The sequence below is a fragment of the Melanotaenia boesemani genome, chromosome 22, assembly GCF_017639745.1.
Source record: "Melanotaenia boesemani isolate fMelBoe1 chromosome 22, fMelBoe1.pri, whole genome shotgun sequence".
Classification (NCBI taxonomy): domain Eukaryota; kingdom Metazoa; phylum Chordata; class Actinopteri; order Atheriniformes; family Melanotaeniidae; genus Melanotaenia; species Melanotaenia boesemani.
This window is the reverse complement of record NC_055703.1, coordinates 9144116-9216204: the sequence shown is the minus strand read 5'-3', so window position 1 is coordinate 9216204 and position 72089 is coordinate 9144116. Positions and strand designations below refer to the sequence as shown.

The 72089-nt window shown below is 40.0% G+C and overlaps 1 protein-coding gene across 4 annotated transcripts; it reads left to right on the top strand.

The window, feature by feature from the left end:
• Positions 1 to 21647: 21647 nt before the first annotated feature.
• runx2b (RUNX family transcription factor 2b) lies at positions 21648 to 68521 on the top strand. 4 transcript variants are annotated; one of them, XM_041976498.1, is made up of 8 exons: positions 21648 to 22134; positions 22352 to 22475; positions 41544 to 41803; positions 43028 to 43184; positions 45092 to 45196; positions 59831 to 59998; positions 61591 to 61752; positions 65241 to 68521. In XM_041976498.1, exons 2-8 carry the CDS (start codon positions 22418 to 22420, stop codon positions 65717 to 65719), a joined length of 1389 nt encoding a protein of 462 aa, XP_041832432.1. In that variant the 5' UTR covers positions 21648 to 22134; positions 22352 to 22417; the 3' UTR covers positions 65720 to 68521. The 4 variants fall into 4 exon arrangements, with proteins under 4 accessions (XP_041832432.1, XP_041832436.1, XP_041832435.1 ...); XM_041976502.1 differs by lacking the exon at positions 59831 to 59998; XM_041976501.1 differs by lacking the exon at positions 61591 to 61752.
• The last annotated feature ends 3568 nt before the right edge of the window (positions 68522 to 72089 follow it).

The window sequence follows — 72089 nt, the reverse complement described above, 5'->3', positions numbered from 1 at the left end:
TATGCCCATTAGGTTACCACCCAGCAAGAGAAATATGGCAAACCTCAGCCATTCATGCAGCAACGCTGTTAATCACTTTGTTACAGTCCAAACTTTCATCTCTGTAGTTTTGGCCCAGAGCATGGGGGAGAAGAGAAGGCAAACCCAGAGCTAAACCAGAGATCTGTCTGCAGTGTAGTCAGTCTTCCAACCACGCACTGAAAGCTCTTGGTGAACACACAAACTCTGCTGTGAGGTATCCTTGAGGAAAATATCCACTTACTTCACAGAAACACACAAAGGTGTGCCTTAAACGAGGCTGAAATAGAAAAGCTGACACACCGTCACTCTAGCTGTGTCAAATAACCCTCCTGTACTTGTTGGCCTTTCAAGGAGGCCATTGGATGAAAGAAGGCAGTGACTCGGACCAAAGCTGTCAAAAGTTTTAATTTAATCTTGATGGAAAACTTCACCTCACACGACAAATAGTAATACTGTTTTATGTCTGTTGGCCTTTTATTTGTTGGGAAATTTATGGTCTAAATATTGACTCCAAATTGGTCCTTTAATTAGCTGTGGCTGTTGGAAACAGTCAGTAACAGAAGCAATGAAATCAAGCCTTAGGATGTCGTCACTGAATAGAAGAAATGCAATGTTACACTCATTCATATTCACAGATCTGAATCTATTTGTGGAGATATCCGTGAGTCATCTGTTGTGCATCAAATAGATCCACAGTTTTATCTAACAATGGGAGTAGCATCAACATGAATGTGTTCCAGATCTGGCAATCTGATAGCATGCCTTTCTTCTCCCTGTAAACAGATCATCCATTCAAAGCTTCTACATCTTACTTAAGACCAGCCCAGGCTCAGTGTCCGCTGACTGGTTCCACGTGTGCGCAGGCGACACAGACGTGTGTGTGTATGTGCGCCTGGTTGCATGTACACTGCCACACTGAGGGGGTCATGAGTCACTAGAGCACGGACAAGACTGATGCCCTTTCTAAGTCTTACTCTAATTACTGCTGAGGTGTTGCTGATTGTCATGGTGACAATCCAGAGCTTGGCCGGTGTGATGTTACAACCTGACCAAGATGACACTGTCACAAAACCCAAGCTCATAAGCTGTAATTGTGCAATTTCAAAAGTACTGCACTACCCAGTCACTACACACCTTGACGTTTGGATGTGCGTAGGTTGTGGCAAACAACGACCCTGTCAACTGCTGTAGTAATTGCTGCTGAGTAATGTCCTTGCTTTGGCTTGGAAAGCGAAACAATCTCACTAATAAATCTGGAGGCCATTTTAGGACGTTGCCCAACAGGCTGTGAGTTCACATAGGGGAAAAAAAAAGAAAACTTGACTATTATAAGCCAAAGCAACCTTAACAACATCAAATTAAAGCTCTCATCAAAAGTTGGCTGCTCTGGAAAGAGAACGAGAAGGCACAAAGTTGGCCAACAAAGCAGCACAGAGGAAATACCCACACCACTGACTGCACAGAAGCACAGCCTCTAGTCATTTCCAATGCTTACAAAGACAATAGGGATACTCTGAGGCTTAAGTAATAAGACCAAAATGACTTCCAGAGCAGCAAGGCCTTCTCATTTCAACGTGGCAGTGATGCGGGGAAATCAGAACCACGCAAGTTGAGGGTTTCGTGAAGGATCAAAGATCGTGATTAGCCTGCACTGTCCGTCCACCATTATAGGGAGATCTAGCGCCGATGGCAACCATATGCCGACTGGATTAACCTCTCCATCACAATCACTATCCAATGGAGGAGGAGACGAAGACAGGAAAAGCACAAAGCAGGAGAGGAGAGCAGAGCATAGAGGTGAAAGGAGCCAAAGAGATGGGGGAGTGATGAGAGGAGTGGAAGTGGGAGAGGTAGAAAACATCAAATGTCAGTCATTGATGTGTGGCATAACACGTGTGCCCAATATGCAGGAAGGCTTTTGGCAGGTTTCCCTGACCTATATAGTCCGGAAGTTAGAGAAACTGCAGGCTCAAACAAGTCTTTCAACTTTTAAATGAGCCACAGTAGATTCTCTGTACTGCACATTTGGAATTTTAATAAAGCTGATGCAAGTGAGCAGGGAAGTTTAATTTCTCCAGCTGCAGTGAAGGCTGAGGGAGGTCATCAAATTTAGTAAAACATTTATCATTTATTATAGAATTAAACTGAAGTGTATAACCTCTGTTAATAGCAGATAGGTTGCTATATTTATGTCTTTGTTTCATGCAACAGCACAGTAAAGTACATTAAACAAAACTATTTGCCAAATAAAGTTTATGTCCGATGTGCTAACCACTTATGCTAGAGGAGAATTTACCATAGATTCTCCAACCTTCAGCCATTTTTAATATTCTTTCATTTGTCAAGAAAATAACCTTTAACCAACATGCATAGAAAAACTACCACTATATGTATTGTTTATCAATATTTGCAACTTGGTTTTAATAATTGTTTTTTTCTAATAGTTTTATTTAAATTATTTTGACTATTGTGTCTTTGCACGTTGTTTTTTGCTGTGTAACGCACCTTGGATGGTTCTTATACATTTGATAAAATAAATAAGAGCAACCCAATAAAGTTGAGCTGAATTTAATATTATCATTTAATAAAAAAAAATCAGTGTTGTCAGGAGGTGACAACAAATGTTACAGATGTATTTGTTCATTAGAGAAAACATATGTGGCCAACCAGTGTGTCAAATATGATCAGACATGAAATTGGGGTAGTGGAGTTTGGTCGATGACATTTGGTTAGCCTTAAAAACAGATCCATGATTCAGACAGTAGATTCCAACAAGAACATCCACACTGGTGTTGACTGATTGATTGTTGGTCTGTCTTTATGCTAACTCTGCAAAATAAAGCTGTATAAAGCCTTTCCTGCAAGATGAAGGATTTTTTGAGTTTGTAAAACCAATTAGCTCCTCTTCAAAGTTCATATCTTGTATAATGATCTTTAACATCTGTAAACAATTTTGTTTATGACATTAGAAATGGCTCAAAGCTGTTCCAGCTGTTCCTAAGAAACCATGTGTTTTTCACACTGATTCTCTAACTAAAGTTTACAGTGATCCTGATGGACATTGCAATGGTCAAAATGCACAAACTGCTGCAAGTTTCTGTTAGTTTATGGGTAAACACAGAAGCTGAAGGTGTTTAGCTGTGGCTCCGAAAGTGTAACCAAGGGAAGTCATAGTTAATTAATCAGCCCATTAATCAACTTGTGGCAACAGGCTCAAATAACTATTACCTCTGAGAAATGAATGGACTCTGTGCAAGTGTCCTACAAGGTCATGGCTACAGTGATTGTGATTGGCTGTTTATAAATCACTCTTTCAAATGAAGTAGCTTGTTTGTGAACGATGCAACTCTGTCAAGGAAGAGCTGACTGGCAAACCAAAAGTTGGTTTTACTTGAAGGTTCACTGTCAACATCTGAAGTACACAACTGACTAAACAATAAACAGTCTAAAATATTTTTCTTTTTTCTGATAAAATTATGTTTTCTAGTTGGCCCTAAGATAGGGACGGGCATAGTGATACTCTGGAATTGATACTTCGATATCTGACAGTCCAAATATTGGTTTCAGCATTTTTGTAAACACCAAAGCACCACTTTGTTAATACAAAACTTGACATTTGTTTTTACTTCTGAGAGTTTTAGGCATAAAATTACATCCTATCAGATGTCAAGATGTCACAATGATGATGAAGTTCCCAGACTTAGTGAACTTTTTTTTAAAATATTATACTGGTTTAATGCAGTTTTATTCCGCCTTCTTTCAGTTTAAGAAAAGTAATTAATTTTATATTAATTTGTCATCTAATTACGTTAAAGATTTTTTTTCTTCATCTTTTTAATTTATTTTTAAGTTTATCTTTTTAGCAGTATTTCTTTCAAGTGTTTATGTTCATGAGTTTTATTAATTTTTCACATTGCCCTTGGGTTTGTTGGGTTGGGTTTTTACTTATTTCCCTGCATCCTTTAATCTGGTTTTTTATACAGTAACCTTGAGTATCCTGAGAGGTGCCCATAAATAAATAAATATATTATTATTATTTTATTATTATTTTATTATTATTATTATTATTATTATTATTATTATTATTATTATTATTATTATTATTATTATTATTATTATTATTATTATTATTATTATTATTATAAACGAATGGTGTCATACTATCCCTTCTTCATGATAGTGTGTTTGTTGCATAAGTAGCACAGCACAGACCTATCATTATTGAGCAGGCTTTGCATACATTTTAATGTTTCCGGATAACAAAATAGATAAAAGAATTTACCAAAATATCTGTAGTGATCGATACTTAAATATTGATACCTACAATACTGGCTATTTATGTTCTAGAATAAATCTTCATTTGTGGTAAATATGTAGATTATCACTAACTGGAATACAGTTGGATGTAACTTCACTGTTAGGATCCCATCTAAAATAATTGATAGGAACTACATTTTCATACACCTTTCATAGTTTTGTGTCAAAACAGTGCAGCAGCACGCCACTCACTCACTTGCTTAGTGCTCAGTCTGAAGAACAGTTACATGTGATGCTAAACAGCAACAGCACGTTGTATGATGTGTGTCGGAAGACAAAGAGGTATTGTAGCAACACCACAAACCTCCTTAAACATTTGAGAATTAATCATAACACAAACTATAACGATACGAAGAGAAGGACAGGTGCTGGCATCACTCTGAAAGTCCATAGATGCTGCAGGCAGGCATTATCAGGTATTATTCTGGTAAAGAGGGTGAAAATATGAAGCTGTATTGCACTTATGCTGAATTTGAATTTTGAAATTTGTTTTCATCTGTCTGCAAGGTTTTGGTTTTCGTATTGACCTTAAACAACAGGATTTCCTCTCATTCTTAAAACTAAGACATCCTGTTTGGTTCAGGTGTGCAGTAAAAACTATGGTTATGAAATAAGTAGATGCTACAGTAAATAGTTGAGTAAGTTAAGGTTGGAGTGATATGTGTGTCCCTGAGATCACCTTTATTAATTTAACAGGCCTTGATTTAGTCAGGTGTGGATGTTTGCAGAGGCTGGGTGTCATTAAAATATTCAGTACTGGAAATAAAAAAAGTCATTGTGGAATTGTAAAAATTTAAAAAATGGCAGAAAAATATTCCTTATACAGGATACATAGATAATGCCAGTCTTTGTCATTTGTTCCTTGCAGGACTGAATGGATGTCCTCTTCCCTGACGTGCCATCCATTTTCAACACACTTTGTACTCATCCACCGATACCCATATAGTTCCTGAATGAAGGTATTAACCTGATCAAGTCTGGTGTGACCCCAGTGCTAAAACACATCACATGACTTCAAAACTAGTTTTTAATGTCATGACACAATGGTGTTACCCGACAAACAAAGCTGCAGTGTCTTTATAGCAGAGTTCAAAGTTAAAATACATCACACATTGCCAGTTCCATACATAGCTAACAGAAATGCATGCAATGGTCTCCTGTGAGCAAATGACATCCAATGCACACCAGATATTTGGTGCATGAGAAACCAATATTACATTTTAATGTTACACAGCTATTGATTATATCAATACTACTGTTGACAAAATAAGCTCAAGTTCACATTTGAATGTGTTGCAGGCATTTTGATCAATTTGATTGTAGATGCTCATAGCTGGTTAGCTAAATGGCCACCTTGTATATTAGGCTTCTTGGCATTTGACGCTATCTTTTGCTTCAAAATTCACTGCAAATGTTAAAATGTCTCAGTGAGGTAACTTATTGAAAGGGAAAAAAACGGATGGTAAAGTTTCACATTAGAAAGTTTGCAGCTATTTCAGTAAGAATGAATAGGCTTTCTGTTATGGTCTTAGGAAGGAACTGGACCCAAAAGCAGATAGAAGAGGAGGGGACAGTGTATTTAGCACCCCAGCCTCACAGCAAGAAGGTCGCTGGTTCGAATCTCGGTTGGAGGGAGGTTTGAACCTTGAGGGCGTGGCCTTTCTGTGTGGAGTTTGCATGTTCTCCCCTTGTATGCGTGGGTTCTCTTCGGGTACTCCGGATTCCTCCCATCCTCCAAAGACATGCTTGTTAGGTTAATTGATGACTCTAAATTCTCCCTAAGAGTGAATGTGATGGTTGTTTGTCCCTATGTGTTGGCTCTGCGATGAACTGGTGACCTGTCCAGGGTGTATCTGCCTCTCACCTATATATATATATGTATATATATATATATATACATATATATATATGAGCATAACTAACAAGGAGCAGGTGAAGTGAATAAGCCAATTAAACAGGAAGTAAAGACCACAGAACAGAAGACTTAAGGACAACAGAAACTAAGGAACAAAAATAAAACTGAAGCAAAAACCCATAAACCATGACACTTTCAGTTGACTCGCATACAAACACACATATGTGACAATAAGACTGAGCATTAAGTATGAGGTGTACATTCTCAGAATATAATGTGTCTAGGATAAAAAGATTCTGTAGCACAGATTAACTGTAATATATATATATATATATATATATATATATATATATATATATATACATAAACTAAAATCCATTTCTGGAAACCTTTCTTTCTTCTTTTTTGTCTGATGTCATCCCAGTTTCTGGATCCTCTCTGTACATGATACCTCTGTTAAATAGTCTTTATCTTTTGTCAAAATACAGAGATTAAATTGAACGCCAGGGTTATATGTACTCTTATTTCATGGTAAAAATTAATTTTATTTGCAGTTTGACCTCAGCAAATGAGCCATGAAGACTGAAGAAATTCCTTATATGTCAGTCAGCTGTTTGCTACTCGATCATGTGTCTCCTTGATCCTCTCCCCCAGCGCTGTGCCTGTTCCAGATTACTCAGATGAGCCAAAGAGTCCTCGGTTTAATGGGCTTGTGCTCCCTTTCATCAGCAGAGAGCCCAGTCATCACTGCTGAGTGGAAAGCCTACATGGGCTTGCCTGTCGAGGGAATAGGAATAGGACCGGGATTAAGTGATATCATATTGTTTAGTGGGGGATCTCCCTCCCTTGGCAGCAGCTCTGAGATTCAGTCATGCCTTCAATAGGTGGATAGTCATCATGTTGGAGTTGGCTCTGTGAACACTTATACTGCACTGGTGATATTTTATCTTGCAGCTGTCATGACAGTAAATAGAAATTAAAATGAAGGCATTTGTTATAAAGAGGTGAGTCAATTGTATATCATAAAGGCACATTCAAGAAGTGATATTACACAGAGAGCATCTGCTGGGATCTGTCTTTCTGTTCTCCAGTTGAGTAAGCGAGTGGGTGGGACTCCTAACTTCATTCCCTTAAGGGCTGTTTTTGCATGGAGTAAACTATTAAATAAAATGTAAGGTAATAGTCATGATTTCTAGTTTTTCTGTGTCAAACATTTTATTTTGTTTTCAGTATTTACACCAACAACACAATGACACTCGACCTTATAATTAAAAAAACAAAAAAGTACTTTGTGCTCCACATACACTCAGACATTACCAAAACATTGCTCTCCTGCATTTTTTCTCTTACAACAAATCTGATACTACGAAACCTTAACTTCCTTCAAGAATTGTACAAAATTACACTACCGTTCAAAAATGTGGGGTCACTTCCCTATTGAATCCCATGACAAAGTGACCCCAAACTTTTGAACGGTAGTGTATATCATCAGAGAGAAATTAATTTCTTGTTGAATTAGACTTCCTGCTTAAATAACACAAGAGTAAAATTTACCTCTTTAGTCATTAGAGGAGATTTTGTATCTGAATCACCACAAAAGCACTGTGGTTGCACCGGAGGAAAGAGATATTTGTGATTCTGGTGGTTGTGCCTGTGAACAAGCAAGCCCTTAAATCCACCATTCCGTTCTAATTAGGTGCAACAGATTCAATATAAACGTCACGGCCTCTCACATAATCCTGCCCATTAAAATAAGAACCACCATTAGGGAGCACTGATGTAATGACTGTTATGAATACAAGCAGTTCTAAATGTCAAATGTCATTTATCAGGGCCACCCAGGTTTCTCCGTGTTATGAAACCAAAATTAAAAGTTCATGAAGAATTGTCATTTCATTGTTTCCATGACCGGAATCATAAGCTTAGAAGGAATTTGAGCAGACGTAATTAAGAGAAAAAGTGTCTCTTCTCACTGGAAGTGTTTTTTTTTTTGTTTTTTTTGTTTTTTATTTTGTATTATTATTTAAAAGTGTCATGAGAGATTGGACATGCAGTCAAGGTGATCTGGTAGCTATAATTTTTTAAAAAAAGAAAAAGAAAAGAGTTAGTGGACAGGAGAGAAAAGGAGAGTAAAGATAAGATCATGGAGACAAAGCACCTACAAAAAAACAGACAAGCTGGAAAAAACATTTATCACAACAATAAAAACATGAACACAAGAATAAAACCACAAACATAAAAGTTATTGTTGATTAAACACACAAGACAGCATCACCGTGACTGTGTCAGCATGTTTTAGTGGTTAGTGAATGTGAAAGCACAAAATCAAGGATGAGTGTGATTGTACAAATGCCACAGGACCCTTGCAAAGATCAGAGGCAGACCAGCCCCCCCCAATGCCCATGGGATCAGCAGCCACCCCAGAGCATGAATCCTTGCTAGCGCTCCACAGAGATGACCATGCATCCACCCAGAAGAGAGCAAAAAGAAGGCCACAGCCAGGGCACGTTATGGCCATGAAGCACTGGCTCCTGGGGGCCAGGCATGGCAGCCGCCAGCCCTGCTGTTGCTGGCCACCCAGAACACAGGGCCCACGAGCCCGAGAGCCACCCACACCGTGAGGCAGAGTAGGTGGGTGAGTGAGTGAGTGGTAGATTAATTAACTGGTGTCAGTGTTTCTTGTGTGTTGATGACTAAGTGTAATTAAAAGTGAGGAGCGAGCCACCACAAGGAGCTGCAACCCCCTTCCATATGTCCCACGTGCATGCTCCCCAAAACCCTACATGGTAGGACAAACCAGGAAAAACTGTCACCATGCCCAGGGCGCACAGCAACTACAACCAAAGAGACACTGCTTATACCGAAAAGCAGTTACTCGCTACACCTTATGGGTGGGGTGCGACAGGCGAGCCCACCAGCCCCAGATCGATCCAGGCCATTCCCCAAAAGTCATTGTACTGCATTATAATGTTTGGGTGTACCTAATGAAATGGATAGAGAGGGTATGTTTTATTTAAATGCATGTTTTTCAGCTCCTGCTGTAGTCCTTGGCAAATATGCAACCCTAAATCAATAATGAGCCTTTAGGAAAGTGTAGCAAATGTGGAAAAAAATAAACAAAAAGAAAAAAACGAACACCAAAAAAATCCAACAGTGATTATTAAATCTAAAGTAATTTTTTTCTTTCCAGACAGTCTTCACACAAGATATATGTTGTTTTTTTCTTTGTGTTTCTAAAAGAAGCAGTGTGTCCTAAATTTCCATTTGTCCTCTGGCTGAATCACTGCATTACCTCCGTTTCTTCAGTAACAATGAATAAATTGTTATTCATGGTAGAATTTATAGCTTCTGTCAATGCTTTTAAATCAGAAAGTGTAGTTGAGTGGTTAAGTGTCACTACATTTTAAAGTAGAAAAGCAGAAACTTTGGTATATTGATTCATTCCCCTCATGCTGTAATTTTAGCAGTGCCTTCTGGAAATATCTGTTCCTGTGTTTGGTTATCCAAAGGACAACACAAAAAGAAATGTTAGAACATTTCGTCAAATTTCATGACACAGAGAAAAATACAAGAAGACAAATATTATTTTTTAAGTTTATGACAGTTGACAGTAAATGTGATATATGGAGTGTAATGTGTAAGCTAGAAAACTTCTTTAGGTCTCAAATACGGAAAGGAATCTTCCAGAGGAAACAGCTTTAAGGATGAAGTGTTCCTTCAGTCTATTTTGAGTGAAAGTTGGTTCATTTAATATACTGGAAAATCACATTTTCTATGCTGGTTTGCAGCATAAAAGTCAAACAGAGGAAGATTTAGGATTCCAAATAAAGATGGAGACAGATTTTCTTTCTTTTTTTTTTTTTTTTTTTTTTGTTAATGTCTCATTTTTGTTATTTTAGTGGGATCAAATGGTTCTGCTTTGCTTGAACAGGATTCAGTAAACAGAACAGCAAATATGTACGTTGGAGGGGCAGGAATGCCACTGCATTTTTAATGTAACTTTCGATTAACATCACCAGCTTAAAATAAAAATCACCAGTGAAGAAGAGCTCATGGCCTAGTATGTAGCGATGATGTGTGTGCAGACATAAAAATGTTGCTTCCCCACCCCGACTCTTTAGGGAGGACACCAAGGGGAAAAACTGTAAATCTTTCATATGCAAGACTTTCAACAATTTAGTCACCCTTTGAAATCTGCCTTGATGAGCAGTAATTGCCATCCAGGCCCCTTCCATCTTCTGCACACTTTCATGTCCCCTCAGTGGGTCTTGAATCATGGCATCTCGTGGTCTCCTAAACGACCCTTTGGGTGTCTGATCTCTGAGAGAAGACCACCAGAACTGCAAATCTTTGGCACCCGAGAAGGTCCTCTGGCGTGCCCATTAAATCGTCTTACCCAATTCCCATCTCAATATAGCCACATATTCCTGAACAAGATAAATATTTGACTAATGCATACTGTAGGTGCAGCACTGGGCTCAGGCCAAAAACACTACTATGCAAACATGAGTGAAAGAGAAGCATTCAAGATTCGCTGATTATTGCACATGCAGTGTCTACACTTGACTGATAAGGCTGGATCTTGATTTTGTTATTGACTGAGCTCCAATGAAACATCACACACTGACCTAAAACCACAAAGTCAGTCTTTTGATGACTTATTGGTACAAATTAGACTCTTAGAAATAGCAGAACTAGAAAATCTGCTGGCCTAATGACTTTTTGATAATAAAATATAAAATGTCCTTGATTTTAAAAGAACTTTTCCTTCAATTACAAACTGTTTAAAAAATATCAGCTATAACATGGAAAAAAATAAACACTGATGATCTGTTGAGAGACAATTTTGAAATGTTTACTGTATCTCAGTTACATAATGCCTTTTGGGTTGTAGTCCAAATGGAGAGACACTGCTGGCTTTCATTAGCAGGAGGCATTTTTCTCCATCACACTGAGCGATGCTGCCAGCAGTCTGTGCTTCTGAAAACATTGCAGGGCCCTGCCAACAAGTCCCCACCCCTCCTCACCCCCACAGCTCCCGGCTCAGCCAGAGTGGGGCCAGATTGCTGAAAGGCAGCGTGGCCCATCTCCAAGCCTGGCCACTTTGGAAATCGCCACACGCAAGTGCTGGCCTCCCCTGTCGGTGGCGTGATGGGGTCACCTCTGGGGCCCGGGGTGGGTAAACACACATGACCCAAGACAAACTTTCACAATTCCGCCAGGTGTGCAAACAGGAGGCCGCAAAAATACCCGGAAAAGTCTGACCTTGCAAAAACAATATGAACTGCCTCTGATGAACTCCTACGGATGCAGGGGGAGAAGCAGCGAGGCCGACCAATCCAGGGTGGAGCTGTTGTCATTGAGGAGGACTTCATTGACATTCCACGTATAAATCTTTAGAGAATGGATGAGTTTGATTGGTTCAGATGAAAGACTCACCTGTCCTGATTGGCCACCAATGTGCAACTGATGCTGCCCCCCGGGCAGATGAGAAAAAAATAAAAAAAACTAAGTGGAGAGATAGAATACGAAGCTGAATTTTCTTTTCTTTTCTTTTCCCTCTCTGATCAGTGAAGGATCAGCGATCCAGCCCACCCCATTCTGAACCATTGTCTCCTGGGCCGGTGAGTCCTACAGTTGACCTCTGTGGGGAGTCTTGTAGGCACCACAAGCTGGTTTTGTGTTCATATAAACTCTACTTGCTTGAGCAGTTAGGCCCATGGCACCAAGTCTGAAGGACGCAGCAAAAACAAGAATTAAACTACAACCAGATGCAGCACTGTCCTCCCAGATCATCTGTTATGCTTTGTGTCAGATTTTCATCAGATAGCCATGCTGTCATGGGAAGGGAATGGCTGTTTGTTAGGACAAACAGTGCACTGCAATGTGTTGCACAAATATGTTTTAATTACGGCTGCCATGTCGAACACCTGAGTTAGCACTTCTTGATATTTTCTTTCTTTTTTTTTTATGTGATTTCAGCATTATTCAGTAATGGTAGTTAATGGGAAATATTTGCAACAAGAGCCAAATATTTTTTTAAATGCAGTAAAACTTGGTCATAACAACACACAGTTTGAGCCAGCCTATATAATAATATCATTGTTAGAACTTACCTCTGCTCACCCCGGCTGCTAGACAGTGAGTGAGCACGTAGCAGCCTGCTGGTTATACTATTAGCAATACAGATGAGAGATGTCTGCATGTCTGTAAAGTCAACCTGTAATTATCATGGCTGTATATCCCCAGGCAAGAGACTGAGTCAGATTTATAGATTTATTCTGTCTTCAAATTAGCATCGTGCCTCAGATTCCAGCATTTCATCTTGCAGGCTGCAGGAATGTTTTGAGAGTTAAAAAAAGAGAGTCATTGTAATTCATAACTACACATCCCAAAACCACCATCTGTAAAATAGCACTGGAGAGGCAACAATATGTGTCTGTGCTCTTCAAAGACACATTTTAAAAGCCTCATTTATCTGCAGCTGTGCCACTTTCATATACTTGGGGCAGCTTAAGACTATTGGGATAAATTTGGTAGAAAAGCATGTAACTTTGAACGCTGGAAGACTGTAGTCCTGCTAGCGTCCTCATTTAACAGAACTGCCAGAGGTCTTCGATGCCAGTTTTGACTTCATTAAGATTTTTTTCTTGCTGTATTTTTAAATGAATTGTTGACACAAGGCCCTGCAGTCCATTTACAAATTGATTAGCCTTAAACAGAAAGATGGTGATATTTTATTTAAGCTGTTTCAGAGCTTGGCAGCTATAGTTAAATGGTTTTCATTTTTTACTGAACATTTTAATGCATATACGTATTTATTCATGGCAAGAAGCTCTAGTTGCACTTTTTTATTTTGATCCATGTTCTTTGTTATATAAATGTAGTATTTAATAGTATTTACTATTAAAAATAGTAAAATACAAGGCAAAGAATTGACTTAACAGTTCTTCTGGTACAAAGTACCAATGTTATACATTATAGTTAAAGACAATTTATTGTAATGCGGTATCATGCTCTTTTTTATATTACAACTGACTGTATTTTGTAGATGTAAATTAAACATTCATGACTACGGTTTTATATTTTTTGTACAATTAGCACAGTGCTTGTTATAATTAGAAAGTTTTAAGTGTATGACAACCATAAAAGTTTAAACTGAACTGAACAAAATTCATTTCACTTTAACTGAACTGTAGTGAAAAGAATAAAATTGAAAAGAAGTGAACTGAACATAAACCAAACATAAACAAATTGACCTGAACTAATAAAGATTAAATGTATTGAATTGAACTGCAATGAATCACATTAAATTGAGATGTACTAAGTTCAATTGAAATGAACTGAACCAAATGGAACTAAATTTAACTGAACTAAGCTAAATTAAATTAAAGAAATTAATTAGATTTAACTGAGATGCTGAACTAAAGTTAATTCATTCAACTTCAACAGACTGTAAACTACTTTAACTTAAAATTTGATTAAACTGAACTGAGTTGAATTAGATTAAAATAAACTTAATACACTTGACCTAAATGAAACTCGAATTAAATGTCTTAATTTTACTTGAACTTAAGTGAATCAAATTAATGAAGCTAAAGTGGATTGAATTAAACTCAGCTAAATTAATTTGAACAATAAAAACATAGTCAAATTAAACCAAACTGAACTGAGATTAAATGTTTTGAATGGAACCAGAATGAAATTGGCTAAATTAAATTGACCTAAATGTAATTAAATTCCTTTGAAATGTAGTGAACTGAACTGAGGTCAGTTAAATTTATCTTTATTGAGACTAATTAAACTGAACCAAACTAAATTAAATGAAACTGGATTGAACTGATTTGAATTTTATTTCATGGATTTCAACTAAACTCAGCTGAATTGAAATGAACTACTTTGAAGTGAATGTGAACTTTTAGGGGATCAGCTGCCTCCACCTTACTGATCTATAAAAGAACAAGGTTTGATAAACTTTACTATAAAATTTGATTAGGCCTTTTTCTCTTTCTTCTGTGCCACATTTAACTGAGAATTAGTCTCAACAGCATCATCAGCCTCTAATGTTTTTACAAGCTATTTAATGCATGCTTTTTTTCTTTCTTTTTTTTTTTTTTTTTTACTTTGTCAAACGTCACATATTAAAATTCCAAAATATGCTACATTACAATCGGTGCTCTCTGGAGGTGACGCCTTTTTTCATCAGGGGTAGATACATTCCTTGGCTGGCTTGTCCTGGATTGATCTCTGCTGACTCAGAAGAAAGACTGCATACCTACAAAGCATCTAATGCACAATGCCCTCAGGTTACCTCTGCACGTACAGTCAGCTCTGTGTGGAGAACACTGTTTACAGTTCAACCCAGACACTCTTTTCTGTTGTGTTTTTGCAGACTTTACTACTCTCAGCAAGAAAGAAATGGAAATCATACAAGAGGTGCAGGTTGTAAATGTCACCTTATGAACACAAAGCAGTTTTATTCCTCTACTGTTTAAGCGTCAGTAACAAGTTTAACACTGTGAACAAAACCTTAAATCAGAGTTGATTTGAAGTGCTTCTATCTGATGTGAGTTTTGCACTTAGACAGCATTAAGATGTAAAGGTATAAACCATTGGACAGTTGTGCGAGCCCTTGTTTTCTAATGATTATCTTAAGACAAAGCAGCCAGTAAACTCTGGGAGCAGGCCTGTGCTCCAGGCTGTATTGTGACTGGTTCAAGTCAGCGTCCTGCTCGTACATCTTTCTAAAATTATACACCACAATGAAGAAAACCCGCCACTTCTAAACAACGTCAAAAATTCAGATTTAGACTCCCTTCCTTTCTTTTTATTTAATCTTGTTATTGTGTTACACAGGGACTGAAAGACGAGTCACAGCATTATGAAATCATGTGAGGAGGGCAATTATCCTTCACAAAAGCTCCACAGAAAAAAAAAGAAAATAACCCACCGACTGGAGGAGACAACAGAGTCCTTTGTTTGCCCCATTGTCAGTGACACAGTGCCGAACTCCTCCTCATAATAGCTTGTTTCTCCAAAGAGCTGTCTGCCTTTATCAAGCATACTTTGTTCTCCTCAGCGAGTAAACTGGGTGTCTGAGACATATAATGGCCAGCTTATCTGTAAGCTCATTCAGGTTGTGATCAGCTGCTGTGACCCCCAGGTTTGAGTCACGGCCAAGCGCAGTGTTAATTTATTCTTCCTCGCACTTGCTGTTCATGACACACAGTCATTTCTGTTATTGACATTTGCCCAGAGTGACGGCATCATGTCACTGGGGGCGTCATGTGACCTTGTCGTGGAGTTGTATCATGAGTGCTGTGTAATTATAATGCTGACTTAGCAGTTCAGCCACTTGAACCGCGTTGACCCCGGCCTTGCAGCTATTGTAAAATCTCCCAGCTGTTGACAACTGACCACACAATGACAGGGTTTCCAGCAGCCACAGCTGTACAGTACCAGCCTCCCAGGACTTGGATCTGAGCAGAGATGAGGCAGGAACATCACTGAGGTCTTCAGTCATTGTTACAGCAAGTTTTTAGTATGAAGAAGCAGCTGAGGGTTTAGTTGAGGTCTCAGTGGCTGAACCTGTCCTCACCTTTAACACAGCATGGCTTATATAAACCAGACAGCAGGACCAGTGGCGGACTGGTTTGGTTTTCATACAGAGATTTTATAAAGGTGGAGAAACAGCAGGAGTGGGGCGTGTATGCCAAAGCAAGGAAGATATATATAAGTCCAGCTTCATCTACTTAGCACACAAATTAAACCAAGTTGTCAGTGAACATTTAGAAATCATCGCTTGCGTCTCAGCGGGCCTTGCTGTTTGAACTGCAGTGTAGGTAGGCACTGTTTATCCTGGACCAGGCCCTTGATTAAAATGAGGAATGGGAGGGAAAAAAAAGAAGAAATGGCTCAGTCTGTCGGTGGTCAGCCACAGCCTCCTCATTGCAGCCTCCACCGATGATCTGACTTTCCCCTTTTTGCAACTTTATGTAATCACAACTCCATGAGCTATTTTTAATGTGTGTTTAGGTTGTGCGCGCGCCATTCGATATTAAACATTTCCCCTTATTACTTTATTTTTCCTCATAGCTGTGACTCCAAAAACAGCTGTCCAGACACCACAAGAAAGGGCCTTAAGTCACTGGAAGATTTAGATACCACTGCTGGACTCCCAAAGAAAAATATCTACTTTTCATTAAGGTCATACCATACTGTATCTCACCAAACAATTCACATTGAACATCAACATCCTCTTGGCGACACGGCGTCATGGGTTAAGTTTCTGCTTCTCCGTGAGTTTTGGATCACGCTGTAGTGAACTTCTCCCCGACTCCTGATCCATCCTGCAGCCCTCAGGTCGCCGCTCTGCCTCAACGGCGCTGTAAGGAGACATTTACGTTCACACCAGGAGCGGAGCAGCCAACAGAAGCTGATTGCAAGTGGTGTTTGTTTCCAATGAAAGCACGTTAATTCAGGCTCGGCCGCAGTGTAAACTACCATGGCGTTTTACAGATGTCGCCTGTTAAAGTGAATCACTGTACCTGCCTGTTTGCCCGACCGGGCTGTTCAGAAGCCCCGCCAGAGAGAGTACACAGCCCAGGCCAAAAAAGTCTATTAATAAGCCTTTCCTTTTCTAATACTGTAATGCCTCCATGTGTAATGTCTGCTCTGGGCTAATTATGTCATGTCATTTTTAGCTTTCGCAGAGACGACGAACACAGACAGCTCCACGGTCTCAGTCTGAGTTAATTTTAACTCATCTTAGGTATCATTCTCCTCTAATATTTTTCCAGAAATTCTCTGCTGCGAGAAATAATTTTCTATGAAAACAGCCCGTCTGCGAGAGACCTCGGCTGTGACAAAGCGAAGAGGCGAGCTGCTCTGCATCACACGCACTCCGTGCTAATAGCACATGTAATTTTAAGCATGTCAGAGCACATGATACCTCTATTATGTTTCTATGAGAGCTTGTGATAACAAAGTGGGTCCATTTGAAGGTGTGTGGTCCTGAGTGGAAGAGGAGAGAGAGAAAGTGTCTGGCAGGGTGGGCCACCAACCACAGTCCTCAGGGCAGACCTTGGCCAGAGCTCAGAGTACGGCCAAGCTCTTCAGCCTGGTGCAGACACACAACTACAGCAAGTGTAGTAGACGGCCACCAGTGGAGAACTAGCAATGAATGAAATATTATATTCCACTTCATATTCTAGCCTTCAACATTATTACCCTCACATAAAAGTTTTTTTTTTTGTTTTTTTTTTTTGACAGCAAGCAGTAAATGTATTATAGAATTGTCTCTACTGCAAAATTAAGCCTTCATGAGAGGCTTTAACATAATTCCACATTTGCTTATGTGAATATGTTTTGATCTGATTTGTTAAATGCTGCTTGTAAATCACAACCTTTTTGTTCTTTCCCAGATTAGAAACAGAAGCAGCTGAATTAAAATCTTCATATTTGCTGATAGACAAGGGCAGGACTTCCAGTCAGGGTTTCAGCACTGGAAAAGTTTACTATGGTTTTCTTAAGGTGGCTTAACCACTGACCTGACCCACAGTTGTGCAAGTAAAACAATATTTGGCGAACTTTATCTAAACTTTGTTACTGTATCAGAGGAAAACATCCATCACTCCCCTCTAGACAGAATCCTTGCAGCTCTTAAAGAATCCACGCAGCGATATCTGAGACTACACAACATCATCACAGTTCAGATTTTTGCCATCAAGGTTGTTTATCACATGCCGTGCCACCCAAGAAGTTAAGTTTCCTGCCGTATGAGGGGGGTCTGACATTTAAGCTTTATTTTTCATTCCATGTTTTAGACTCAATCACAAAGTGCAAATTACATCCCCATCAAACTGCTTTTAATTTATTGTGGCTGAGCGGAACTCACTGCAGCGCTGGACTTCGTCCTAAAGCTCCTGACAGAAAAGCATCCGTTTGCAGTAACCTTAGAAAATATTTAGACATAACCTTAAATATTATTCCTGAAAAGCTTCTGTATCCAGCACCAAACCAATCTGTAAACAAAGCCTATCTGTGATAACGTCCAAAAGGATGCTGTTAAAAGTTTGAGCTTTTACATTTTCTTATTTAAAGTAAAGGTGAATTGCATAGGGGACATGATGGATTTAACTTTAAATGGAAACAGGTAGTGTGCAATTGTGTGTGTGTGTGTGTGTGTGTGTGTGTGTGTGTGTGTGTGTGTGTGTGTGTGTGTGTGTGTGTGTGTGTGTGTTATGTGATATTCAGTGTGTTTGCAGGATTTGAATAGCCCTTCCCTAAGGATTCTGTAGCATGTGCTGCAACTCAAGAGGCTTGTTCTTGTTTTAGACAGCAAATATTTACAAAGCAGCGAGCCAAGGAAAATGTTTCACAGCACAAAAATAAGGAAGGCGGTTAAAAAAAAGACCTGTGGAAATGCTGTTGTGCAGCAGAACTGGATTAATTTATCACTAAACTGATAATAAGGTTAGCTGTATTGGCAGAATGTGGCAGTTTGCTTTTACAGACAGTAGTGGTGATTATTTGCTTTAAAATGTGTACTAATTTATTTCTATTTCCTGAGTGTAAAAATACAAATTAATGTTTGTTTGCTGCATCATCAATGGATGTTGATTGTATGGGATATATTGGTACTGTAATGTAATTTTACCCCAAGTTGTAAACATGGGGTAAAAAGGGCCAAAAACTGTACAATTACTCCACTTCCTGTGGTCAGAAATCATTGCATGCTTACATGTCGCATGAAATAGAGCTATCACAAATCTCATATTCCAAAACTATGCTTAAAAGATACTTAAAAGACATAAAAGTGAGTGGAAGGTAGTGTTTATCTGCGGCTGGTCTTGCCACAGAACCAATTTTGAGCACCATCTAACTCCATATTTTGGAGGCGCTTTTCACTTTTCAACTTCCCAGCTAGTCGTGGTGAGTTAACGTCAGGCAAAAAAACATAAGTTCAGCTTAGAAAAACACATACATGCTAACAGTTGGCATCACATCATTAATTCTTAATAACAAGCAAAGTAAAAGGTTTCACTATATCTGTGCATTTTACTACTACCTCTCATTTCCTATGTTGCCAGGGAAATGTGGCTCTTTGCTTTTTGTTGTGTTCTGTGTGGAGACATCAGTGTTTCATCATTTGAGATGCTTTTGTTTATACTTTAATAATCCAATATAGGGCCAACTGGCAATCTGTCTAGTATGTACCCTGCCTCTCACCTAGTAACTGTTGGGAAAGGCTCCACCTTCCATGACCCTGCATTGGAACGATAAACAATGGATGGATGGATGGATGGATGGATAGATGGATGGATGGATGGATGATCCAATACTTTAACTCCACTGTGCATGTAAATGTTTTATCAGCTGGGTAGAGCTGCTGTTAGAACTTAATGGACCACTATCCTTGTCCCAGTGTACATACCACAGAGAAAAGAAATTGATTAATTGACCAAATTATGTTTAATGACTTTATGCTTGTTAGTTCTGAACTTTTTCCAGTTGATTTTTTTACATTACAGACCAGAAAAAACTGCCAAAGAATTTAGCTGGTTGGTGCAAGTTGCTATAATTTTAAATGGTGAATTTGAATGTTTGTACATTACTGCATGTTCTCTCTTTTGGTTATTCTTTGTTGATCATTGTTTATTCTTCTTCATCTTCTTCTTTTTTCCTTTGTGTACCAGAATTTTGTGGATTTCTTAAATAGACCAGAAATGTGAACAATGAGCAGATCACTTTAGCCAGTTTGAGTGTAAATGAGCAAATAAATGCCGGAGTAACTCAATCCTGATTCTCTTATTGTGCTATGAGAGCTTCAGTTCTCCACAATTTGATCAAATTAAGCTGTTTTCAGTTTTTTTCTTTTTTTTTTTTTTCTTTTTCCTAATGTAATACTAATAAGATACTACTAATACTAATAATAAGTCATCGACTTAAATGTTTTATGCATAAATGATTCATGGGTCAATTTTATGTGGCTTAGAAAAATTAACAGATTAGTATGAAAATGTTGAGATAAAAGGACTAGACTGAATTTTTTTTTTTTTTTTTTTTTTTTAGGTCAGTTTCAAAAGAAAAACTAACTTTTTTTAAACAAAAGACAAAATAAACCTTTTTAATTGCTGTTTCATGCAACATAATATTCATTAGTTTTATATGACAGAGCTTTTAATAAATGCCTATAAGAAAATTTAGAAACAGTATGAATAATCCAGTGTGGAAAAGGTTCACTTTAAATATGTTTATACTAAGAAACAGTCCATATAAAATCTGCTCATAGATTCAAGAAAGACAAAAGTGATTTAAAGCTGATTTAAATGTATTTGATGATTGTTTTTGGCACATGAATGAAGATACATCTAAAAACTACAGACATTTATAGGTGTGTTTTTGTCATTCATCATCATGCTTTTTTATGGTTTTAGTGATATTTTCTGAAACCACCTCATTTGTATAACTTTTACTTTTGTAAATGAGCAAACATGCACCCCCTCTCCCTTTTAAAATCACACCCTATAAATCAGTAGCATTAGGTTGTTTATGCTGATTACTGACTAAAAGGTAGAAAAAAATTTAATCTGGCAATAACAAGTCCTAAAAAAAATGCCTGAGGCTCATTTCTGTTGTTTACTGCTTAGTCACACAAGCTCACCGACTGGTGACAAGACGAGATGAACACTTTCGAATCTAACCGAGCTTCCAGCTTCATGCCACAGATTCCTCTGCCTCGGCACTAACACCCTGTCTGCGTTTTTTGATCTGTCGTAACAAACACCTGTGATCACTGTTCAAAGGCCGAGCATGCTGGGATGTGTGAGGGTGTTTGCAGTGTGAATGTGTGTGGGAAACAGCTTGTGTGATTCACCACCGATTGTCACGACCTGCCTCCTTTGCCCTGCCCAACGCGAGACTGTGCGAAGGCATCTCTTTTACAGAGAAGACAGGTGGCTGTGATCTACGGCCTCTTACAGGAATTGACCCCCGTCTGTTGCTTCTGTGAGAGCCAATAAAAGCTTTTAGGACAGGCTTGGATACGCACATGCACATGGGTAAACACAACTATTAGTGCGTGACACAATAACATGACTACAGCCTGTGACACAGCAACTAGTGAGACAGGAAGAAGAGAGCAAAGTCAGGCAACTTGTCAGACACACCACCTCCACTTTCCCCTCACACACATCCAGTTTTCTCTCTCCTTCCCCATTCTTTCTGCTGCACATGCTTACACAGACAAACACACACACACCCGCTCAGACGCACACACCCAGTCTCACACCGCCAGCCAGCCATTCGCTCCTCACTCACACCCTCAAATCTTACCGAGCTCAGCTCTCCCCGCTCAAAGGCAGACAGGAGCAGCACGGCAGCCTGTTAAAGGAGCAGCAGAGTCACAGAGACGCACAGACAGAGAGGAGGGAGGGGGATGAAAGAGGGAAGGGAGAGCTAGGCAGAGAGAGTTCTGTTCCTCATATGCCGAGGGGGGCATGGGTCGTTGGACAAGCTGCCCCCACTGAAGCCTCCTGACTCATGGGAGCGTCAGACGCCCCGATCCCCAGAGAGCCTGAAAACACTGCTGAACCACGCGCAAGAGGAGAAGGAGGGGAGCCAGAGAGGTAGAGTTAGAGAAAAAAAAACTCCAGAGGAGAGGGAAGAAAGCCACAACGGTAGGCTGTCCCACTCAGCTGCAGTGCCGTGATGACGTTAGAGGGCATGTGACCCAGGGTCTCCAGTGACGGCACATGGAGGGCAGGAAAGAGACGAGTTTTAAAGCTGGTGCCTTTTGGGTTGTGTGAGGGCTCTGCTCGCCTCCCAAACAACCACAGAACCACAGACGTGCGGCTCGGGGTTGGTGTTTGAGGGCGACCCGGAGTGTAAATGGTTAATCGTCGCGGGCCAGCACCAGTCACAAGGACGGCGCTAAGCGAGTAAGTACGTTCCAACCACACTCGCCAAGCAAGCAAGTCAGAAACCATCTGATCTATCCGCAAAGGCGATATTTGCCTCTGTAATTTTTTTTTTCTCTATAAAACCAAACCTGGTCGTTACTTGTGGTCATCCAAATAGTTGATACGTAAAAGCATGTCTTGTGGATGGCTTTTCCATTTTTTTTTCTTCATGACATGCTGCGTGCTCTTGGTTTAGGACGTGTCAGGGGTCACGGAAACCACAGTGGAACAAAAGTGGGGCTTGCTGGAACCAGAGGCAGCTATGGCATCTAACAGCCTTTTCAGCACAGTGACACCATGTCAGCAAAACTTCTTCTGGGGTGAGTACCAATTTATTTGATCGTTGATGTGTTTGGAGTTGGGTCAGGGGGCTCGGCGCGGTCACGGGGACGACTCGGAGGTCAGGTGTTGAGGTTTGGATAGTTTGTGAAAAGTGGGTAAAGATCTTGGAACTGATGGAAGGATTGGGGTCCAGAGCGGAGAGAGGAGAGGATCAGCTGAGGTCATTGAGGACGATGCAATGAAGCTCCAAGCATTTGTGGTGGAAGAGAGACTCAACAATCATCAAGACTTTTTATGGTCCACAAATACAGGAAAAAAAAGAAAAAGAAAGAAAAAACTGCACCATGAGATTCCAGTATGTGGTGTTTATAAATATTTCTGCAAGCGGGAGATGACATGTTTGTGCAACGTATCCTTAGATTTACAAAGCGATGGCATTGCGGAACCAAAAACAAAAGCAAGGGGCGATATTTTTGACAGACATAAACAGACGCTGCACAAGAGAGTTTACAGTGAAGCATTGAAACAAGATGTGGGGCTTACTGGGCTGTGTGTGTTTGGTTTGATTTGGTGTCTCTGTTGCACACAGAGAAGAAGTATTGATTAGTTTGCCAAGAGAAGATCTCTAACAGCTTCCTGAAATTGTTCGGTCACATTGCTGTCATTAATTAATCGGTGGTGAATTCTGCAGCCGCCAGGGAGCATTTCATCGAGTGACATAAATCCAGATTGAGTAAGAAGTCGATGCATGTCGACTGTCATTCAGTGAATTCATAACTTGAGTGAGTAATCAATGATTTAAATCTGTAACAACTGCTTTGTTCAGATTTATTGTGCCTCCACAAATAATTGAAAACAGAGCTGGTTTTTTATTTAAATATATTTTTCCCATATATTTAGTCATTTTTTCCAGTTCCACACTCATGATTCTGCCCCATCCCTAAAATAAATCTAATACCTGTAAGCAGCAGCAATGACAACATCATGGTTTTTAACTACCTGTTAAGGCCAGCTGGCTTGCTCAGGTTTGCGGCCTCGATTTTTTTTTTTTTTTTTTTTTTTTGGGGGGGGGGGGGTGATTTGCTTTGTCCTCTAGTGACAGCTTCTTTACACAATCTAACTCAAACAGCAAAAATAATTAAAAAAAGAAAAGAAAAGATTTTTATTCTAAAACACAAAAACTATGCTTGGTTTAATAAAACCCCACATGGCCCTCTGCCTCCCACTCTTCTTTTCCAAATCAAATGTTTAAAAGATGGTTTTAAGAAGTCTCTCTGTGGTCAGGCACAGCTGCTCGGCACAGAAGCACAGAGGCTCCTAATGCGCTCTGAAAGCTGGGACAAGAGTGAGCGTCCTCTAACAATCACCACCACCTATTACCACTTTAACCCCCCGACCTCTCGGTGTGTCTCTTGGGGTGGGGTGCTTGGGTTTACATGGAGAAGAGCAGCGCAGCAGGAAATTGGAAGCATGCTGCAGTTGGAGGCGATCAGGCAGGGAGAGAGATGCTCAGGTGGAGAGATGATCACTGATCAGCTGCTCACGCTGCGTTGCTGATTGATACTCCGATGCGCCTCATTGACATCGCCCCTGTTTATGAACATCTGGGCTGTAAATCTGTCAGTGTAACCACAAAAAGTCCCCTTGACGGCTCAGTGTGATTTTGCAGGACCACCAGCTCTTTCTGTTGTCTTTATATTTCTGAATAAATAAATGTATAATAGTGGGCTGTTCTGTATCAGAAGTGGCAAGAATTAGAATTGGCATCCTGAATATTTTTGGTCAGACAGTATCTGAGTTTGTTGTATTAATAATATTTAAAAAAAATTAAGCATTAATTTTGCCTTTTTAAAAGAAAAGTTTAAATATTTTTTTCTAATTCTTCTGCTCCATGTTTTCTCTGAATAACTTTATGTGACATCAGCCTGTTTAGCCTCATTACTCTGTTTTGTCTGTATTTCTGTTTTTATTAAGGACATTTTTAATTTAAGGCTGAGCAAACTTTCCCAGCAATAAATTGACTTGAGGGAGCGGGTAACTGTCCCAAATTGAAATAAAAGGGGGGCTCATTAAAATATTTCTTGGCATTTACATCAGGCGATTTTTATTAAACTGCTTCAAATCTATTTTTTTTTCCTTCTTCTACGTTTTTATTTTTATAACTCCTCATGCTGGCAGATCAGATGGAGAGGGCAGAATAATCTCCACCATGTGTGGCACCCACTCAACCACTGTGCCTCTCTGGGGAACATTTAACTGCCTATTTTCTCTATTACAAACTTAATTACATATAGACAATTAAGTCATAGATGCAATTATCATTCAGTAAAGTCGTGCTACAAGAAAAAAGTGCTCACACAGACAGAACCCAAATCAGCACCATCAAAAGCAAAGCGGGACGATGTGGGTAAATATCCGAAGTCTCCGGGCGGAAAACTTTCCCCAAAAGAAAATCTCAGATAATTTGCAGAGAAACCGTATATGTATTTGAGAAAGGCAGCTTCTGTTGCATAAGTGTTGCCTTAGATCTAACCACAGGCCTGCTTCTTGGAGACATCTTAAAAGTGAACCAGACATCCTCCCTCCTCTGCCCCCCCATGCCTCCAGCCAGGGAGAGACGTGAAGCCCACTCATCAATAGGTAATTTGAAAATGCCAGCGGGGGGAGAAGAAAATATCGGAGCGCTTCACTTGAATAATCTACCCTTGACTTCTGGCTCAAAGGAACTCCATTTAGCGTTGCTTAATTGTACCTCTGAGGCAAACATGTTATTTAATTCCCAGCAGGGTCATACTGATGTTTTAAAAATGTTGCTGTGTGTTTTGTGTGTTTTGTGAGCTGCGCCAGCTATTAGCACTTATTAGTGTTGGTGGTTTATATTCATCTCCAGAATTCCTGAGGGTAATCAGAGAGCTGCAGAGCTTTAATGTGATCAGGGTTTAATCAAAGATAGATTAATTGGTCTGCAATTTTCCCCAAAATGTGTAACCAGTGAACGGTGGGCAGATTGTGGCCAAAAATAAGCTGTAAGCGGTTATTAAGGTCTGAATGAGAGTGTCATTGAAACACTATAACCTGTGATTTTTAATGTTTCCAGTGTTTGGAGGGTTTTCTGTAATTTCCAGCATTTCTTAGAGTAATGAATGCTACTAAAGACAATAAAAGCTGAGAACATGATTTCAGTCTGCGGACAAAATACCTGCTAAATCTGAATAATTTTCTGAATTAGTGCTAGACATGAGAAAGCTGCTCCTACATGTCATTTAGAATAAGCGGCTGTGCTTAAAACTAGTGCTTCATGTGCAATAGAGCCCTCTCATCTGTCTAAATAAAGAAGTGAAAAGTTGTTGAACCGAGTGAGATTACACTAATCCCTGCAATGTGGAGACTGCAACAACAAATGGAGAATTCTGTACAAATATTTCAGAGAAAATGTGTGTTATCCCTTGTTTTATCCCCATATCCAGTAGCTGTGAGACTAATTTCAGTATTATGATAAGGTGACCTGATAGTTTACTGTACTTCCTTTGGTGTTCTGGCTTTTTAACCTGTTTAGAATTTAAAAAAAAAAAACAGTTTTCAACAGTCTGAGTGCTTACATCTTTGCTTTTCAACAAGGTTCAGTTTGATCATAAATCAGGGTAAAAACTTTTCTATTTATTTTAGTGAAGATCAGACTAAATTGCAGCGTGTTTTTGGTCAGCTTTTCAAACTCGTGCCATGCATAACTCTGATTTTTGAAAACACCATAATTACTAGGTTGGCTGATGAGATCACGTTAAGAGGAGAAGCTTTTTAATGCTTTGCTTTCTATTTTCACACTTTACAAGATTCTGCAGCCCCTCAACCATTTCAGTGGCATCATGCTGGGCGATTTACCACCATCCGATATAATCCCACAGAGAGGAAGTAACTACCTAACATTTTGAAAATTGGTCTATCTTGGAACTGGTTCATCCTGATGAAACAGAACACCGGTATTATAGCCCAGATCGCCCAGCTCTTTCTGTGTCCTGTCTTTCCTTTTCTATTAATTCATGTTTTTCATGTAAGTTTTTAATAAGTTTTAAGCAGAGCTGATGTAGCAGTCTCAAACCACAGGGAAGCTGGACATCATCGTTTCCCCACCCTGCTCGTCTTCCTTTAAAAACGGCTTCCACAGCGGGAGGAAATATGGACTGTTGAGCCTTCCTCGTGCTTGGGGTTCAGCTTTAGCGACATGAGCACGAGCGCAGCACCTACACAAGGCCTTACCTGTTCTGCCCCACAGCATATGAAGAGGGCACGTTTTTCACCTTGTTAGTTTAATCTCAAAGGAATGTGGTGTCCCCCTCTGACTCAGGCTGCAAAGATTCCATAATATAAAAACCTTACTTTACAGCAAATTATGAACTAAGCTGAGCTAGTTTGACGTGTGCATGAAGTAATTCTGACTATATGCATCATGCAATGCAAATGGACTTGAGCATGATTTACGAATTGTAGGATTTAGCTCAGTTTTTGAGAAAAAGATGAAACAAAGATGAGCTAGACTGAGCTGACTGTGAAAAGAAAAACTTGGCAATGCATCAGTGTAAACCCTGCTGTAGCCTTTTTTTCGGACTGTGTTGAATCTTGTTTTCATAGTTATAATAATATAATTAAAAAAAAAAAACTCTTGGTACTTTTAAAGCGGAGTTTGGTTTGTGATGTTGACTATTAAACTATTCATGAATAGCAGCGTAAAGGCTCTATATATGTGTGTATGTGCATTAAACGTGTGTATTGACAGCAAGATCTGTCCACTTGATTAATGTTCTCACTCAAACTGGCACCTGGAACCAATCCCTTCCCCCCTCATGCCGCCCTCATGTGCACTATATGTTTATGTGTGTGCATACCATACACTGTGCCTTTACAGGGACTGAAGGCGGGTGTTGAGCAGGACGCACAGATGGGACAGAGGTGGGGGGCAGGTGGAGGAGTGTCTGAGTGGAAGAAAAGAAAGGTGTATGCAGGGAAAGGAACAATAGGTGGACGTGCAGTAGAGGGTATGGGGTGTCATTAATAGCACACAGGCCCCATCTCCTAATTTGCTCAAATTACCTGCCCACGCAGCAGGGCCCCCCTGTCAGCGCTGAGGTGTGAACACAACAGATCAAATACACCTGAAAATCAGAGAGCCCACCCAGTCAGCAACGCCCACACGAGCCTTTTATGGTGGCCGGAACGTCTGTGTGTGGAGGTGAAAGGTTGCAGTGCTTGTCCTTTAATGTTACAGCTGGAATTCTGACGTGAAAAATGTGTGAAAAGAAAGGAAGAAAGAAGCAGGAGAAACAAAGGGAGGGATTTATTTGCACTCATGAAGCATCAAGTTGGAACAACATAAAACTGACTCCTTCGAACCACCTCCCATATGGCACTGTGGGGGTGGACATTTACTGTCATCTACCCTCCTTACTGCCCTTCTTCCCTTTCCTTCCTTCCTCTCCTTCTCTTTAAACACCCCCTTCCCTTCATCCTTCCCCTCCCACCCACGCTTTCAGGAAAATAGCAATGACAAATGTGATGGGGCGGCAATGCTTTGGTCACCACAATAATCAGAGTCACCAGCGCTGTACCACCTGTGGCACACACACACACACACACACACACACACACACACACACACACACACACACACACACACACACACACACACACACACACACACACACACACACACAAGCCAGCACTGAGGCTTATTCTAACGTGTTCAGAGAAACCGAAATGAAATATGCCCCAGAGACACAAAAGGGGGCAGGGGAGTGTGTGTAGGTGTGTTTAGTGGGATGATAGTCTTTGAAGTTTGAATAGTGTGTGTACCTGATATTGACACAGGTCACAGGAGAGAGAGGAGGTAAGCTCAAAAAGGTGGCTCTCATTTGTGAAGTTGCCTCCAAAAAGGAAGGGAGAGAGGAAGAATAAAAGAAAACAAAAAAAAAGAAGAAAGAATGGAATCATTAAGATTTTTGTTATTCGTATCACAAACATACATAAATTGTGTGTAAATAAATGATATTTGATAGCTATAATCATGAGCTAAATGAAGGTGTGTTCACTTATGACCCTGGAAATAATACAAATTCAAAAAGACAAATCATACTTTTTGGGTTTTCGACTTACTTTCAGTAAGGTATATAATTTTTGGTACATATGAAAGAAATTTATAGTTACAAAAGTCAAAGTCTACACCACCAACAGAAGAAACTGCTCCTGAACCACAGGATGCACCTTCTCTGTAGTTTAAATTTTTCTTCTGTTACTTATCCACACATCACCATGTAGCATCATCAACAAGTCCTCCTTTTAGAACCAAATACTTCTAACATCTGTGTCCTCCGAAGTGTCCCTACAGGAGTGTTTGTACATCAACTCAAACTTCATTGTCGCATATTTCCTTTAAAGAACCATGGGTTTGTTATTGTGATTACAATATGGAAATTAGGTTCAACATCCAGATACAAGTACTTTTTTTTAATTTATTTTTGTTGATATTTAGGTTGACAACCCTTTACTTAAAAACATTTGTCACTTTAAGTACTGGTTAACACTTCCAGTTTAAGCCTCATTTATGCTTCCTATGTATGTGAATTGGTACATCCTTGTCAAAGGTTGTCGAACATCACTGCTCACATACAACCATGTGTCCTTTACATTGGTATGGTTGTTAGGCAAAAGTTTAAAGTTCCCTTCTGGGGCTTTCACGCAAACAGTTCTGGTTCTGGCACTGGTTCTGTTATTGAGTCTCAGAATCGCTGTGCTTTCTGGTAAACAGGCCTGCGTTCACACCAGTTTAACCACAACCGAAGTGGGATTAAACATAAACATCTTGGAGATTTGCTTGACTTGACTGACTTCCTTGATTGTAGCTGCTTTGGTGGCCATCAAGCAGCTGGAAATATTGGACATGAAACACCAAGTCCAGCTCCACTTTGGTCCAAGTCTTTTTTCTAGTAGTATTCCTTCTTTACGGCCAGTATGACAGGCCTATACGAGTTCCAGTATCAGTTTCAGACAATAGAAAACATGGCAGTCATAATGTACATTCTCAGAAAGAGACATAAAAAGAGATGTATCGCAGTAGATAATGATATTCTGCACAGTCATTAAATGGATTGTGGTTTCTTCTTCCTCTGAGTTTCGTTTGCTGGTTGTCAGCTATATTGTGCAACACTGCCCCCATAGATTTTTGCTGGTACTACTCTATTTGCTACACCAGGGTACACATCCCCAAGCTCTCTGAAAACAGACTAAACTATGCACATGATGAACGCAGAGGACGAACAGAAGGTCCATCCATGTACATATGCATATTTAAAGTTGAGCCCAAATGATCCCTTAGGGGGTTTAAATTTAAGCTACTTGGTAAGGGTAATAATGGTTGTGGGCAATACACATTAGTTAGACAGTACTACTGTGACCTTTGTGGCTGCCACTTTACTAGTTGCTTTGGGTACATGTCAACCAAAGTTGCAAAGCCACTGTAAAAAGAATTTTTTGTTTGTTTTTTGCCAATGATTGTGGGCATTACTTTTGAGTTGGAAGCTCTAATGGCTAAATTACCCCTATCTCCCCATAGTAAAGAATCCTTTCAAAAATTCCTGGATCCAGGCGGTTATCCAGATCACCCCCAAAGTCTGTTTCTAACAGACAAAGAAACGGTGCCGATTACATGACGATTACATGACCTCCGCCGGGGCGGAAGTAATAAATGAGCTACAGTGTATTTTTCAGAAAGAAAAATGTCTCACTTATCACCATTTCAGGATAATGCCTGCATAGTAATTTGTTTTCGGCACACATCAAACAAAGAATTAGCAGCTGCAAGCTCTCCACCATGTTTGACCAATCAATTGACAAATCAGGGGGGACTTGATCTTTTCAAGGGAGGGCCTTAACGAGACAGGAGCTAAAAAAAAAAAAAAAAGAAGAAGAAGAAGAATTTCAGATGGAAGGTGATAGGAAAGGCTGTACTGAAGGGAAAATAATGGGTTTTTGTTTGTTTTCATTAAAGTATGTAAATCTATTACACTGCACCCTGTGAACAAAATTACTTTTGAAATCACCATATTAAGGCCTATTTAACTCAAAAGTCAAATGTTTTGGTGTTCAACAGATGATCAAGTTTGCTCTCTTGGTGTTGAGAGTAAGGGAGACTAGAGCTAGACCCCACTAGTAATTATAGTTGTGCAAGTCTGAGTCATCAACATGCTAAATAAGTTGATGCAAAGTGGTAGCACTTTGTGTTTTACAACTTTTGTGAAGTCTGCACTGACTTTTGCTTGTGGAAAAACAAAGTTTTAAGTCATTTCTGCTGGAGCAGCAATGTTACAAAAGTGAAAAGTCCCCTACTTTACATTTCAGGTTGTTTGAAAGCACTTTCCTGTCACTGATGTCTTTTGAGAACTTAGCTGTTGTTTTTTCGTTTTTACCTGTTCCAGTTTACACACATTCAAGCCGATCACACTGCTCCAACATGCAGCTCCGGCTGATCAAAGTCCATATACGTACATGCTTTCTGATCCTTGCTGGAGCTCGCTTTCAGTCTGGGGCTGAATCCTGTCACTCACCCAGACAGCTGCTCTCTTACAGTCGTCTGTAGTTGGTTTTGTTGTCGCTATTAAAAGTTTTCCTTCAACTGTTGCACTGTTCCTTCTTTTTTTGTGTGTGTGCCTTTCCCCAAAGGAAATAGGTCTCTCTCACTTCCCCCCCACCCCTCTCTTTCTCCTTCATGGACGGAGGCCAATCACAGGCCTTTTCCACTTCACTTCTCCTGATGCTGAATGAGCAAAGGAGGAAACCCATGGGAGTGGGAATATTTTATTAGAGTGATATTTTGAAAGCTCTTCTCCTCCTCCTGTCGTTCTTCCTGTCTTGTGATGGAATTTTAGGATGCTGCAACAATTCAGTGTGTGCGAAAGAAAACAGCTCACACAGAGCAAAGATGATTCAAAGTTACAGCTAAATGACAGGCTGGAAGCTCCGCTCTTTTGAATTGCATTGTTTTCTTTTTATTCCTGCTCGGGAGGATTACTGAGGGGGAAAAAAAAGATAGAGAGAGACAGAAAGCGAGCAGTTCAGTCTCAGGAGAATTAGCTTCCGTACAAACAAAAATAGCAGTAATTTTTTGCTGACAATAATTTTTTAAAGCAAACCTGCTCTCTTGTGTGTGAAGTTGGGCTTCTTTTGTTTCTTATTCATGACTATCCACCTGCATAGAACGGGTTTATATGTATTATGACTTTGATTCTGTGTAGCTTTAAGATATATGAGGAAAACATGACAATAAAGGACATCACTGCTCTTTCAGTTTCTGTAAAAACATTGAAAATATGCTAATTCAAGGAGTTTGAAGTTCAAATGGTCCTCACAAGTTTGCAGACTCATTGATCTTAACCTATTCAGCTGTCACCTTCACATGAATTCTTCATTACACACATCTGCTAATGCTTCATGCGCACACAGACAGACAGATAAGCACACCCTTTTCCTGCAGGACCCTGCAGATGCAGCATAAAAAGTTAGCTTTGCTCTCTCTGGTAAACAAATAGCGAGAGGCTGCTGGGAGTCTTCACTGGGCCTCCAAATTATAGTCTGGTTAACCAAAGTCTCTGAGCCAGCCCCTTAACTGGTACACACATATATTGTACGTATATACACCCACGCTCATATGTGCACATGACCTACGCACATTAAAGGCGCTATAGAGGCACACATTAAAAGCACATATGCAATCAGGCTCTGGGAGCTTGTCTGTGCTGCAGTTGCACTGAAGGGAGAAGGTTTTATAGACATGAGAGAGACTGGGAGGGAAGCAAGCCCTGAGGGGCCATAATAAATATTACCCAATCATCAGGCTCACAGTGTGAGGCTATTACTGATGAAAAGGAATCTCTCACAATGTAAACACAAGTTTAATGTTTACAGCTTTTTTGCTGTGTGTATCCGGTTTATGATTCTAAGTCTTTTCTTTACTGGCAAAAGTGGGTTTGCGTGACCTGAAGGTTGGTTCAGGGAGCTATATGGCAAGGTTGCACAATGTTAGGTACCACAATGACAGAGCAATGCAAAAAGAGCACTTATTGGTGATAGTCTTTTAAATCATTATTCAGTGAGAGGAGGTTGGACTGTTTAGAGCTTCTTTAATTGTCTGGAAATGAGTGCTGCAACTACTGGGGACAGTTCTCAGTCTCTTGAGGATGCGTGAACATATCACAATGATCTATGATGCCATAAAATCCAGTTAAAATATTTAAGATGATCAGTTCTTGCTAAATTATTTGCCATAAATCTTGTGCTTCCACAGTGTATTCCGAGCGGACAATTTAATTGTCAGCTCCAGACCACATCCCAACAACCCTGTTGCCAGAGAGGGATATTTTACCCATGTGACGTTCAAATTCTCAGCTTTGCCATAATGCAACACCACAGAATAGATTGTATTTGAAGGACAGCATTTCACAACGTAATTCATGTTTCTCGTGGGACCCAGCAGTCGACAAGTCTGTTCAGGACTCCATTTTGGCACTATAAAATTGGCGTCATCCGAGAGAGCAGACACGACATGAAATCCTCATCCTGAAATAACCAGGCTTAACTGCATGTGGAAAATACAGGATCATAGGTCACATAAATGGACGATAGTTAAATATCTCCTGGGAAATTTCCCTCAGTTTTGATGATGTTTTCCTTTGTTGAAGCCATCGTTTTCCAAATATTACTGGATTTGATTTTATCTGATCTGAGGGCTGCAGGCAATGAAAGTGAGCTCCATCCGTCCTCTTTTTTTCCCCCCACACCCCCACCTTGTGAGTCATTTCTGACCAGTAGCCTAATGGGCTCAGTATAATTATAGGCTAAGGTTTAAGGCAAACGCCTATCTGTGAGAGAGCTGCGTCAGGCGTGACACTCTCAACTTAACTCATTCAGCTCACAAAGCATCAAGGCAACATGCAATACCTTTCCAAGTGTTTCACAAGCCAAGTCTTCCTGGGGCCATTTTGACATGTGAATGGTTTGGAATTCAAACCAGTACGTACGGCTCCAGGTTGCAGAGTTCAGGCTCAGTGTGTTGGATTTGCTCCGAGCTTGGACTGCGTTCAGGAAGAGATCAGGAAAACGAGAAGGAGAGCAAACACTCGGACATGGGGCTTTGTTGCTAGATGCATGCCCATTTCGGTGGCTGCTTGTCCAGCTCACATTTTTTGATTGGCTGCTGTCTTAATACTGGACATATTCACTTGACTTAACGACAGTCTTGATGTCAACTACCCCCCAGAAGTGAGGCAGGAAAGTGATGCCAAAGCTTCGTTTTAGGCTTTTCTACACAGCTAAAGCTCTATTCATGATACCCAAGTCGCTATGTTAGCCAAACAAAACATATGGTAAATTTAATACAAATTTTAAACACTCCATACTAAAAATGCATATCGCCCATTTCCAGGCATAGGTTAACTCTGTCTATGGTTAAATGTTTATGTCTGCGTGCAATTGAGCATCCATGACAGACTTCTTTTTCCCCCCATCAAGGTCTCCTTTACACCAGCTTATATCAATGTGGACCCAATACGCTTACACATTCCTCCAGCCTACCTCCATGCATAAACATACATACATCCCTTCTGCCTGTCTCCTTCATTTTACTTTCTTGCTCCAGCCACTGCCTGCCCATCCAGTCTCCAAACCGTAGCTCTGGAAATGGCCGAATGATAGCCGATAGCCCCCCTGCAAGTGCTAATCTGGGCTACTGCTTGTCTGCCTCTCGCCATGTAATCTCTCTGTCTATCTCTCCTGTGCATTCTTACCTCACATAAATCATCCCCAGTCATACTACATGGACAGGGGAAACAGAAAGAAATACTCCTTTGTGATCTGGTATTGGTTTTACCTCGCATAATGAACATGGGGCTAAACGGTCTCAGATACATGAGAACAGCATGTCTTGCAGATGTACTATAAATATTTTGATACTAGCCGGCTAGTTTGCAGGGAGGAAGTAGACCAGCGAAATACACAGAGGAAGGGAAAAGTGTAAAGTGGAATGTTGGCCAAGCCCGAGTGCCTGTATTGTCTTAAGCACCAACAGAAGGTCTCAGTCCAAGAAAAACGCTCTTTACAGGGTTCCTGCTCCCAGCCGTGGTCCGGTACTACTCCTCAATGTGCTGCTTTTCCTTCTAAGCAATCCCTCAAACTAGTCTCCAAGGAGCAGGGTTCCTTGTTTGATTAATGGCATGATCAGACGTGATTGAGTGACAGATGTATTGAAGGGAAAACCAGCTCAGCATTAAGGACGCTCAGGGATGAAGTCAAGGGAAGGTTGCACCAGGGAGGGTTTGATTGGTGGAACGGTTGAATTAAAATGAAGGATTAATAGGAGTATAGCTAATTATACTAATGCTGCACAGAGAGGGGCTGCCAAATGTGTGTGGTTTAACACAAACTGCAAAATACATGCAAATGCATACAAAAGTGGAAAAACTAAACTTTCCCCTGTTTGGCATGTTTTTGGCCTCAGCCCCAGGCACTGTCACCCTACCCCATTAAAGAGCAACAGACTCACACACACTTAAAGTAAACCCACACATGTACTCTTCCACATGCACGGTGACAGCAGGTGGTGTGTGACACGTCAACATCTGAAGGCTCACTGGCAAATGCAGGGAGAGTTCTCAGCTCAGATCTATCATTGGGACTCTTTAATGGCAGCCTTCATCACATATTACTGCTTTATTTTCTCCTCTCCGTCTTCCAGCCCGCAGAAGTTCCTTTTTGTTCCTATTTTTAAGAACAAGTGATCTCAATTAGGGACCTCCATGAAGGCGGTATAGGCGGCAGACAGTCAGAGCAATAAGAGCAGAGAGGAAATTGTCTTTATACCCCTTCCACCCTCCCTGTCTTCCCTACCCTCCTGCCACAAGCAGTGAGCAGCCACCCCCTCCATGTCTCCATCTCTTTCCATGCTTTTCTCTCCATCTTCTAAAACAGAGTGAAACATCAGGCAAACTCTTTCCCCATCGCTTGCTGAAAGACGCGTGCATTAAACCCTGTGGGCACATCCACTCCAGCCATCTCTATGTCTAATGCAGCTCCGTAAACAAAGCAACACGCACCGCAGAACGTGCCGTCCTCATCCCAACAGTTCACGGTGATGTCACGGGCTCAGTCACAAACAGTCATTAAGGGCTTAGCTGTGATCTGGGATCAGTGCGTGGATGTGAGTCGATGAGGTCATGAGGAGTAAAGTTTCGGCCCGTCATCATCCTCCTGTTAGCTTTACTAACCAGTGAGCTAGTTTTGCAGCCACACGCCTGCTCTCCTGGCTGATTGGCTGGTCAACTGGACCTTTGGCTGGTTTGCTAATGAGCCTGGTGGGCTCCCTGATTGATTTGCTGGCAGGCTGCTTGGCTGGTCACCTGCCAAACATGGAAACATCCCGTTAGAGCTGAAGAAGCCTGGGCCTTGTCACCGGGCTTCTCTAGAAAGCTATAATTAAGTGTTTTTAAAAAAAATGCACAACTGTGAAATGGAGCCTTAATCCTGAGTTTTAAGTGAGCATACTTTTGCTGCAGTATGTGCTGATTGTAAAGGAGGAGGGAAGATGGGTAGTACTGAGAGACAGTAATGTACAGTATTGTTCAAAAGTCTTGAGCCACCCTTCATTTCTTTCTGTTTTGCTTTCATTGAGCCAGACTTTTAAAAAAAAATCTATTAAAGTGGTAATAGTTCTCCAGGTTTTCTAAAGGATGGTCAAAGTTTTCCTTTAGACATTTTTTGTCCAGTCTTGTTTTAACTGTGTTTTTATTTAACATACTAACCAATGAATCATTCATTTATTAAGAAATCACTTAACTTATTAGAATGAAACATTATTTCTATATTTTTAACTACATTGCAAAAAATTCCAAAGAAACCGTTTTACAGACATAAAACTTATATCAGAAAAAATATTCTGAAAGAGCTGTTAGCCAAAAACTTGACATATCTCAGCATGGTGTGCCATGTGTCCTTTAAAAAACTAGGAAAACAGAACAAGTGAAGGACAAATGAGGCCAAGTCTTAAGACTTAGGACTCAAGACTTTGGAAATTATAAAAACCCTGCAAAGACCTGACACAGGAGCTGACAGATGCATCTGGACCTTCACCTGATCAATTTCCTGTTTGCTGCAGTCTCTCATTCATATCTGGAATGCAGAGTTTTAGTTACGTGGGTGTCTTTAAAGAAGAGAAACAGGGGGAAAGGGCTGAGATATGCCAAATGCCACAGGAAATGGAGTCAAAATAGTGGCAACAGGTTTCATGAAGCCTTGACTTCAACATTACTGAAGTAGCATAGGGTCATATTGACAGAACAAACCAAAAGGCAGCCTACCTCCAAAGAAGAGCTTTGGAAAGTCCGTCAAGAAGCTTGGCGAGGTTTTCCTGAAGACATCTCATCTAATGGGGATTCAGCCTGTGATGAAGAATAAAGTTCATCCAACAAATTGCAGATTATTGTGGTTAATTCCTGCTTTTCCTGTCTATATCTGAAGAAATGACAAATGCTAAACAAATTAAAGTGAGCAAACTTTAATTAGCATATTAAGCTGGTTGTGTCTAGTTTAATTTGCTGTTGGACTTGACTTTTTGACATCAACACTGTGTGAAGCCTTAAATGTGTGTGTGCGGTCATCTGTTTTAATGAGGTGTTGCTCAACGCGAGGATACATGGGCCTCTTAAGTGAGAGATGTAAAGCTCAAAAACATGCAGAAAAAGATTTTGCATGGTTAGTTTGCTGTCAACATTATGTGGTAAATGTGTGTGCATTATCTGTTTACACAATCTTTGTCATTCCATGTGGGAACGACACCAGAATCTTTTATAACACGCTTGAAATCTTATGAGCAAAAGTAGTCACAAAGTGTCAGCTGAGTTTGATTTGATTATAAGCAAATAATTTAAAGTGAGCTGCAGAAATACAATATTACCATAAATCACAGAACGCACATCCTGCTCAATGTGGTATACTGTGCTTCTTCACTGTTCCTACTGTGCAATGACTCCAAGCCAGTGTAACACAGTAGATGAATAATACCAGAGCTGAAAGAGACGATCCAGCTGTGCAACAGGCGAGTTGGAGACCCGCTGCATAGCTGCACAGTTTTGTGCTAGATTCATTACTACACAATATTAGATCTGTTAATACTGAGCAGGATCAGTCAAAAATCCCACAAGCCCAACGTTCCAGCGTTCACATTTAATCAGAAGTTAATTTTTTGTTGGGATAAATCTGCCAAAGCGAAGCAAAGAAGCTGTATTTTCAGTGCAGCAGCAGATTCTGGCACATGAACGACCTCTCTGCTGTCTCCCACACATCTCCAGGACATCAAACGGTGGATTTTGAACTTGCGCAGAGTTCGGCCCTGTACCTCTGAATGACAGAGAGCCAGACAGCGAGGCCTCGCTGTATGAATGTGGAGCGTATCCTGTACAACAAGGAGCTGGAAGACAGATGCTGCTGGAGAAGCAAAGCGGAGTCAGATGGGACAAACACTCTTTGATGAGCTGAACTTGTCAGGGTTTAAGTCACGACTGGGTTTGGGGGGAGGGAGTGTTTGGGGCCTGGGGTTGGGCTGAGAAAATATGCAGCCTCTGGTGGGACAATGAAAGGGTGCAGCAAATGTAAATTTAGGGCTGATTAGTTTGCCTTTAAAAAAGTTGGTGTATTTATATAAGGTAGTTATTGACAAGCCTTTCACTTGTAAGCCATGAGAATAAACTGTTCTACATAGTAAAATCCAGTTTGATTTTGAGTCAAAATGAAAAGTAATAAAGCTGATTGAGCTGAGGACATTAAATTGACTGAGAGGTTGTTATAATTTTATCCCAAACATTTCCTAAATTAAATTCCACCACTACATTTTGGATGTTTTCCACATTACTCCATGTGTATTCAAGGATACAATCCGAGCTGAAACCCAACTCTGGTGGAATAACTGCTTCCACGGTTCCTGCAAGGCCATGTTTATCGCTATTACAGATTTAATTACTACTATTCACATTTATCCATCCATGAATTGTTAGTTGATCTTTGAGAATGTTGGACAATGTGAACCATATTTCTGGTGTTTGGGGCACATAGAGGGGAAGTGTAACTCAATCACTCTTTTTTATTCCCTCCACCCCATCCTCATGACGAGGTGCCAGATGCATGTCAAAGCACACAGACTTTATATATATATATATATATATATATATGTGTGTGTGTGTGTGTGTGTGTGTGTGTGTGTGTGTGTGTGTTTGTGTGTGTGAGATATATATATATATATATATATCTGTATATATATATATATAGATATATATGTGTATATATATATATATATATATATATATATATACATTTATATTTATATATTCCACAAACATGCAAACAGATGCAAGTGTGTGTACACACAAAACGTGCACTTATACTTATGAAACATAAATAGTTTTTTAAAGTGCTTTTTTTTCTTTTGTTTTGTTTTGTTTGTTTTTTTTTTGGGGGGGGGGGGGGGGGGGGGGGGTCCAAATATAGAAAACTATATCCAACTTTACTACATGAAAACAAGCTACAAAAGCCACGACATGATCCAAATAACCTAACAGCTGTGCCTAGTCGAGGCCTGGAGTATCAAAGGCCTTTGTCTTAAAGCGTTGGTGCTATAAAAGCCTTTTGGGGAGCAATGGAAAAGTAACAGAGCAAGGCAATGCTGCCCTGTGATGTGGCACTGATTTTTTTTTTTTTTTTTTTTTAAGCTCAATGGGAGACTGATGGGTAATCAGGGCAGAGGGTGGGGTGGGTGATGAGAGCTGGCTGAGATGTGGAGTCTCACAGAGGGTAGATGATGCCCTCTACAGTAGATGCAAGAGGGGCAGGAAAAAAGGAAGCATCCTCACTGAATATTCTAACAATAAAAATTCAGGAATTGTTTTTGCTTGTTATTTATTTTTTCCATATTGATGCATTTATATAATATATGCTGTTTTTTTTATAGTTTTTATTCGATTTTATGCAAAAATTCTTTTTGATGCCAATTATAGTTTTCTTTTTTTTCTTTTAAGCCAAGTTTTTTTATGAAGTTTAAAGTTAAATATTTGTTGTGCTCATTTTTGCAACCGTGTTACAATTTTTTTAATTTGTTCAAATTATTCATCTAAAAAAATGACATAATTATTTTATATAAAATGCGCTGAAAATATCACAACTAAAAACAATTAAATGTCTCTCAGTGTATCCCATCTAAATTAACAATTAAAATTTTTATTATTGTGATTCATCCTTTTTTACATAAAGTTAATTTAATGTATTATATTTTTCGGTTTGTGTTGATTCACAATTAATCATATTGGCTTTATTTATGTAAGTATAAAAAAAATCTATAAAAAAAATACAGGCGTAAGACCAATCAGGCAGCTTCTTTCTGTATTAAGTAAAAGAAAAACTAAAATCACTGCGGCCCTGAAATACATAGAATAAATGGTGCGTAATTTGCAAAAACGACCCAAGGTTTCGTCTTTCACTGCTGTTCGAGTTTCATTTTGATTTAACACGTCGCATGTGGCACAAAAGACAGTGAAGTTTGGTTTAACACCACTGACTTGAGGCCACACGGGTGGATGAACATAAATTAAAGCCCGTGTAAAAGTAGAGTATCTGTACACCTGCACAACAGCTCTCCCCTGCGACCGAGTGAAACTCTACTCCTGCGCCTATTCTACCTGACTCGCTCGTTCTCTGGTGACTCATACTCCTCACCGGGCTAGTTTCCCCCCCACCCCACCCCATTCCCGATAGCATGTGCGTGAGGACTGAGCGGTAACACAACACGATCTGATGGATCTGACGCGCGCCGCTGACTGGATATGACCACCTCTGGTAGAGCTAAGGATGCTTCAGGGAAGCGGTAACATGTCGGTACGTACAGGAGGCTGTATGTATAAAAAAAAAAAAAAAAAAAAAAAAAAACTGTTAAGAAAGGCGCGAGACTTTGCCTATACATCAGTGTGTGTTTCATGAATGTATATGAACTTTTCAGATAGAGACCGTGGTAGTCTATACAGGCGTGATAGATTATGGCGGAGGGAATGGATCTGACTCCAGACACCACGTGTTGGAGTCGCATCAGCGCAATAATTGCCGGGCGCTCGAGCTATATAAACCACAAAAAGCCTGAGCACGGGAAACCCCGGCCTCCAAACACTAACCACATTTACAGCTACAAAAACGGGATTCGTTTTTCCGCCTCCTTGATGATTTTTCCCCCGACTTCATCAAGCTTTTTTTTTTAACCCCATACACAAAAACTGCGGCTCGTCCGGAAGACTTACAGAAAGATATGTCGAATTTGCAGGCGTCGTGGGATTATAAATAGCCCTGTAAAGCATTGTTAATGCTTAATCCTTTGACTTTGAAAACTTTTTTTGCGTGCGTGTGTGCGTGTGTGTGTGTACATCGCCTGCGGGTTTTCAGAGTGCCTTTCAGTTTGGCACAAAGACTTCAATGACGCACCTGGAGCAGCGCTTTGACTTCTCACTAAAAAGGAAGACAGACAAAAACTTTTTAGACCAGCTGGGTCGAGTGTTCCTTTTTAGACCTGCCTTTCTTTTTTTTTTTTTTTTTCTTTTTTTTTCTTTTTTTGTAATTGTATAGCCTATTACGAACGTGGACATTTATTTGATGTTATTTATATCCACACATGAGCAAATACGCCTGCGTTATGGCACATGGACTCATCCCCGGAGAAGTTTGAAAAAAAAAAGCTTGTCATTAAAAACATCATCGAGTTTTTAAGGGTTGTTTTTCTTGCTGGAGAAGTATATTTTATGTCTTTTGAAGGCGCCCACCAAAGTTTGTAGTGGAGAGGGTTTTTGAATCGCGGTGTGCGCTCACCGAGTCCCATTTTCCATTGGCAGGCGCGCTGAGGTTCAGCGAGCAGCGGCGCACACTCCCGAGTTTCTCCCCAACTGTGTGTGAGAGAGAAAAGAAAGAAAGACAGAAAGAGAGGAGCTGGAGAGACTTTGCTGCCTCTTTTCTGATAATCCACGCTTTTGTGATGCGAATTCCCGTAGATCCCAGTGCCAGTCGGAGGTTCAGTCCGCCGTCCAGCAGCCTCCAGCCGGTCCCAGGGAAGATGAACGATGTGAGCTCTCCAACCGGACAGCCTGACGCGGCGGCGGTGCCAAGGCTGCGCCCCCACGAAAACCGCAGCATGGCCGAGATTATCGCCGACCACCCGGCGGAGCTGGTTCGGACCGACAGTCCCAACTTTCTCTGCTCGGTTCTGCCCTCCCACTGGCGGTGCAACAAGACGCTGCCTGTCGCTTTTAAGGTGAGTCCGTGCAGAATGATGTGCGAAAAGGAGGAAAAGGTGAAGCAGCTGTGTAGTTCTGCTTCACTGTTAGAGAAACAACTAAAAAAGAGACCAGAAATTGGTTTTAATCATGACATTCAATGCTTTTCCCGTCCTTTCTTTGTGTTACCTGCATTTATTCAAGTTTCAGGAAATGTGTGGCTATAGATGTCAATAGGACCTTGCATTATGCAGAAGTTTTAGTAATTTGTAATAAACATTATATTAAGAAACTTTTATTCAGAAGAAAATGAACTGATTCCACATGAGTTTAAGGCGGACTTTAAAATATAAAGAAGAAAATTAATTAATAACGTGTTCATTGGAGTTTTAATTGTTTACAGTATTCAGTAAATATGGCGAACAAGTTGACTTTATTAGAATGTAGTTTTTTTTTTACTTGAGCAAAAAAGGAAAAATCTATTTGAACTGATGAAGTCCAATAATTTCTTATAATTATGTTATTAATAATTATTGCAATGATTATTCTAAATGATTGTGTTAATAGGCTGAAAATGCACACAATACTTGTGTTGCTGCTTTTGATGCCTTTTGCTCCCCTGACATTTTGCAGGAAAGGCCCTTAATTACTTGACAGATATTATTTAAAGGACAGATCAAAGATGCTCTAAAGTGGAAATTTGTAGCTGTAGCTCTGGCTTAGAATCAAATGTGACACTTTGTAAAATATAAGTGTCATATAAGCTTTCTTATTACTACGGCTCTGTAATTAGTGCAGCTTTGCAGGCCCAGTCATCCTCTTTAATCTAGATCCAAGAATCTAAACGATAACACAAGGCCTCAGTGCTCATCTTTGAAAGACTGCATTTTGGATGATTAATTCAGTAACATTTGTCCGGATGTCGGCTGCTTCAGGGAATTAAAATTAAATCCATTTATCAACATAATTTGGAGGAGGATGGTATGATACGTTTGATGAGTCTAAATGAAAAATTGAAAATGAAATGGAGGTTGTGTGTCATGCAGGTTTTGGCCTTTAAACAGAGCAATTTTCTGCTTTTTCCTACTCTTTTTTTTTTGTTTGTTTATTTGTTTGTTTTTTTACATTCATAGAAGGAAGACTGTTGATAGAGATTATATTTAACTCCTTTTTCATTATAAAAACAAAGCAAACCTTTTTCCCCATGTATGAAACTGCATCCCAAACTGTTCTGAAGCATCTTTCCTTTGTGTGCCTGATAGGTGGTTGCCCTGGGGGACATACCCGATGGGACGGTTGTCACTGTGATGGCAGGCAATGACGAGAACTACTCCGCTGAGCTGAGGAATGCCTCAGGCGTGATGAAGAATCAAGTAGCACGCTTCAACGATCTCCGCTTTGTGGGCCGCAGTGGCAGAGGTGAGGCCTAAAACGCTCCATTTTGCTGCTGCAACCCAGGAGGGGCTATTAGGTTCAGTGGTGTGGATTAGTGGCCACACTTCTAATGTGGCAACCACATTATGATCTCTCTAACTCTAGGGCTAAATCCTACCACCCATAACCTGAAGCCAGAGAGGTGAATCATGTTGCTTCCCTCTTTTGGCCTTAATTTTTTTTCTTTCTATTTTTACCTGTTTGTGTTTCTCTTTGAGTTTAAGAAACGAAGCACAAAAGAAAAAAAAGGGATCGTCTAGCACCGCTGCAATTATAAAAAAATAACTCTTTTTATATCACTTGTTTTACCTGACATGACCCAGCACAGCTCAGACTCACGAACATGCTGGGTGGTGCTGCAGCCCTGCGGCAGATCACTCTCTTTCCATATCATCAGGCTGTCAGAGTGAGAAAAACTTCTCTTCAGTCAAATGGCATTCTTTAAATGTTTGGCATCACTAAGTGACATTTTGCGCCTTTTATTCTCCTGTCACTTGCCACTAAATTATCTTATTTACAGCCTGAGATTTGGAACTGGCTGCATGTTTTCACTCTCTGCAGCCTCTCCTGGAGATATTCTTTTAGAGATGTTTTTGTGCAAGTTTCATGAAAAAAGAAGTGGTTGCTTATAATAAGTGCTGTCAGCAGCTCTGATAGCGACTGCTCCTCTTAGTTTCCTTGTCATCTGCAGCTGTCAAAGAGGGAGGAAGCAGAGGAAGTCCGGAGGGATGACGAGTGATGAAGTGTATACAGTGAAGGAGGGGGGCATGGTGGCTGAATCTGTTGCCACAGAAACCTTGTGTGCGTCCCTTTTGCAGTGACACAGAATCTAGTAACAGGAAGTGACACAGGAGCCTGGGCAGATCAAGCTACGGGGTAACTGAAATGAATACCCTTCAGTGACAGATAAGTACAAGCACAGCCAACTGATAGCATGTTAGATAGCTGAAATTTATGCACATGAGGAGACAGCCAACATAGATGCAGATGAATTGATGCTGCTGTATGATGGCAGATGGGATGCATTGGACAAGTTATTTAAAGATTAATTGGATCTGCTTATGACATTGTTAGACTTTATATAGGCTTACCTTCACAATAAGCCCACATTAGCTCACAGGAAGTAGATGACAGCAGCAATGATGGTAGGGAAACAGGACAGTGACACACAAGGTGTCCCACTTTATCACAGATCACCAGCTTTGCTTCACCCTCATGCACCTCAAATCAGGTATGTGGGACACCTGTCGCTGCTATCTTCTTGACTCATCTTATCACTTCCCTGAAAGCCATCTTTATAACAAGGACAGCCATATACAGGAAGAAGGGAGGGTATGTAAAAGACTGCGAGTGAATGGACAGCTGCTCAGATGCATCGCTGCAGCCACCCCCCCCCCCCCCCTCCTCTTCCTGTTTCCCGCGTGTAGCCATGGTTGCATGATGCGTCTGCATACCTCAGACGTTACTGTAGCTGCTGACTTGGCATTTGCAATCTGATTCACAGCATTCCTCATGCATGCACATAGGAATATACGCACTTGCACAGACAAGCACTCAACCCCAAGGCAGCAACTGCCAGGGATTATCGAGAAAGGAAGTGACTATTAAAATGCCTCTCGCCCACTCACACAGCATTAGAAATGCTGGATAATGAGATACTGGCTCCTGCAGCCAGTCTTCCATTTAGGCTCTGCCAAGGCAACTAAAAGAGACCCTTTCAAAACATCCAGTGTTGTTTGTTGTTAATCCTCTTTAAGTTGAATTTTCCTAGTTTTTATTGGCTGTTATATGATCACAACCACACTTGTGACTTGGGGATGGTTCAGAAATGAATACCACTCATTGTCCCCCATGGATGACATCTCATTTGATGTTGTTTGATGTCACCACAGGCAAGAGCTTCACGCTGACAATCACAGTATTCACCAACCCACCACAAGTAGCCACTTACCATCGAGCTATAAAGGTCACCGTGGATGGACCGCGTGAGCCCAGGAGTGAGTACCACTGCATGCAATATGCTTCCTCCTTTAATATGTCTTCGAAGGGGTGCAACAGAAAATTTGTGATTTTCTTAAAAATTTTAGGGAAGTAGTAAGAAATGGTTTTAAAAGAAATAACAAGGCGAAAAAAGAACAACATAAAAAGTATTCCAGCTTTTTGTCCTTGAGCTGCATCAAACTGCATCCAAAACTCTTAATACTACATTTCCCATAATTCCCAGTAGGCAAAACTTGTAATTTTTACAGTGAAGATGCCCTTCAAAGTAGTCCATTATGCAAAATTAGTGCACTGGCCTTTTAAATGTGGGAGTGGTTTACTTTAGAGCCAGCCAATGGTAGCAGACGCTAAGTTAAATTGTATGAAAGGCTATTAAAACAAAGAAATTAACAAAAAAAAAAACAAAGGTTTTACTAGAGATTGTTTTCTGTTGTGTAAACAGATGAGCTCTCAGAAAATAGTTTGATCTTCTGTGCAAAAGAAAGAGAACAAATAAATATGAGGCAAAGTATTCCTGAGAGAGGGTACACTGGGTAGCAGAGTGCTAGCATCAGCTCCTTTTAATGGGCCATATAAAAACAACCGAGGAGGGAGAGAAGAAAAAAAAACTTTACTATAGCCATCAGTGCCAACTGGTCTGGCATGCAGCTGTTTCCACAACCCTCCTCCCTATTCATAAAAAAATATTCTCATCTCAAGGCGTCTCAATGAACAATATCACATCACAAACAACCCACCCACACGCCTGCCCTGTCACATATGGCATCAGGACACACGGAGACACAGAGGAGCCGGGAGACAGTAGGATTACCACCACCATCACGCTGTGTTGTAGGAAACCTGCCTGTGGTGCCAAAAAAACCGCCTCACATACTCGACACTCAGCACACACAGACATGCGACCCGAAACAAAGGCATATGCTTGTCCTCAAGCACACATGTACTCACAATCACGCCCACTTCCCCCCCTCCACCACCCGTTCTCACTCTCAAGCCATCTTGTTTGATCAAAAGCATTTCCTGTGCATCTGCCGTCCCGCGTCAGACGACTTTCAAACAAGCCTTGTATTTTGGTGGCAAGCAGATGGGAGTCGGAACTGAATTTGTTTAGAAAAAGCTTGGTTTGCTCGGCTTTGGGGGTTTGTGTCCCTAAAGCCTTACTGCAAGACTAGACTAGAGAGATGTGAGCCAGTAAACTTGAAAGTGGAGTTCTACCTGATATCAGATGTAGAGATTTTGGCCTAGCAGAGATTGTTCATTTTTCCTTCTATTTGTTCAGTTTGTGGTTGAAGGAAAAGCTCTTCGGTAAAAGTTTGCTCATTCTAACATTAGTCTCTGGACAGCAATTTAAGCAATAAAAACTATGTCATCATACATAACCCCTAAAGTGCTCAGAATTACAGTGGTGGTATAATTTACAGAGAAACTGCAGCCAGAACACGTCTCTCTCACAGGGGTCATTAAGCCGAGGTCGAAGGGTGGCAAAACACACATGTGCCCTCCCCACCAGATCTTCTCCTCCTCCTCTTTCTCCTAACTATTCAGCATGGACTCGAAAACTCAGATTCTATCTGTGAACGCTTCATTGAGAGATTGGGGGGGCTTTGTCGGCCATTACTGCTCTCACTTTGTGTTAAACGGCTGCATAATTAGGAGGCCTGCAGTACACCGGGGGCCTCTACAGGGAAGGAGCAGAAGTTGAAATACACTGGCACTGTGTGGCACTCCTCTGTCACAACATTGTGCTGTTTAACAGTAGATTTCTACATGTGGCGATAACTGGTCAGAAAAACTGAGAATTTTCTTGATACATTTCTGAACTGTACTTTAACTCTTCTTATTAATAACTCGCCTGGTTGTGGGTGTCTCTTCCAGAAAGGACACTGTGTTTGATGAGCCTTATGGTGGCCATATGAGTCCTCCTAAGAGATGTGACCACCCCCCTCTTAGTCCTTCATCTCATATCTGTGGAGGAATTAAAGCAGGACCACCCATGACTGAATAGGGCTCATATGTCTGAATTGTAAAGCTGAGCTATACAGTAGTTAATTAATTGCGTGGTCAGAGTGACGAATATTAGTGACGCCTAGTTTAAAGATCTGTGGTATGAGGTTTAGTGTGCACGTGTATATGTGTGGCTATGGTAAACGGTTAGTCAGGTCCCCCCCTGGCCACTGTCCTATTAGCGGGAGGCTAACTTGGTTTCTGTGGCTTGCATTGTACTTAATCGCTTGACAGCTCTCGGTTACCCTGTGGTTTCCCACTGCACCAACAGCTCAGCAAGTGTTTGTGTGTGTGTGTGTACATACATATAGGCATGTGTGGATTCGTTTGCTTTTGTAGATATGATCTGCGAACGCATACATGTCTATGTTGGAGTGCTTGTGTCTGTGTGTGTCTGTGTGTGTTTTGCAGAGAGAGAGAGAGAGAGAGAGAGAGAGAGAGAGAAAGAGTGTGTGTTATTGGTGTCATTAGTCTAGAGCAGCCACAGTGCTGATTTGGAGCAGAGCTAATAGGCCTCATTAAATGTCATTTTGAGCTAATAGACAGGGAGTGGTTGTTTAAACCAATATGCTTTTATAGGTGGTTCTGTCTCCTTTCAGCTGCTCCTGATGGTGGCTGTGGCCAGCTGAGACAAACTTCCTGAGTGATTATAGCCGAGCCGTAATAACACAATATACAAGGCTTTCTGTCCAAACCCACTGTTCCCATTAGAGTTAATTGATGACAGACAAACAGAGAAGGTGACAAAAACCACTGTGGCATCACACACACACTATGTATTGCTTTGGCTTATTCCAGTGGTTGTTCTGCATAACTATATGTGTGTGTGTGTGTGTATATGTGTGTGTGTGTGTGTGTGTGTGTTGTGTGTCACTGTTGGAGGTTAGCGGTCAGATTTGTCTCTGCTGTCTGGCATCTGAACCCATTGGGTCTTGGGGGATCTGGGCTTGGGGACAGGGTCGTGTTTTGGTTCGGTTTTGGTCGGGGTGTTAACAAGGCTGGTGAAGAGGCCCTGGTTACTTACAAGCCTGCAGACAATATTAGTGGTTCACGAGACCTGCGTGCCAAGCCAAACTCTTGCAGCACACAGTGACACACACACACACACAGTATGTAAATACGCAGCTATGTTGCTCTGTTAATTTAGCATTATGGGAACTTTATTTATAGTCACAAACAGGAGTGGAAAAAATCGATTGATCTGCATCGATACAGAGATTCAGTGATCAATGATCAAATAGCATCGACTGACATTGAAAATATTGATGCAGTAATCATTTTTAAGACGATGATGAAGGAAAATACACATGAGGTTGGGTGTAACTATAATAAAGTCTGTACCACCTTGGTTATGATTTGAGACTTAATAGGTTAAAGCTATATCTTGCTTTAATGTTTAAAAATAGAAATATATTCCTTTAATTTTCTTTTACATTATTTGAAACTTTTAAAGCTTAATATTCAGAATGTAGCTCTATTTTTGTTATAAATTTTACTTCAGTTTAATTCAGCTTCATTTGTAAATCGCCAATTCACGACAAAGTCATAATCTTAAGGCACATACATGAGCACGGTCCAATTCAAATACAATTCATCTTAGTCTGTTTATAATCCAATTAAAACAAATCCAGTATATTTCACTTTGACTCAGTTTATAATAACCGAGTCCGTACAAGTTAATTTAAGAAGGGGTAATTGCCCAGCTAAGTAAAAACCAATGTATTGCATTAAATCTTGTTTTCCATTCAGTCCTCCATCCGTAGCATACATGGGAAACAATGAAAAGAAAAACCCCTTTTAAGAACAGGGCCATCACCAGCTTCCGCCAACTGGTTGAGAACAGATTGTTTTTGACATAAATATTTGACTGGGCTCAGCAATAAAATGATATTTAGATATTTTATTGTCTGTGGTTATTTCGTATGAATGGAATTGAGTGTGTTAAATTTGCATGTGATATTGTCTCGTATCAACTTCTGGTTCATGAGTCAAATCAAATTGTAACTGTATCATGGTTATCCACTAAATCAATATATCTTATCATGAATAAACTTGTTAATTAGTCATAAATTGCATCACAGAGAAAGAATAAGTACATGTATGTATATAAAAGAATATAACACATCTTAAATATTGTAACATTTACTCATATAAATAAGTTCTCATTTGATATGTGAGCATATCAGCAACTGATGTGTGATGTATTTATATATATATTTATTTATATATATATATATATATATTTGATACTCAAACTTGAGGACAACCAGTTGAATGCTGCCACAGCAAATTAAATAGGAGCTCTGCCTTCAGTCTAAATTTTAAGCTTGCAGAGACTGATAGCATATAGTTAAATTATTATTGCATATTAATGTTAAAGTAATAAGTTTCTCTGACAAAAAGACAGAACAGTGATTGTGTCTGCTGTGGTCTGAAAACAAACATGTAAAACACTAACCTAAAACTGCAATGTTTTAGGATTTTAAGAAATGTGTAATATTATAAAAAGTTAACACCTGCAGTAAACTTGAATCTTTGACATCTTTAGACATCTAATTCAACATTTTTGCTAAATGTCCATCAGCTAATGCCATCTTTATAACATAACGAACATTTAGCTCATAAGCCCCATCACATGACTAATCAGCTGATCAGCACTAGCTGACGTAAATTAAAGCGCAATTATAAAATTTGTTTTCTACCATTGCTGTTGTACATATGCAAGGCAACAGCTTTCTCTTAAGGTTTTGTTTCCAGATGTGGATTCTTCTCTCTTTATTAGCCTCATGCATGAGGCTAGTAGACCCCCATCTTTTGAGCACACTATGCAGACTAGTTTGCAAGCATAAACCCAGGGTCTTCTTTCTTAAGGAACATCCCCAACTTAGTGACCCACTAGTGGTGCCATCTTTCACTTTTGTAACTTCTTTTTCCTTTACTTTAACTTTAAGTTCATAAATTTCCCTGGTTTTTTAATTATTCCTATCATTTCTCCTCAATTTCATGACATTTTACAAAGAAGCCATGGAAAAGAGCTTTAGAAAACACAAAAGGAAGTTTTTGTTGTTGTTGTTGTTTTTACTATTTTACTGTTCCCTAAAAAATAAACATAACTGGGAGATTAAATGCACTGTAACATTGTGCCTGTCATTGTCATTGGCTATTTTCAGTCAAAATATGACACTGAATCTTAACTCTATAAACAGTTGTAAAGGTTGCTGGAGGCATTAGAGGTGATAAGCTTCTATTATCATTAGATATCATGACAGAAATAGTCATACAAGTCCTCACACTTGCCAGTACATGCTAAGCCACTCACAGAGGCTAATTATCTCATCCAAGGGTATTTAGCTGATGTCAGCAGCTGCCATTTAATTTCCATGCATTATGTATAGGAATGAGGCCCTTTATTTGTCTATAGTGCTCCGTCAGAAACTGGCTCAAGCAATCTGTACAAAAATAGGACAAACGTTTATTCAGCATCCAAGTAATTATAGAGGACTTCAGAAGAATCACCTATGCACTGCAGCCCCAGTCTTTAGTAATGGGGTCAGGACAAATAAAACTCGTCCAAACATCAGGAGGAAAAGAAATCAAAAGGAGAGAGGGAGGAGGAGGAGGAGGGGGGGAGAAAAGAGAGAAAAATACTTCAGGCTTTTCTCAAGGCAGCCAGTCACTTGAACGTCTTATGAAGTTCCTTGAAGAGGAGCCAATGCCTCTACAACACAAAACACAGAATTATTCAGAGGGAGGGCGAGACAAAGAGGAATACAGAAGAATAAAGAGGCAGAAAGTGAATCATAAAAAGAAGATAATGATTAAAAGACAAAGTCTGGGCTTGGTTTGCCCTCAGCTGCAACAGAAAACATCTCTCAGATTTGTTCTCCCATGTTCTGAATCAAAACACTTTAATGCGAGCAGAGAGGTGCTGAGGGAGCCTGTCTGAAAACCACACACAAGTCAAACTATGTGTGTGTGCTCTTTAAATTTTGTACAGTATCGTACAAATGTGTATAAAGTGCGTTGGCGTTCAATAAATGTATCGCCTATGGGAATTGTTGTGTATATCTGAGTTTGTGTGTGTGTATGTGTGTGTGCCCTTCCCCTCGCCTGGCTAGCTTCCTCCAGGCTGGAACGCATGGACCACACAGACGGCTGGCAGCGCTCCACGACAGCCTGGCTCCCTCTTTCTTTCTTACTCCTTCTCTCTTTTCGCTTGCAGCCTCGTCTCCCACACCTCCTCTCTTTTTCTCCCTTTTCTCAGTCTTTCCTCTAGTCTCATTTTTTTTCCCCTCAATTCTGTTTTTATTCTCCTCCCTTCTCTCTGTCTCTTCTCCCTCCCCTGCACTCCCTTTACAGCAGACCCCCATAGTAGACAGGCACTTGGCCGTCACCCACTCACCGTTTCACTGCCTGAGCCACGCTCTGCCAGTTTCAGATTGCCACCTGAAATAATTAATTGTTTCTGAGCGCTCACAAAAACAACATGGCCACTGTGAGTGCTCCAAATAAAAAGTTGAAATATAGACCCAGAGCATTCATTCATTGACTTTACTGTTCCACCATGAGATGACTGACACACACATACATTCACATGCAAACAGACTGGCTGATTCAACCCAGTCTCCACGAACATAGGGGGGGTTCTGAATCAGCCCTAATCATACATTCACCCAAGCTCACCCAGCGATCATAAAATAGACTGAATGCTCAGACATGAGGGCATGAAGTGACACCAGATTTATAAATTATCCCATTTATTCTGGATTTTCTGGGCCCACTATATTTTCCTGTGAGCAGGCAGGAGAATTTCCTGCTGATGTGCATGTGGTCATAATTTGACTAGCAGGAAGATGTTTAAAGAAATAAGTTAGCATAAAAAATACAACAAAAAAACTCTTGAAGTCGCTTTATATTTTTGATCATCGAGACATTAGCTTAGCTTAGCATCAAGACCAGAAACTCAGCTAGAGTTGTTGTTTTCTTTGTTTCTTTTTTCTTTTTTGTTGACACAGTGCTGCCAGTAAGAGCGGTTGGCAGCTTCAATAAATTCCTGTTTGAAGGGGCTAAAATTAAACATGTGAACGTTATATCTAGTGGCGCTTTTCACTTTGTGCTAACACAGTTTACATCTGCTTGTAACAGGAACAAAGTCATTTATTTATTTTTGACAAGTTTATCCATATTCAAAAACTCCACATATACTTAATTTTAGTTTAACATGGTAAACAAAGTTAATGCTTGTGTTTCCTGTTTATTTATTTTTTGTTTAATATTCACCAGAGCCCTAAATGAAAGCCTGCCAATCTGGCAAATGCAAGGTAAAGTTTAATTTGGCGGACCTAAATGAAAACTTACTTGCCACTTAGGCCAAAGATAAATTAGTGATCTGCTTTTGTAGCGTACAAAAAGAGTCAACTCCCGTCACACAGGGACAGGACTAACTTTAGACACACCACATTGTAATCCTGAATTACTTGAGTTTACTATTTGCAGGGTAACCAGTTGTCCTAAATCATTTTAGTTTTTAGACATGCTGAAACCAAACAAATTAAGTTGTATTGACATAGGTGATAATTAGTCTTTACTAAAAACCTTGAGTTCACTTAGCTAATTTTCTTTACATCGCAAAGTTGTTTTTTTTTTTCCTTTTTAACCAACTCTTTTAAGTCAGATATACTGAAATTGTTTAGCTCTTTTAAATGAAAAATCTGAATTACTGTTACTTAATTTAATGGAATGGAACTTTCTTGTAATTAAACACTTGATTAAAAGTGATTTAAGGTTTCTATTAAACTAATCATTTAATGTTGGATCCTGGCATATTTTTGCCATAATCTAGGGGTATAGAATTATAATTTGCAGAATGCTTCAAAGAGAGCGGATGAAGTGGTACAGCCCAGGTGCACAGAGCAACACAGAGAAACAGAAGAGCCAAATCTAAATCCAAACAGGTTGCAGAAAAGTAAAGACGTTACCAAAAATTGAAAAAATGATTTTGGAGACTGAAAAGCTGAGAGCAGAGTTTATAAAATAAGAATATCCGTCTCTTCATCTAAAGCAGGGCTACTCAATTCAGTGCTACAAGGGCCACAGTCCTGCAGGTTTTCAATGTATCGCTGCTCCAACACACCTCTACTGAAATGAATTTTCTTTACATCGCAAAGTTTTTTTTTTTTTCCTTTTTTTTCCAGAGCCTCATAGGCTGATGAATCCAGTCCTGCTAACCTGCAGGACTGCTGCACTTGTAGGACTGAACTGAGTAGCCCTGATCTAAAGTGTCATAATACTCAGTCTTGGGCCATTATTATTTGATTTGTTTGCTGTGGTTCTGTGTTTAGCTATTTATTTAAAGGATTAGTTAAAATGTAATTGAAAAAAAGCATAGAAACAAGGCTTTTATGGAAACACTGAAAAAAACTACTGCTTACCAACACAATGGCCTTTCATTATTACTAAACAAGGCTGCAAAAGTAACATGAGTAATACTAGATTAAGGAGCCATAAGAAAAAAAAGCTGGAACTCTCATCACTCATTGCTGACTCATACAGGATGCATCATGCATCCGTTGGCTGCAACTTTCTTTGAGTGTGTGTGGTGTTGTTTGCAAGCTACTGCCTGAATAAAATGCAGCTGAATGAGGAGCATTGTAGAGTTACATGTAGAACAAGGCTGGTTAGTAACTGGTTTCTTAGCAGCTTTGTTTCTTGCTGGAAAAGACAACATTAAAATAATGTTGTTATTTTGGAAAAAAATGTAAATAAAAACCATTCTTAGAGACATGCTTGATTCATTTAGTTGCACTTAAAATTTGGCTAATTTTCCTTAAAAAAAATTGGCTAGTGGAAATTCTGACTGGCTGGTAACCTATGCAATCTACCCCCTTTGTGTCTTTGTTAAGCTAAGTTTTGCTAGCAAACTGCTGGCTAAACCTTCACATTTTTGTACATTCTAATTTTACATAAGTCTTCTGGACTTACTCCTGGAAAGAAAGTGAATAAGCACTTTCCCTATATTTATTCATGATTCATAGCATTTTATCCCCAGGATTTAAAAATGCACATTGATACTCTTGTCATGTGAAATCCCAGAACAAATCATTACGCGAAAAGAGCTATAGGGTGTTTGAGGGATATCTTCAGTCGGGACGTACTATATGAGAGAACAGCTAACCATTTGTCAAAGATCTCTGTACTAAAGCTCAGATTCAATCTAATGCAGCCATTAATCACTGAGGACTTGCCATGTTGCCTGCTTGCTTTTACTGTTATCAGATCAGCTGTGGTGAGCTGAATCCAGACGTATGTCTCTAAGATTGCTACAATAATACTATTCTAGGATCAGTGTATAACTGTGTTATTTGAGATACTATCTGAAGAGGTGTTATCTACTTATTGTTAATCTTTCTCAGAATAAGTGAGTGTGAGTATTTAAGCCTGCAGTGTATGTTCAAGTGTGTAATGATGCTCTTGTGCAAATGTACATGATTGAGTGTGCAGACGTTTCCATACATCTTTTTCTGCATGAGTGTGTTTCTATGTGTGTTTCTGCATGTGCTCACATCTGGTCTGAATCTGTCCATGTTTCCGCCCGCTGGCTGGGCAGGGAAGTGGCAGGCGCTATCAAAAATCTCCGCTGTTTTCACAGGGATGATGGGAATCTCAGGGACTTTCCCTACGGCAGTGAAATCATCCGCCTTTCCCGCTCCTTTAAATACCCTAGGCTCATTCCTCCGCCCTGCTAGGGTTCCGATAAAACAGCTGAGACATCTTGTGTTTGGCAACTGTTGTCCTCTAAAAGGTGTAATTAACTCATGAAAAACTGTATTTACTGTCAAAGGCTGCTAAACTAATGGACTTGAGGTCTGGCTGTTTGGAGTGTAAATTGGACCTTAATGTGGTGGTTGACATACTGGATTCCTACAGGAGTTTAAAAAGAAGAAGAAGAAAAAAAAAACATATAAGTTTGTTTTAAATTAGGTTGTAGCCATATATAAATCTCTTGACTATATGGTGGTCCACAGAAGTTTCTAAAATTAAAACTTTAAGCAACAAACGACTAACCTCATCAAGCTAATCAGATTTTTTTCTTTTTACCTCTAAGAACCATGGACATGTTTGGTTCTCTTAATTGATATTTTTCTCACTGCCAATAACTATAGATAAAGACTACCGTCTTTATATTTATCTTTACTCACCGTTTGGATCCAGGAATTTGATCTGAACAATCAATGGACCATTCTCACTGACCTCACGCTGTTCGTTTACGTCAAGGTAAAAAGCTAGTCGGAACCCGCTCCCGCTATAGTGACTATTAACTTTTTCTCATTAGGGATGACACTAGCAGACTTCACACTTTCCAAACCAGTTCAGCACTTATGTGGTCAGCTCAGACAGCGATAGTAAAAAAAAAAAAGTGCACTTGTTAGTGCTCAAAATCGAATAATTTTCCAAATTTCTGGTTAAAAAAACTCTAGAACATCCAACTGACGGAGATATTGCTCCCTGATTTATCTTACCTTGACATACTACCTAGACAATCGACAGTCACACTTCAAAGGGGCAGAATTAAAAACATATAAGTCAGATTAGAGGCTTAAAAATATTTCATAGCAGGATGGGTATCAGACCTTCAGCTGTGGAAAGTGCCCCAAACAAAGTTTTTCCTCTTCATGTCAAAGCCAAGTAAGAAAAAAGCAGATACAAATAATGTTAACGTGATGAAAAAATTAGGGATGTCCCGGTGATATATTTAGAAGTTAAAGTCACTAACAATTACTGTGAGAAAACACTGCTATTTAAAGACTATTTCATTTATTGAGACCACAAAGGAAAATACATGTCCAACTTTTCATTAACACTGAAAACTGTCATCACCATGGTGATCCACGGTGCTGGTTGAATTTGTCAAATATCCAGCCAGTTTCCCCGTGGTCGCTGTAAGAACCTTGAGAACGTTTTGTCCATTTGCTGTTTCACATAAACCATGAGTTACGTATGTATAACCTTGAACATGAACAACGTTTAAGTATTTGTTGTTGAATGAAGAAGAATATCTGTTCAAGAATCAAGCAAATAAACAAGATTTAAAAAAAACAAAAAAAAACTTAAATGTAATTTGTACTCATCACTTTTTTGCTTGCTGTCATCTTTCAAAATTTTCCAGATCATCCCTTTGCCTTTTTTTCTCAGGAGTGCAAACAAACAAAGATGGACGGGTCATAGGCTGGGACAACGGGTTGTTGCCCTTTTAAGACAAAATTAGCCTCAATTACATGTCCGTTAACAACAGACGTGAAGTGTCTGGCCCCGTAATAGCACTAAACCACTGCAGTTTGCCGCATTTTAGCAATGCATTGCCCTAATTTTTCATTAAAAATATATATATAATCAAAATTAGAGTAGCCCACCATTAGTAGACTTAGAAAGCATACAAAACAAAATTTTCGACAAAGTGCTCGCTACACAGCTGAGAGCTTTCTGACAGTTTCCATTTACCTTTTTTGACAACAGCAACACATTTAGCCCGTCGTTCAGGGTGAGCAGGCAGTCTGCAAAATAAAATCCCATTCTTGGGATGTTGATTGGAACATCCAAAGGCATAACACGGATGTAGCATTATTTTTTTATTTTTTATTTTTTTTACATGAAATGCTAGCTATAGCAGCTGAGCCGGGTAGCAGTATGTGTGCTTTGTTTATTTCCTACCCATGAACATCGCCAACATGTAAGTCACATGATCAGTGGCGAAAGCTGAAAATGGTCTATACATAATCTGCCATAGACATAGGAAACCCAAACAATTGCACTTCTCTGTGCTATCTAAATATCTGTCTGTATTTAGGATCCTCCTGAAAGAGATTGAAACTCTAACCCCTCTCTAACTGTTTCACCATTTGTTGCACTCAGCACTCTTCACAGAACCTGTGTTGCTTGACTTCAGATGCACACAGCTCTTAATTTACTGGTCATCAGGGTCTCTTCCTCTCCATGTGTCTCCTCCCCATTTGTGTCCGTCCTACTCTGTCTCCCCTCATCTCCCTTGGACTCTCATTGCTATTTATTCCCATCACTAGGAGACAGGCTGTGCACAAAGCCTGCACTGTGTCCCGAGGCTTTTTTAGAATAGAAATTCAGTCTGTTGAAAATGGAAACGCTATGATTGACTGGGAACAGCCTGCACAGAGCAATGATGAATGTCAAGGAGAGGCACAAATTATCTGCAGAAATGACGGGGAAATGTTATTAATGAAATATGAATAAGAATTATGCTATATAGTCCTAAAGTAGCTGATTTTATTCTTTGCACTAAAGCAATTAGAAGAAACCGATGATGAGACTGCCTGTTTATTTTGAGCTGGATGATGCCAGTCCCGAGACGTCATGTTAATAAAAATCATGGCCCGTCTGACCGTCAGTGCCTGCCTTTTCATTGCCGCCATTCTCAAATTTCATTTTCTTACAGCAAAATCAGGCTTTTAAGTTCCAAAATGTTGCTCTAGATTCAATTATTTTGTTGTGAGGAGTCAGATGTTTTTTTAATGGCATATCTGAGGCTTAAATAATATGTTGTTACAGAAGTGGAAAAGTGCCAGGCTGTCATGGGCGGTTTTGAAACAATTTTTTCTTTGTCAATTCATATTTATTTGACCATTACAGAGACAGAAAAAGTCTGCAGAAAGAAAGAAAGTTGAGTATGACATGCAACAAGGCCCCACAGCCAGAATGTTATGAAAATATGTTGTTAATTTGTTGTTTTTGATCTTTGTAATGATGCTTTAGCTTCACAAATGATGACTCTTTTTGAAACATTCTTTGTTTATTTGCTCCCCTGCTCTTCCCAGCACCCACCCTGAGTTGTAGGTGTAGCGCCAGGCCTTTGTTTCCAACCTAGGCTGTAGGCAGGTTGGGCGGGATTCTGAAGTAGCTTGCTGTTTCAGCCTGAGCCAGCTGGAGCTCTGCCAAACACAGCAGGAGTTTCTACTCTCCTCTGTTTGATATTTACTTTACCGCCTTTACAGGGGAACTAGTGCAAGACCAGACAGACGCACTGACACAGTCCCATGTCAGTGTTAAAAGGAACTGTGTATGCACAAGCCTCTCATTCTACCCCACCTTTGCTAAACTGTAGTCTACACCTGGGCCACTGGGTAGGTTTTGATTTGGTTCCCTCTAGATGGCTGATAGTGCACTGGGATAAGGTTGGGTTCAGACAGACAGAGTGACACACTGTCTGGTGTTTGTGTGTATAACCTACAGCGTATGCACTATCAAAGTACATTTAAAGAGTTTGTATACTGGAGAGGTGTAGAGTTACCAGCCTGGAATAGTGATGAGAATAGAATCAGGTATATAAAGGGGGTACGATTATCAGCAAAGGAATGCAGAACATTAAGGGGCATAATATATTTGGCACTGGTTATGATTCCTGTGGGGATAATGGGGCAATGGCGTGAGAGCTTGTGTTTTGAGGAAGCTTCTTCCTCAGTTTAAAACTGAACACATGCAATTTCTCAGTCTCTTTACAAGTCTCTCTTTGCTCTGTTTTCCTGTTGTGCAAGATGATACGACATATTTGCCAACGTCTTTGTTAATTAAGAGCTTGCAGTGTCTCATTCTCTGAAGCTTTTGTACCTCCTCTTTATTTAGGATCACAGACTGTTTGCCAAGTTAGGCATGAGAACGACCATTTGAATCAGTATGCAGGATATTTGACAAACTGTGTGCCAACAGAACAGCAAACAACTACTGAGCTGAATACTGACAGTCCATTTTATCCTATGATGATAAAAAGATGCTTTGCATGCAACAGAACAGCTTTCATTTTATTTTAGCTTATCTGCCAACAGCAGGTAAGGACATAAATTAACTTGACAAAAATGCTCTTTTAAAATGGCATCACTCATAGTTTGATTTATAATAATGTCTTTAGATGATAGTGTGCAATCTCATATTTAACATTGTCAATATTAATATAAAAGTAAGTCTGTGGTTTTATGTGGAATTCATTCAATAATTTACACTATTAATAATTAAGTAATATTGTTGCTCTTTAAGTCATTCTTCCTGTCTTAAAAAACCTAAAGATCTTAGTGCTGAAATCACCAAATACTCATAAGCTTCTCTGATTTAAAATGGATATGGTGATCAATTGAACCCTTTGAGCCCTGTGCCAGTTTTTTAGGCCTGAAGTGAGAATCTCTTCAAACACAAGCTCTATTTGAGTACTTTTGGAGTCACAATAAAGGGAACACTTGTGAGAAATGTTAAGATGTATAAATATTAGTGTGTCTGTTATTGATGAAGAGAGATTAAAAAAAAATAGTTCATAGCTCAAAGAAAAAAAGTTTCAGGCTTTCAGGATGATTGTGAGAATCCAGTTGTAAGGATGCAGCTGTAGCTATAAACTATCAAATCATAGTTCAATACATTATCTTCAAATGTCAACTCTGATAAAGTGAAGCAGAACAAAATTTGAGGTTTTAGTGCAGACATTTCAGGTCAGGTCTGTAAAATGACCTGAGGTCCCCCAACAGATTTTTGAGCCCTGCCTGTGTCACCTGTGTCACATCAATGAAACTCATGCAACTCTGTTTTTGAATGTATTTATTTCGGTTTCCGTGCAGGACACCGTCAAAAGCTTGAGGACCCTCCTAAAGCTGGCCTCTTTTCAGACCGCCTTAGTGAGCTCGAGAGGATGAGGGTGAGGGTCTCAGTTCCCGCTCAAGCCCCACGGCCAACTCTAAACCCAGCAGCCAACTCTTTCAACCCACAGGGTCAGACACAGATAACAGGTGAGCTATCAAAATCAGCTTTTATCCACTGTATGGTGCAAGAAGCAAGCACCAGAACAACAAACATCCACATGATTTCACCATACTGTAGTCTTTATATAAAGGATGGACAAAGCCTGCTTGTCTGGAAAGATAAAGCAGGAGATTCTGTTGGGTGGAGCTTCTTTATAATTAACAAAGCTGGTTTGACTTACTGGTTTCAAAAGAGCTAGATGAAGGAGTCTAAAAATCTAGATGACATCACAGTGTTCATGTACTGGGGACATTTGCCATAAAAAGTCTATTCAAAGTAGCATACCTGCTTTATACTACATAATTTAAAGAAAACATTTGTAATAATGGTATTATTGCAATAGAAAAGACAGTAATTAATGCTTCATTAGGAATTTGAAACATCTATTTGGACGTTGCATTTAACACCCAAACTGCAAAGTAAATACAGCACTGAAGTCATTCATGGAACACCTACTATTAACATTAGAGTTTTTCTGAGCACTGAACCTTTCCTGACCATCGTCACAAAGGGATTCATCGAGTCACTGACTGTGAAATATCAAACCTCAACTGGAGCCTCGTGTGACGGCTGTGCAACGTGTCATATTGCCGTTGAGATTGTCTGTCTCTCTCTTTACCCTGTCACTCTGTCAATCTCCATCTTAGAAGGTAACACCACCTTCCACAGTTTGGCACAGCCGCTACCTGATCACACGTGATCGTTTGGCTGTTGGCTGTTGGCTTTGTGGTTCAACTGAGGAATTGTTTGAGGCACAGTTAACCAGCACGTCTGTGTGGTGGTGATAAACTGGACTGACCAGAATTGCATGTGGAGAATGGCTTGATTTTGCGCTTTTGATTGTAAATGTTTAATAGATTTTACAAAGTGGACACTCATTTTTACAAACACAGTCAGTCAAAAGTTTGGACACCATTAGATTCGATGTGAAAGTGTTTACAATCTTTTGACCTGTACCATATATGAAGCAGATGCTTTCTGTCATACATTTGTTCATAGTTAAACGTTAAAAATGACGGCTGCTGTAATCTTATTCTTGTCTGTTTTTAGTTAGTTTGAATGACATTAATTTCCAAATCATTTAGATGAGCAAATCCAGTGTTTGTAAGCAGTTCCTGCAGGCTTAAGAAAGCAGCCCCATGGGTACATATATATTTATATCTGAATGAAATCTTGACTTCAACCACTTATATGCTGTCCTCTCGTGTTGCTGCACGCACACACACGATAAGGCGTAGAGCAGTGTGGTAGTTTGCTGATGTGTTTACACCCTGGGTGAGTGCCAGCAAGGCTCTCTGTGTCTCAGCTGCATGCACAATGTTTTATAAGGCAAACAGGAAGATCTTTTCTCCGAAGGTAAACATTAGATGTGTCATTATAGAGGATGTTGCATAACGTGTCCAGCTGATACTTACCGCTTTGCACACAGGGATCAGAAGCACTGCATTTGTTGTCAATATTGTTTTTACATTTTAGCTAAAGTAATTGGAATAATTGATAAAGCTCACTGGTAATTATTCTCTCTTTCTGTCTCTTTCCTTTTTTTTCCTCCTTCACTCGCTCCATTTCTCCCCATCAGACCCTCGTCAGTCCCAGTCCTCTCCTCCCTGGACATACGAACAGACGTATCCGTCCTACCTGAGTCCCATGGCGTCCCCCTCAGTCCACTCCACCACACCCCTCTCCTCCAGCCGAGGCACGGGCCTGCCTGCCATCAGTGACGTGCCTCGACGATTGCCAGGTAGAACCACTACTCTGCCACCTCTCAAAACCACTTGCTCTCCACGCCCCCATCGAGGCCATCAAATCAGCTGCAAGTGATTTATGGACTGGAGTGGCTATGAATGGCGAGGGAAAGACAGATGTGCATGCACACAGTTTCACACTAAGACAAAAGCAAGAACATAAACAAAGAAAGAAAAAAGGAAAAACAAGCTACTATTTGCCAGCAGGCCTTACATGCCTGCTGTAAGAGTCGGACTCTTTCTCCAAGGAGCTGTTAGGTTGGCATTTTTTAGCAGCGGACGGGGAAAAAAACTATTGTTTCCTTTTTTCTAGTTCTAAGCCTTTGATCCCAAAGGAGCATGGGTAATAACAGGCCCTGGGATAATAACAGGCTCGTGACTGACAAATAAAGTGTCTTTACAGTGATACGGCACTCTGTCAAGGCATTCTGGGTAACTGCATTAGCCAGTCTGTTTGCAGTAACGGCAGCGTATGTGTTTCAATTTGTCTCTTTTTTTCCCCCAATGTAAAAGCTCCTCTAAAAACCCTACATGCCGCCAGACAAGCTTATCTCCCTTACACCTGTTTGACTCACTGCCATGTGAGTTTTTTCTACTCTACTTTTTCTGTCTGTTTCCTTGTGCTATTGTGCTAACACACTACACACTCTTCTGATTGTGTGTGTGTATGCATGTGGGTGTGTGTGCCTGAAGCGAGGCTGAGTGATTAGGCGATGCAGCCGTGTGACTCTGCATTAGAAGGTTTTAAAATCCAGCCAGCTGCCCTGTCAGCTTTGATTAGGCTGGTCTTTCCCTTCAGCTTTCATCTTTTAAGCGTCATTCTTTGTTCCTCAGAGTGACACATGTGCATGTAAACGCATACGCACCAACACAAATCTTTGCCCACTTGCACACCTCGCACGCTTAATTCCTCCTAAGTGATGCGCCTTAGGCTCTCAGATCTCCGAAGATCATGTTGACACTTCGCCAGGTCTTTCTGTAACAGTATCCCACTACAGAACATACCGATGTACAAGCAGAAGCTGATATGGATGCTCTACTGGTACACGCTCCGCACCAACCCGCTCTGCTCTACTTCAAACACTCTGGCCCACATGTTGAAACGTTTCATTTGCCGAGAAGCAGTTGCAGAAGTTTATCAAGTCAAATCATAACACCTAATTCGGAAGTGATGCCTCAGTGTTTGTAAGATCCCTCCAAACATTTAGACTATGTCACACTCTGGTTTCCTTTGAGCTAATAAAGTTTGATCTGGCTCATCATCACAGGGCCCCTTGGAGCATGAGAAAACATCCAAAAGTTAAAAACAAGAGACGGGAGTTTATTGAACAATGCTGGTCATGTCTGAGATCACACTTCTCTTCCACAACACAGGCAATCACCTACTATTTCTACTAGAATCAAACAAATCTGGTGGAAAGAGGAAGTTTAAAAGGCCCTAATTGGCAGCATATGCTATCTGACGCTAGCGACAAACCCCGGCTTCGCAATCCCTCCCTGCACAATAAACACTGCACCCCCCCCCCCCCCCCCCCCCCCCTCTTCCCCACCACCCCCTGTCCTCTCGCAGCAGACATGGTGACACGGAAGACGCCTGGTGATTTATGATAAGAGCGCCATGGCTGGACTAAACCGCTGAGAGGAGACGTTTGGAGGTGGGGAGGGCGAGAGAGAAAGAGTAGGAGTAGGACCTCCTATTCTCCTTCAACTCTTCGCCCAGCGCGGAGCTAGCCACAGCCAGTTAGTGGTTTTGGGGTATTTTTTAAGGGATGAAGCGAAAAGAGGAACGAAGGGTGAGATGGAACAGCTCCTTCTCGACTCTCTCTCTTGCACACGCGACTCGCAGCGCGCGCGCACACACACACATATGCTGGAGCCGATGGGAGGCGAGTAGAGGAGCCACATCAGAGCTCAGCCCTGCCTCATTATGGATCTCATGGAAACTGTTTCTGCTCAAAGTGTTTCCACATGTGCAGCTCCTGATTCATCCCAACTGCCTTTTTTTTTATGTGCATACAGTATTCACACAAATATACCCCCCCCCAACGCACACACATACACATACTTACACTTTCATTTGCATGCATAAACAAATACACACAGACACACACAAATATATATATAGATATATATGTATAACATACACCAACACATACAGACATGGAGAGTCATAAATATGTACAAGTGTAAATATACTGTGGCATATGGATGTGTGGTTGTTCAGTTTATCAAATTTGGGGAAATGAAGTGCAGAACACTACAGAAACCCATGATTAGAACATTTACAGAGAGAAAAAAACTGAGCTCACAAAGTTAATTGGGCTTTCTGAATTGGTTAATACACATATCTTGCTCAAAATGACAATTTGCATTACAACTATTTCATTTCTCAAGTGACTTATTTGTTCAGTTCAATTACTCTACAAGACTTCAAGGCACAGTCTGGCATGCTTATGAGAGGAAGTGTTTGCTTATTTAGCATTTATAATGGAATTCCAATTTTCAGAAAAGCAGAGAGATATTTTTAAAAAAGCTGCAATTAAAACTTAAATCTGTTATTTGTTAGCTTTTTTAGGTGTTATTTAACTTTCTGTGTCTTTATGACCAACTTAATTGTATTTTGAAGATATAAGCAAATCAACATGTTGATGTCATCAACATACTCACAAATGTTGAGATACAGGCGTGTTAAGTATTGTGTTACATCCGCCTTTCTTTAGATTACACATTTTCTTCTTTGCAAGATGAAATTGTGTGAAAAATTTCATCTACTCAAAAGTTTGGATGTTGTTGTGTGTTTGTCCTGTCACCCTGCATTGTCCTGCAAATAACAGTAAAAGTAAATAGCAGTTTATTTTTTGGGAAAAAATGTGCAGCTCCTGGGAACATATGCTTCTCCAGAATTCCTGTATCCACTGACTTTTGCACTTTTCACTAATAACACATAGAACCAGATTTCCCTTTCCAAAAAGCCCCTGAAACGTGGATTCATCTGACCACAGAATGGTCACAAGAAAAATCACAAGCATTGAGCAGTAATCTCTATTTTTATGTATTTCACACACAGATATTTCTCCTAACTCCCTGATTCATTTCACAATATTCTGGACTGTGGATTTTGAAAGATTAAAGTTCTTTGCAATTTTGCATTGAAAAATATATTTTTGACACTTGATGAATACCCAACCAAGTTTGGCACATAGTGGTGAAACACAACCTATCCTTGCTTGGAAAGACTAAGCCTTTGGTGTTTGCTCCTTTTATACCGAATGCTGACACCCATACCTTTCACCAATTTGTGTTGTGTAAATTTTTTCTGAATATAATGAATTTGATTGGTAAAGACAATAAAATTATATCTTTTGAATTAAATTAAATTACAGATTCTTTTCAAGAAATTGTATTTGTTTGTACAGTAAATGTAATTTTGATCAAGGGAGATCCTAAAAACTAAATTTATCTTTGTGTTTGTGTGTATTTCCAGGATCCTCCGACCTGAGCCCATTCCCTGGTCAGTTTGAACGACAGTTCCCGAGCCTCTCTTCCCTCACAGAGAGCCGCTTCTCTGGCCCTCGCATGCACTACCCAGCCACCTTCACCTACACCCCACCCGTCACCTCAGCCATGCCACTGGGCAGCGCCCACTACCACACCTACCTTCCCCCTCCTTACCCCGGATCCACCCAGAGCCAGAGTGGACCCTTCCAGACCAGCAGCACACCCTATCTTTACTACGGTGCCTCCTCCAACTCGTACCAATTCTCCATGGTTCCTGGTGGGGACCGCTCGCCGTCCCGGATGATCCCACCTTGCACTAGCGCCTCCACGGGCACCTCCCTGGTGAACCCTAACCTACCCAGCCAGACAGAAGGAGGGGTGGATGGCGACGGGAGCCACAGTAATTCCCCAACTGTTCTCAACCCCGGAGGCCGCATGGATGAAGCAGTCTGGAGGCCATATTAGAAAAAAAACGGGCCCGGGAAGAAGAACAGATAAGAAGTCACCTGATGTCATGGTTTGAAAGCACAAAACCTTTTTTTTTATAAAATGAAAAGGGGATTTTTGGGCTCTCATCAGCTATCTCTACCTTTTGCTTGGAAATTAAGGCAGAGATAAAAAAAAAAAAGAAGAAAAAAAGAACAACACAGACCTGCATGGACTCGTCTTTCTGGAATGTGTTTTGACCAAGGCACTACAAAGGGAGTGATTCTCACAGCAATAATGAGAAAAACAATTTTGGTTTACTAGGCCCAAGTGGATGAGACATTGTTTTGGGTTTTTTTTATAGTCCACGAGCTAAGGGATGCTTCAACAATATACGGAAAAGTCTTTTGTATCGTGTTTGTATTTCATTAAGGCTTTTTTTGCAGAGCATGTTTTTGTACTACGACAATATCAAAATGCAAGTTAAGCACTGAGTAGCAAGTGAAAAGAGTAACACATATGTTACCTTACGTGGTGTGGACATAAAATTTCCTTTAAACCAATTAATTTAACTTGTATATTGTGGGTGAGACAGTGATGTAGATTGAAGCATTTTCTTAGTTTTAACTTATAAAGCCATAAATTATGTATTGTATTTGAAACTTGAGTCAAAGAAGTGTAATCTGAATATTTTTGATGCATCTATCTAAGTTAAAATAATTCTTTTTGTTTTGTTTTGTTTTTTGATAGGTAATTTAAGAGAGCAAGAGAGTAATGTAGCACCCAAAGATTTAAATGGCTCGGAATATGAAATGTAATTTCCAAAGAGTATTGCAACATGTTTCTTCTGGTGTAACTTTGAGTTTAACTGCTCGACACATTGAGAGGCCAATATGCTCGCTAGGCGTTGACACACATTTGGCTTAAAATTAAACCTTTGGTATTTATTGAGCAATAACTTGCATTGTGCCTCTTGGCAACATACCACGAAAGCCAGCTCCAGTGAGGGAAAAAAATAATTATCCATTTAGAGAAATTCGGTTTAATTTCTTTATTTTGTCTGGTCTGACATGCACATGCATACTTGTGTATTTTCTTCTCAAAATAAGAAATAAAAGCCCGGATCAAATCCAAAGATGATTACAGTGGTGCCACGTCTGGTGCTGCACTTTAAAGCAGCAGGTCAGACTTTATGGTTCGGTTGCTTTGTGATACAGGAACTCCTCAGGACTGGAATAATCCTTGGATGATACCACGGATTTACTATTTCTGCATTTCTGTTTTTTGTTTTTTTTCCATATCCAGCCTGGCTGAAAGCTCTGTCAGGATTATAGCTTAAACATGCCAAGTCTATTATAGCTTTCATATCATGTGCAAAAGATAGCTTTAAAAAAGTTTGTGTTTGTTTGTGCTTCACACACACAGGTTTTGTATTTTTTTCAGTCTCACAGTTAAAGACAAAAGAGACTCTGGCATCTTTTAGATATTTATTCATCTCCAGCATTTCTTACCAGATCTGCGCCATCCAAACCTAAAATTATTTTCTTGCCTCAGTATGAGGGGAGGTCTGCATTCAACATGACTACGTGAGAATTTAAAGAGCGCTGGAGATTTAACAAAAAGTTCAAAAAACCTAAGATTGGATTCAGCTGCTGGCAGCAAACTGGTAACCAAAAAATATGGGATACTTGTGTATGTTTGTTTCATAAAGCACTTATTTCTTGTTTTATTTCTAACAGCACTTGCGGCTGGCTGCCAGCAGGGCTCTTGGTTTTGGTACCGAGTGCAGCTATAAGGCTGCTGGAATCACACACACTCCGAGAATGGAGAACACTTGGCCAAACAAGCCATTTACATCGGATTTTAATCTAATCTCAAAAGGCAAGTGATATTTGTCAAATACAATATTCAATTCATGTGGGTAGTATAATAATCCCAGCTAAAAAATCTGAGAAAAACACTGACCTGCCCAAGGATCACACTTCCAGCTTTTACACTGAAGGTTTGCGAGCAGACTCTACAGAGGAAGTTCTGAGATCAGTTAAAGGAACTGAACATGTCAATGCATTTCACCAGCTAGTTCAGCCCAAAGGAGAACCAGCGTTGCTGTTACAGTGCATGAAGAGAAAGTAAATTTTTAAAAAAAACTATTAGATTTTTTTAACAGTGCTGACATGCACAGTAACTTCTCACCTCCTATCACTTCACAAACAGAACAGGAAATGAATCTGTTTACACACCAACGCAGCACTGACATCCCAGTCTGTCCTCGTCTGCTTTTGTTTGTGTCGTGTTATTTTATTTTCCCACCACCTTTTTGTTTTTTAAATGATGGGTACAAACTGTCATTAAAGCCTTGTATTATTTAATGATCAACACAATATGATATCCAGGAATTGTACTTTACCTTGTTCTTATGTAAAGTTTACTTATTTCTATTGCTATATGCTTCTTGTCATGAACACTTGTCAGGAAACTGAATCTAATGGAGACTCTGTTAGAATTTGCTGGTACGTTTTTTTTGTTTTTTTAGTTTGTTTTTTTTTTGTTGTTGTTGTTGTTTTGTTTTGTTTTTTTTTGTTTTTTGTTTTTTGTTTTTTTTAGGGACAAACAGACCTGACAACAGTGAGTGAAATTGGCATTGTGATTGTACATTTTGTTTATTTTAAAAAATAAAATAGGTATTTTGTAACTTAATTGTTCCTCTTGATCTCATCTTTGAGCATAAATGAGCTTTTTGTTAACTCAAAAAACCTTAAAGTTCCTCGTCTATTCAAAGAGCCCAAGTTAAACTTTTTTTTTTGTTGTTGATATTTAAAATATCTTGCTCTACAGTTTTAGCCCTTCTCATGTGTGCTAGCAAAACTTTTGCTCAGCATGCCCCTTTAAGAGACCTTGGCTGAACTGTCTGAACTAAAACCTTTATTTTTTTTCTGCATCTATTTATTATTTTGCTTTTGCAGAGATAAATTTTCACATATTTTGCTATAATTTGATCATTTAGAGCTACAGTTCCATCATTTTTATTTTCATCCTGATAATGTTTGGGTTTTGTAGGCAAGCCTGAAACTTTTTTCATTTGTGCAATCTGCCATCTTCATTTTTTCTTCAGCACTAATGTATAAAGTGGTATTTACACAACTAAACAAATCTCACAAGTGTTCCCTTGACTATGACCATTAAACGCATTTATATAGACCACGTGGTCGGCGATATGCTCATTTAATTTTGGATATTCCATTTTTGTGTGGAGGCCTAAACCATAGGCAAAGGTGAAGTTAATATAAAGGTTTTAAATCCTAAATTTAATTAAACTATTTGACATATTTCTGCTCCATGCTTAGCAGGCTCAGGAAAATGACAAACTCTGTTTTAATAAAACTAAAACTTCATGTTAGATTCAGTGTAATCTGCTGCACAAAAGAAGCCTGGGTGAAAAAAAGGCTTAAACTGGAGACCAGGACAGTGAATTTTAGAGCAGAACTACATTTTTAAGGTAAAGAGGTGTTTATTTACATAGAAGCAGGTACATTTTGAATCTGAGGGTGGATTTTTAGGGGGTAAAGGGAGTTAAAACAAGGAAGCCTGCTCTTAAATTGACTCTTGATTGAAGATAGTCATTTGCCTCCATATTTTTTATAATTTATCTACTCCCCACTTTTGAAAGGTTTCAATCACAAAGTCAACATATAACATGTTTAATCTGAGAAATTCTTTATATCTCTAGAATTACTTAATTTAAAGAGCCTAACACTTTATGAAGAAACATTTTAAAGACAGAAAAAGATTGTGGAATGTTTAAATAAACTGAATAGTGAAACATGTAATTTCTAATTTTGTTAAATTTCAGCAGGTCAGTAACTTGAATGGATGTAAAAAGTCTCCCAGAAAAGTTCAGTGGGTTAATGTTATGTTGTAGTCGCCTTATACCTAAAGGTAGGACATGTATTAGCAAGCACAGATTTGTGGCATTATCAGTTGAGAAGCAACTAGCAGCGCAAAGCATGATGTGGCAGCTTGAAACTGCAACTGTAAATGTAGCTGAATGAGAATGTAGTCGGGTAAATGGTAGACAAATATAGATTTCTCTGATGTGTGTAGCCACCAATAAGCAGTCAGTTCTCAAAAAAAACATCTGTCACTCCTGCTATCTCCTGGAAAACAATGACTGCGCAGATCTCAGAGTTTGTTGCACACAGTGCACATCCAGTGGTGTCATCTCTGGTGTGCCGTTCCGTCTGCACCAACATTGTCTTTGGACGACAGAGTGAGGCACCCTGGGGCCCCCTGCACGCTACTGCTGCCACTGCCACTGCCATGGCTGCATTTCAAAGGTTCACTGTGAAACCAAAGAGATGGAGACAGGAGCAGAAACAGGGTTAGCTTTGGAAGCTGTTTTACATTATTCCAAGACATAATAGAGCCAATCTAAGTGTGTGTGTACACATGCTGAAAATGGAGATCTACACCATCTCCATATGTTTTGTTAAGGTTCAGATTGGGAACATTCTCAGGATTTCCCTGAATTTGGATCGCGTGGAAAAAGCTTGCGCTGGTTTCAGGTTCGCATTCTCTGCGTTTTCAGCCATGTCTAGCAATTATAATAATGAACTCTGGAGGAGCAGCGGGACCCAGACACCCGGGAAAATTAGCATAATGTCCTGCATGCACGGGAGAGACGTCAGCACAGAGGCTGCCCCATTTCAGAGAGGCTGGTATTGAGTTTTTGTCCCAGTTAAATTTGATGGTAGAACATGATGCCAGAGATGATGTACGCTTGATTTTTATTCCAGGTTGTAAGTAGTTTTGCAGGAGCAAAGCAGACTTCTCTTTCTTCCTTATATTATGCAATCAGCAGAGAGGAATAAAAACAAAACTTTATGAGGAGACAAAACCAATACATTGGAAGAATTGTGCACACACACACACACAAACAACACACACAGACAGCTGACAGCCCAATACAAACTGTTTACTTGACCTCTACAAACGTTTCAGAGGAGCAGCTCAGGCGGGAAGTGATCCTCAAGGGCCTCATACCACTCAAAGAGCTGTATATCGCTTCCTATGTTTCCGTCTTTACTAACAAGGCTGTGTGTGTATGCGTGTCTGTGTGTTTGCTGCCTTTAAACAGGAATCCATGCATCTTGATTTCTCATTTAGGCCCAGGATAAACTCAAGGCTATGGGCTCTCCAGTGTGGGCCTCAATTGTTGAATCAGCACGATGCCCCGACCTCCCTGAACCTCTGTTATCTGATTACATTTGTACTTAACAATCAGTTGCAGGCCACCTTAATCATTGAAAGGAAAGCTACATTTGAGCTCAGACTGTGTTTTCCTTAAAAAAAAAAAAAAAAAGTAGCCTGAGCCTGATTTTAATTTACCTTAAAAGTTCCCTAGAGAGTTTCTAACTGTGACAAGAATAACTGTGTACTTTGGCGCACTCTAGTGGTTTTTTTTATTAAGCCATGGGGACCTACTGAGGGGCCCACCTACGTGTTTTTTAACATAAAGGCAGGCTAGATGTGGCCAAAATAATGCTTGTTATATTAGCAAGACTGTTGCAACACCCCATATTTTGCATCTAAAGACTAGAGCCTGCACAAAACCTTATCCTCCACAGATGAATGCCATATATGAAAAGTTGTTCACCCTCACAAACTGGGGGTTGTAAAAGACTACTTGTCTTTTGACCTCTAATAAAAGAAGGCAAACTGCATCCAGGCCACAGCCCAGAACCTCAGAGACATGCTAGGATGTAAAGTGGCCTGCACCAGAATCCACTCATCACTGGATTAAAGCATGTCTGTGTCTTTAGCCTCCTTTGGAAACTTTTGATTTCATGAAGCCATTTGCTACAACACAACTCTAAGAAAGTGAACTTATGAAACCTATAATGCCTACATTTAATAAGTTCTGCCGCTTCAGATTGTGTAATGTGATACTGGCCACACTGCCTAAAAAAAAAGGAGGAATTACTGTGAAAATGTGAGTGTCAGGACCATGGACAGCGACCAAACACGCAAACAAAAGGCCTCTTTGTCTGAAGCCTCCTCTTTATGTCAGTGTTTAAAATTATACACCATCTCAGCTGTCAAAAAATAACAGCGCAACTTGGTATACAGAGCACAAGACAGGGTAAACTGCAGTTTGGTTTCATGCAAAACAGGCCTTTTCCATAGGTTTCAGCCAGGCAATAAAATTAAAAAAAATTTAGGCAGAGGCCTCATCCTCTCTTGAAACGAAGCATGAGGGAACACTATGTGATCCCCCTTTCAGATTAAATGTTTGTAGAACTTTATCAGTTCACTGAGTGTTCACAGAAAAACCAATTGACTAGTTATTCAGAGTAGTAACATCTTAATGAAACACAACACTAATGCCATTTCAATTCAATTCAGTTTTGTT

What these genes read in the sequence shown, in the direction of transcription:
- runx2b (XM_041976498.1), top strand. Translation starts at nt 22,418, where the DNA reads ATGGCATCTAACAGCCTTTTCAGCACAGTGACACCATGTCAGCAAAAC. An exon ending in TCAGCAAAACTTCTTCTGGG is followed by an intron (nt 22,476 to 41,543) that starts GTGAGTACCAAT and finishes GAATTCCCGTAG; the next exon opens with ATCCCAGTGCCAGTCGGAGG. An exon ending in CGCTGCCTGTCGCTTTTAAG is followed by an intron (nt 41,804 to 43,027) that starts GTGAGTCCGTGC and finishes TGTGCCTGATAG; the next exon opens with GTGGTTGCCCTGGGGGACAT.